The sequence below is a fragment of the Sander lucioperca genome, chromosome 9 (assembly GCF_008315115.2).
Source record: "Sander lucioperca isolate FBNREF2018 chromosome 9, SLUC_FBN_1.2, whole genome shotgun sequence".
Lineage (NCBI taxonomy): Eukaryota > Metazoa > Chordata > Actinopteri > Perciformes > Percidae > Sander > Sander lucioperca.
Window position 1 is genome coordinate 6,398,272 of NC_050181.1, and position 70,430 is coordinate 6,468,701.

The window sequence follows — 70,430 nt, forward strand, 5'->3', positions numbered from 1 at the left end:
ATCCCCGAATGCTGTGTGGACTAACCAGACCCTCCTCCGCAGCACCTTGGAGGATGGTCTGGCAAAGCGATACTAAGCTAACTTAACTAAAGCAGAAAAGACCTACTTGTTTCTCTCCTCAATCCAGATTTAACTGTCTAACCTTGAAAAACTGAATTAATGTCATGTGTGTTGTAAGCCCACTTTTGAAAGTGTACCTGCAATAATGTCGTCATAAGTACTATAGGACAGTATTCATATTGATACTTTTAAACCGTGTCTATATTTAAGGGTGGTCTGCTCAAGCCCTGACCCTCTTTTAATAAGATTAGCTTCAAGAGCTGCAGCTTGGCACAGACCCATGGTTACTTGATGTCTTGGCCAGGGCTGCACTCCTTCACCTCATTCCCTTACGCTGCCGCTTTGTCTATACACGAAGATGATCTTCAGATTTACTGAAACTGTGACTCAACCACAGACCTAGATACTGTCTCTTACGTAGATAAAACACAATCAGGATTTGTAGCTTATCCTTAATAGCTTAATCAAGTAATTTGTTGTTTTAACAGCCAACTCCTAGTTCTGACATGTCTATTTAATTTAGTTCTAGAAAAAATCCAAAAAGGGATGTAAAACTTTTAAAATATTAAAGAAGCAGACTCATTTTTTTTTTTACTTTACACTCTAGCTAGATGTAGAAAATAGCTTGAATAATCTTCAAATCATTTTTGAGTGTTTTCTGAAATGTTGTTTTGTTTTCTGAAATGTTGTTTTGTTTTCTGAAATGTTGAAGTGTTTTCTGAAATGCTTTTGTGTGTTGACCTTCAGGGAAACCGAGCCCTGATGATTTATTAAACATAGAGCCTAATCTGCTTTTCTGGCTAATTTGAGTCCCAAGGAAATAAACCCCTACCCAAAGCTACCTTGTAAGCCTTGCTCACATCCGTTGATGTCACACATGCATCACACATAGCTACACAGACAAGCAACTTTAAACTGCCTAAGTCACACCCACACACAATAAACTAAAATCCACTTAATCTTTTTTGTGTTTGTTCCAAATGGTGTTGGTATCTGATTAGCCATTGTATCATTATCACACAATGTATTCTAATTGATTGTATGTGACCTGTGTTTAATAGAATTCACAAGTATTTGTGCATAAGGAAAATTCATATATTATTTCATCAATCACAGTGCTGTTCTGTCCACTAAATTGACTAATAAACACTGAGAATACTTAATTTATGATAATTTGTGGCAAACATATCCCTTCAGGGGTGTTTGTAATATGTAAGATTGCAAAATATATGACTGGTACTCAATCTAAACCTCCATCCATTCACTGTAACAAATACGGTGTACATTGGGAAAAACTCTTTAGTCATAGTAATGGCCTAAGCTGAGTCCAAAATAAGTCAAAGACTGTGCACAGTCAAGTCAAACTCAAGATCAAGTTCATATCAGCTTGAGACCAAAACCAAGACCAAACCAAATCTTTGTCATTTGAGAGTTAACTATAAACTTGAGTATCACTCAGGACTGTTTATTGGATTTGAATATGCAGAGTCAGGAAACCACCAGTCATGTAGTCTACACTGTTGTTTATTAGGTTCACCTGTATAGTCTAATACAATCCCATACACCAGCCTTGTAATTGAACCTACCTTTATGAGACTTATTATGTTCAGCTTTTGTTGACATTGTGCCAGAGATGTGTTGATTCAACTCTGTGGGATTTTTAAGGCTGCAGTTAGTGGCTGATGCATTATATTGAAAGGTGTGTCTAACGTACCCTATCTAAACTAATCTTTCATCTATTTCAGTAAGCTACACCTTCTGCAGGTGGCAATTTAAAAGACCAATTTTGTTCCCTCCTATTTGGTACATATATCATATTAGCAATTTTGGGTCTATGCCGAAAGCAGTATGTTACTGTCCAGATATCAAATGTGATGAGAAATTAGAAATCTCTATTAATATGGTGATATAAATGGACATGAATTGTTTTCTCTATTTTTTTTGTTAATATGACTGTAAACTCAACATCAATGGCAGCTTCTGTCTAAATTGCAAACCCACCTGTTTTTTTTTTTGTGCTACCAACATGTTCCACATTGCAATAGCACTCTGTGTCATTGGGTTTACTTGATCCACATTCAAATGCAAATATTTAGAGTAAAAATGCTGTATACCAATATTGTTTTATTCCCTTTTTATCTGAAGGGAGGCTTTTTGTTTTGTCTGTTTTGGTGTCTGTGTCTCTGAGACAAACATGAAGTGGGAGCCTACTTTAAGTACTACTAATCACACCTGCTAATCCCCGCTTAATGGATATGTAGGTCATACCGTATTTTCTCTTTACAGCGCTTTCCACTCTATTCAACAATTCAGTATGAAACAATCTTACGATAATTATGCTTACTTTTGTCATAAATAATACAGCTGTGTTATCTATTGTGCAAAGTGCTGCCAGTGACACACACTAAAGCATTTAGGCATTTTAATATGGTATTTAAGATCCTTGGTATGCACAATATACTCCACAAAAAGCACAGTTTACCTGTTGTGCTACACTAGTCATCAATGTTCTTTAGCACTGTAGTCAGTCTTGCTATGAATAAATAATATAAACATCTATGCTTACACATTTTTCTTCCAACCAGCTGTTTCTGGTAATGCTCAAACTCCTCCCTGGAAATGCGTTTGCACTTGTTTCCTTTTCTTCTGCTCCTGCTTTACTGTCTTATTTACTGTATCACCTCCTCCAGTGAAACTATTCAACTTTTCACCCAATATTTGATTTATGAGGAACACTATTGCTCAGTTTAAATAGACGTTATTCAGTCCTACAAAGAAAGGGGAAAGAGAAGCCGAGGGCTAGTGAAAGGAGAAGTGTAACACTAAAATCCAATCTTATTAACAACAAATTATCAACAAGAGCTGCTTGCTGTTCAAACTTGCCAAAATGAAACCTTGCCTATTGTGTGTCAAGATGATTAGACTGTATCAATAACTTTTGGCTGGAGTAAAACCTCTACAGAGCCTAGCTCATATTTGGAAGACTGCAGACATTTGAGAGTCTTTACCTTCTCAACAAGAAACATTAGGATAAACCCTCAGGATGTAGGCCACTGCTGTCCACCACACTAGCCAGTACTAATTACTTAAGTAGAATGGGGTTAGTCGTAATAAACACAGATTAAAGCAAGTACAGATTTATCAATGCAATAATATCACACAGTTTTACATTGTGTAGAAACAATAGTAACTACAGATTTATTACAAGTTACTAAAACAGATTTTACAGTTCACGTTGCTGCCAGGAAAAACAAATATTCTGTAATTAGTAATTATAAAATACTGTTACGTGGACACAAGATCTGTTTTGATTTCCACTGATTGCTAAGAAAGATATTTAGAACTTTAGATTCCTGATTATATGGTCACCAGCTAGTTTCTAACTTTATGTATCATCTGAAAAATTGGAAGAATAGAAGAGCAGTAAGAACATAAGAAGGGGTATTAAACTGCAAATATGATAATTAGTCCAGGATGTGCATGCTATTCATTGAGCAAATAAATCAATTTTTAATCTTATGTCTTCATTTGTTAATATTAAAAGTTGAAATTTCAGCAGAAGGACCATAAAAAAACTAAATTTTAAAATCTGAAATTACTAGTTGGCCAAGGAAGCATCACAAGAACTAAATACTGAAAATAAATTCTTATTATTGAACATTTTAATATTGAAAGCACCCCAGACTACCTCCATTATTTTACCAAACACTGATATGTTACAGTATATGTTAGTGTTATGTTCAAAAACTATATAGTTTACTAGATATGACCGAACTTTTGGGAATTCATTAACATTTGATAATATCCATTTCAGTATAATAATTAACAGTCACACATGAAGCACAGTTCACACTAGTTAAAGGATATTTTGTGGATTATTGGCATGTCCTAACAGAGCCTCTGTTGCTAGTGGATTCAAGAAGCTGTAAGATTAATATCTCGGCTGTACTGTCCACTACTGCTGCCATATATTGTCCTCCTAAGACTTAGTATTTTAGGGGCGCTTTGGACTTTGGACCTAAAACTTCTGTACCTAACAAAGAACTAATAAAGCTCTGGATGTCCGGCTCATAGGACTTAAGATCACCTAATTACAGAAGATCTGTTTAAAATATTCTCCTGTCGTTCGGCTTGAGGCTAAATTGTCCAACTTTGGGAGGTTGTTATAAAACAGTAATTCCAGATCTGATATCTGGCTGGTTGAGTGACTTCAGTTTCATACACGTACACACCTGAGACTTAATAACAGTTACGCTTACCACAAAAGTACAAAAAACCTTTTTGCCAAATTGTGCCTAAATAAATCTGTGTCATGTTGTCCCCCCTCCTCAAAGATCTGGAGATCCATCCGATGTAGCATATAATACAGACTTTTGACAACCACCATTCAAGTCCACATGTGATTAAAAATCAAATAAAAAATATTTTTGTCTATGTGGATGTGGAGAGAGAGACTACTGTATTCACATGGAGTGGCATTGTGGTCCTGTATAGAGCCAGTTGTGTTCTATTTTGCAGGCCCATGAAAGGTAGATGATTGCTGGCTGGTTCAGGAGGTGTAGCTATTGGTTTCTTTTTAACAGAGTAGATTTGCATAAAAATAAAACTTCTGCAGTGGCTGCATTTTCACCTTTTTGAATCTCTTTGTGCCTCTCACTTCATATTTGTCTCACTTGTAAAAAAGTAATTTTCAGTTTGCAGTGTTTCCTACAAGCAAGTGGTGATTAGTGCCTGTGAAGAATTACTTTAGAAGATGTATTTGTACAGTAAACTAGTTCTCCTCTTAACCTTAAGTGGTTTCAAAGCAGTGGAATGGTACTTTATGATTGGTGCGCTTTAGCCAATCAAAAGTTATATCCTGTCCACTGGTTTTGATTGCTGACTGACAATTTTATTAAAACAAGCTCAGGAGAATGCAGCTGTTGTTTAAATGAATGTGCAATCTAATTTATTTTGTATGTGCTAAAATCATGACATTATTCAAATGCATGGATTTCACAGAAACTACACTACATATATGACTATTTCACGAACGTATTACGATCCGATTACATCACCCCTTGATATCAATGAATACACATTCCCCGTAGTAAAACCTGCCTCAGTCAGTTTTCGGTAAAATATAATAGGACCCATAATGTGGAACAAAGTTTATTAGCTCCCAGACAGTCCCTGTCAGTGTTTAAAAAATACTTTTATTCTATTATGATTATTCAGTTTCAGACTACTTTTGTTATCTGTATGATACCTTTGTTACAGGATAATGAATTTATGTTTTGAAACTACAGTAATTATTTGTATTTAAATATTTTATTTGAATGTCTTAATCAAAACTGGTAGAGACCTGTTGGCCTACCTTGCATATTCTGTTTTATTTATATTTTTTTGTTAGTGTTACTGTTTTTTTTAATGTGCTATTAAAGGAGAATTCCGGTCAATTTCAACACGTAGCTCTGGTGTTTGTAAATTTGGAGTGTTGTCAGTAGCGAGAAAAACGAAAACAGTCGGTGTTGCCTACACCATGTTATCCTCCTGCTACAGTTTGCACCCAGGAGACTGAAACAGGGCAAGTGTTAAAAGTGCTTTTAGCCTCTTAACATGTTCAAAATGTCATTACATGTGCCCACCCATGTGAAATGATTCCTTCCGAGTGAACACAGTGAATCTGACTGCAGTAGATGTGATGTGAAGAAATGCATAAAATTTGTGCTAATTCAGCTCTGTTTAGTTCTGGTGTTGAGACGCAAGATGAGTGCTTAGGGACCGTCTACAAACTACAACACAGAAAAGAGATGGCAAATAGGCATATGCTTATTTTTTAAAGTAAGTGCTGTAGTACAACTAACAGGAGACAAATTATAATTGAGGTAAGTTTGGAGACACTACCTTATTTAGTCATTAAATTAATCAATATTTTTGTTGTATCTCTTTTCAGTGTTGTAGTTTGTAGACGGTCCCTAAGTCTTGCCATCTCAACACCAGAACTAAACAGAGCTTAATTAGCACAACCTTTATGTTATTTCTTTCACATCTACTGCAGTCAGATTCACTGTCTTCACTCGGAAGGAATCACTTCACATTGGTACTTTTAATGACATTTCAAACATGTTAAAGAGGCTAAATGCACGTTTGACACTTGCCCTGTTTCAGCCTCCTGGGTGCAAACTGTAGCAGGAGGATAACACCGATTGTTTTCGTTTTTCTCGCTACTGACAGCACTCCAAATTTACAAACAACAGAGCTACGTGTTGAAATCGACCGGAATTCTCCTTTAACTAAATCAAATCATAGCCCATTAAACTGCTATACTTGCAGGTATTATACATTTTTTAGTTGCTGTCTATTCTAAATTGAACATTAACCATTGGCATATGACCTGAGGGAAAGGCACAGACACAAAGCTGATGATTGATGTAGTAGAGTCATTCTGTGAATTTGTTAATCCACTACTACTGTGGTGACTGGGCTTCATGCGTTAAGACTGTTCACGGAATAGCATTTTAAAGGTGATCTTTTTTTCCATCAGTACCACGACACTGAGAAGAATGTGAGGATTTTTGAATTTACTTGTGATAATACTTGCTTGTTACTTCCATAGACAGATTGTTATGTAATGTTATTGATGTTCACAATATTACTCTGCTTTCATGTTGTATATTCTAGTTGTTATGTCTATTGCCAAACTTAATTAGGATTAATGTCTAAATGGTCCTTGTTCTTTTAATGCTAGTAAGAGATCTGCCCTTTTCTGCAGTCTATACTGGTTGTAGGGACTAATCAGGAAAGAGATGCTGCCAAGCCCTGATGACCTGTCTGAGTTGGACTCTGTAGAGGTTACAGAACCCCAGGAAACCCAAGCGTACCGCAAATGTAAGAAGCCCTCAGGTCATGTATCGTCATCCCAGAAGGGCTCTATTATTATGGCTTTTCTCAAGAGAAATGCTTTTGTTGTTCTTACAATGGCTGCTGTTGCATTAGGTAAGTGGTTTTCAAACACTGTAATTTATTCTCCCACAAAACCTGAAAATGGTCTTTTAATCTACCATTGTGAAGACAAATTGCAACCTGATGCTTACTTGCTTTGTAATATTACATTCAATACAATTATACTTTTTTGTCCCCTTGGGGAAATCTTTCTTGGAGTATGTTACCTATCCAGCACTGCTCTGTGTATTGGCTCTTCTGCATTTGGTATTTTGAATTCACCCTTTGACAGCTTGCTGACTTGTGTTTATGTTTCTTCAAGGGATTGGCTTGGGCTTTGCTCTACGACTCGTTAATATGTCAGCCAGGGATGTAAAATATTTAATCTTTCCTGGAGAGCTGTTGATGAGAATGCTGCAGATGTTGGTGCTTCCTCTCTTTGTTTCCAGTGTGATTACAGGTTAGATCAAACTGGATATTCAGGCACAATTTTTTAATCGATCAGTAAAGAATTGGTTTGACCGACATTACTCATGGTAATAGCTTCCTGGTAATAATCGCCACAGTAGATAAACACCGCCAATAGCCACACTAGTGGCTGGTGCAAGTGTAACTTAGACTTAAGACAAATGAAAGTGGAGCACAGCCTGTGTGTTGACCTGGGGCTCACAAACTGAGTCTGAGATGTTCTAAAATTATATTTAGTTCCCCCAGAAAGGATATCTAGTGTATAAAATGCTTTCAACACCTGACCTGATTCTCTACTGTAGCTGATTTATTTTTGCATAGTAGAGTTTGCATAGTAGTTTATATTAACATTTTCAGTGTTTTTTTTGTTTTTTTTTTAACATTTAGCTTTTTACCTTAGTTTTAGTTTGATATTGTGGCCTTCCCTGTTCAAGTTGAGTATAATTCAAGATGTTTTAATGTTTTCTTAAATACTGTATGTGGGGCCTTAATGATTTCTTAACTGTACATACGTGCATGTCAAAAATATTTGTATTTAAATTGTCCCATTAATATATGTAATGTTATTTTACATGTTATATATTATATATTACAGCCACATATTTTTATTTCAGGAATGTCATCTGTGGACAGGAAGGCTTATGGGAAAATTGGGCTAAGGGCCTTCAGCTATTACATGGTCACCACGCTTATTGCTGCATTTACTGGCATTGCCTTAGCTGTTCTGATCCAACCAGGGAAATCATCCAGGGCTGCCTCAGTGTCCTCTAGTGGTAATGCAGACACTGCACAGCCTGTGGATTCCTTTCTAGATCTAATCAGGTGTGTATCTTCCTAGGAAACTCAACAACATTTTTAATGTAAATTACAGACAACAATGTAATGCGTCGCAATTAAACAATTGGCAGTTAAAACACCTAATTAATGTTTTTGGTTTATAGAAACATGATTCCCTCAAATTTGGTGGAAGCTTGTTTCAGAAAGGTAAGATCTGCAATTGCTATTATTTGTTCTATATCATACTGTCACGGTTTCATACTTACCAAAACATTTTCTTATACTTTTTATCTAGTATAAAACAGTTTATTCCAGGAGTGTTTCTACAGGAAAGAGTCTTGGTGTCATCAATATGACAGAGACCAGTAAAAAAAGTAGGATTCATTTTTGTTCTAATTCTGTGATTGGAACTAAATGTTTTTCTAACCCAGTTAACCTTATGCTGCTTTCATACATCATCTGCCTGCCTGCCTTATTATTGTTACATTGTCACTACACCACCTAGTCTTAAAGCTATTTCCTGGGATCCCTATAGATGACACAGTACCAGTGCCAGGCACCTTAGACGGATTCAATATTTTGGGTCTACTGGGCTTTTCTGTTGCCTTTGGCCTCATCCTGGGCAGTATGGACACTGAGGGAAAACCTCTGAGGGATTTCTTTGACTGCCTGAATAAAGCCATTATGCATCTGGTCAACATAGTCATCTGGTAAGCACAGGAGCATATCATGAAGATGACTTGGCCGTGTGTTTACTTGTTATTAATTATTAATGCAATGAATTGATCTGTATGAGCTATCAATTGTATGCTGATACCTCTCCAAAGACTAGGGCTTAGCAGCGGTCATCTCTAGTGCTTACTCTTAATTATAGTGCTGATTAAATGCTGTGTTTTTTTTGTTTTTGTGATAAGGTTTTGGCACGGGATAAACAATTAATTGTCCGTGTGTTTGTTACATGCCTGAGGTTGATTGCTTGTGATTTACTGCCTAGGTGATCATCTGTGTGCACTTGTGTGCTCTATCACGCTAGCTATGAAATCTTGTGAAAACATCATTCAAATGACTCCAACATTGAACCTCTCTTATTGCCTCTCCTCTGCTGTGTCTCACCTCTATATCACAGGTATTCCCCAGTAGGAATCCTCTTCCTGCTGGCAGGACAGATTGTGAAGATGACAGACACTGGAGAGATAGGTCATGAAGTAGCCATGTATACTCTCACTGTGATTACTGGCCTCCTAATCCACAGCCTCCTCACCCTTCCCCTCATCTATTTCATGGTCACACGTAAGAATCCCTTTATGTTTATGGTTGGTCTACTCCAGGCTCTCACCACTGCCTTTGGTACTTCATCCAGGTGAGCAGAGTCTTGATATTAAACATAACACATGACAGATGCATGAACAACAGTGGAATGGCATCTTCATTTATATACTATATGGGTTTGTACACAGTTCTGCAACCTTACCTGTGACATTTTACTGTATGGAGGAAAATCACAACATGGACAAACGAGTGACACGCTTCATGCTCCCTATTGGGGCCACAATGAACATGGATGGTGCAGCACTCTATGAAGCTGTAGCTGCGTTATTCATTGCCCAGGTTAATAATATGGATTTTAACCTGGGTCAAATCATTGTCCTCAGGTAAGCTCAACACACATTGAGCTCAGACTGGTCACATACTTGTTTCAATTAATCCATGAACTAATTTTCATTAGTTACTGAAGACTTAGTAGTTACATCGGACTAAATCCTATTTAGTTTTTACATCAGACTATTTCCCATAGAGTTGAGAGGGTTTCTTCTCAGTGCTTAAAGCTTTAGTGCGTAACTTTTTGATATTTGTGAACGTCCGTTACATTCAAGCCATTGCCAAATGAGTTGCTACAAAGCTAATTAAGAGTATCAGCTCCACACAACTCTCTCTGTATTTCTCAGTATGTCTATGTTTAGAAGATTGTGTCGTCCGGTGACTTTCGTGCGCAGAAACTCAAGTGAAGATAATTATCTCTTCTGAAGAGTCCATGTTTTTTTAATCCTCCGTGTCCTCCTTGGCTACTAGTGTGTGTACTAGTGTGGAGATGGGGTGGGGTGGGGTGGGGTGGGGGGGGGGGGGGTGCGCGATCATGGAAGGCTTGTATCATGTGGATGTGCTGACAGTTTTGTTGTCATTACTTAGAATTCCTCATGGGGGCGACAGAAACTACTCACTATAGCTTTAAACAAAAATGCAAACTTTCGGTGTGTGGATCCACAAAAATGAGTGTCAAACCTAAGAGCACTGTTAATGGGTTGTGCCTGTTTTCTTATACACTAACAAGGATTACATTACATAACCATTCCTGTTTCTGCTGTTCAGTTTGATTGTCACAGCTGCAAGCACTGGTGCAGCAGGCATCCCACAGGCCGGCATGGTATCCATGGTGATTGTATTGGAATCAGTTGGTCTGCCCACTGAAGACATATCACTGCTCATGATAGTTGATTGGATACTGTAAGTGCACGTGCAACCAACATCAGTTTCAGATCTTGAGAGTGGGAACATTTTTAGAACTTTTGATCATTTGATCTATTTCTTCAAAGGTCTGTTTGAGGTTTTTGAGTTTAAGGTTAGGGTAAAGGTTGGGGATAGGTATGTGGTGAACGGTTAGAATTAGCGGTTAGTGATTGTGATTACATTATATCAATGAGGGTCTTTACAAGTAGAAAAATACAAAGTTCCCAGAGTTTAGAAACTGCATTTTTTGTTCCTTTCTGTTTTAAAAGTCTATTGTGTAGGATTTGAGTGATCTATTAGCAGAAATGAAAAAAAAATTATGTTTTCATTAGTATTTAATCACCTGAAAATAAGAAATGTTGTGTTTTCGTTACCTTAGAATGAGCTGTTTATATCAACATATGGAGTGGGTCCTCTTCCACCGATTCTGCCATATTGCACCGCTATGTTTCTACAGTAGCCCAGAACTGACAGTTCAAACAATGGCTCTAGAGAAGGTCATTCGTGTTTTCGCGCTGACCACCATAGTTCTCCTACATGCTTGGCACCATACAGTCCATGCTTGGCACACATGAGAAGTTTCAGTTGGTTGCAATCTGCAACCTCACAGCAAGATGCCACTAAATCCTACACACTGAACCATTAAAGCAACACTAGAGAACTTTTCCCGCCTCGGCCCCCCTACAGGTTGGAAGCGGAATTGTCCATTACATTACATTATACAAGTTTGCCAGATCGGGTAGCGGATCTGTAGTTCGAATGAACTGGACAATGTAATGTAATAGACAATTCTGCTTCAAACCTGTAGGGGGACCGAAGTGGGAAAAGTTCTCTGGTGTTGCTTTAACTGAAAAAACTATGAGAACATTTTCGACGATTAATCCAGGTTATAATGTTATTGATTTTGCCTGTAACATTGTTAACTTTTACCCTAAAAGTATCCTGTAACTTTACATTTTGTAACCACCCTAAACTTATGTGTGTATAGTTGTGTAAGTAGTAAGTGTTGTAACACTGACAAGTTCCTAGTATAACCTCAGATCTTCTTGTTTGTTGATAGGGATCGGCTAAGGACTACCACCAATGTGCTGGGTGACTGTATCGGTGTGAGTGTAGTGCAGCATCTCTCCAGACATGAGCTGCAGAGCTTCAGCCCTGCAGAAGAAAGCTTGTTGGAAGAATGCTCCCAGCTCTGAGCACCATGAGGCTTTGCACCATCTTCTATGTTATTGTAGAATGATAACAAAATACTTTTTTGTCTTGGTTAAATTGACAAGGTGCATTTTACTACCCAGTATACAGTAGTAGTTGATAATCATTTAGCTTGCAATATGGACAGTTATCCCCAGGAACACATTTTAGCTCTTCAAAAAGAAAGAGTCAAAGAAACCCTGTGACTTGCAGATGTTAGTGGAATAGACATTAGAAATGGGCAGGTCTTCTCCTCTGTGAATTAGTTGCCCCTGCTTCTGCTCGTATTAGGAAGAGTGATACATTTTGGAGACATAACCCTCAGCACTTGAGGAACAGGAGGAATTAACATCACACTCCCTGCAGCTTTGCAGTTTCAGCTTGATGCATAAAATAGTGGTGTTCTATGTACAGTATGTTTGATATAAAATGTTAAACTTTAGAATTTGATAAAACTAGTATAGGCTGACAGTATTTGCACAGAGAGTATACATGTTATAATAAATTAGTCAGTTTGTGCCTGTATACTGTAACTGGTGTTGTTTTGGGTTTGTTTTTAGTCTGATTTTGGCTCCATAATGCTTATATTTTGTGATAAAACCTTTGGCTGCCATTATTTCACACTGATAGAATTCCTTTCTTGAAGAACAGCAGAGTGTACTTTGTGGATTGTGGAAAATTATATTGATGTTGAATAGTATACAGGACTTTATAGAAACAGACCATAAGTTATGGTGCTAAGGGTGTTATATTTTACAAAATATAACACAGGCTTTACTGTACATGTACATGTTATCAAGAAGTCAGTCCAACCCATGTATCATAAATGTGATTAGACCAGCACACTATTTCCTTCCTTGTTGCATTGTAGATATGTCTTTCATAGGGAACACTCTACCACCATCTGGTGGCAGGACAGTCAACACTCAAGACAAAAAAAAATATCTGTGACCCAGTTACACATGGGTGATGAATATAAATACATATAGAACTGTTTAGCACTCTGTGAAAGTAAACACAATACAATGTGAGCCTGGAACTGAACCAATTATTTTTCTCTGCAAAAAGCTACAGGAGTGTGCAGTTTATTAAGGAAAATACAACAGAACATTGTCATTTAATCTTGTTGACTATAAAAAAGCACTCAAAGATCTTTAGATAGTTCTCAAAACAAGATAGAGTAAGCCACAATTAAAGCTAGGCAAGAAGGTATGTTCTTAAAGACCTGAAACTACCTTAACTATTTTCAGCATCTCTCAACAGTACCTGATTTGTGGAAAAACAAATGCTTTAGTCACAAGTCTGGGCATGTTGCAGTGTTTCAGTGCTGTGCAAAGTAGCGTTATTAATAGAATACTGTAAGCACACCCAAAATGCATTTTTCTGCCAAGCAGCCAATGGCAGGAGAAGAATAGGAAACTGTGGCTGCCCCCACTGGGCGATGAGTACAATGCCAGAGAGAAGCCGCTCTGTGTCACTGACATCGCCCAGAGCTCAGTGCAGCTGTGAGGACAGAAAGGGAGGGAGGGAGGGGGTGGGAGCATCACAGCTAGGGAGCAAGAGAAAAGGAAGGGAATTCATTTGGAGGAGGGGTTTTAATCAAGAGTGAGAGAGGTTAAAAGAGATGGTGAGAAAAGGCAAGAAAGTGAGAGACTGTATGTACTGTATATGTGTGTGTGAGGGAGGAAGATGCTGTTGCCAGGGAACAGTGGTGAAGTAGAAACGTCCATTTCTTCCAGCTTGCAGTAGGATCAAAACACATTAAATTATGGATGCAAAATGGACTGAACGCAAGGAGAAGGAAAACAGTGGATCCTGACTCCCAGCAGCCTAAGATAATCAAAGAGAAGGTACAGTAGGCAGGTGTGATTACATAACCACAATAACACATACTGGTGACATCATCACATCAGGATTAGAGCCTGGGGTGGGGGCATTAGTGTTGGTAGAGGGAGGAGGAGGGTAGAGGGGGATTCAGCAGAGATGAGCAGAAGTAAATGGGAGGAAGAGAGATAGAGCGTGATCATCATGAGACAAGCTAAAAGCGCAGGGCGAGGATTATCTTTTTACCAAAAAGCAGCACAGGATCTGGCAAGCAGAAGAGACTGAAAAGATGAGAGTAGGATGGTGTTTGTTGTGTGATCACCCTGATTCTCCTAACCGTTCTCTCTACAGGATGACACATTTTCTCTCTCAGCCTCCATTAGAAGCATCAGTAAACAGCAAGAATCATCCAGCAGCCCAGATCCTGAGCACTCAAGTGTCCCACTTGCAGATGTAAACAATGAGGACCCACACTGTGCTCCGGCAGATTTAAGGAGGAGGAAGAAATTTAAGAGGAGAAACTGAAAGCAAAACCGGGAAGCTTTCAAAACGGCGAAGAGGAAGTCATCCTAATCACAGTATGTGAGTACCCTTCCTTTACATGAGCCATTATTTTTCTGGTTTTGGCTAGATAAAGAGCTTTTCTTTAGTGGGGCAGATTCTCAATCAATTACATAGTATTTAATGTTTTTAATTCTGCTACTGTTTGTGATTCAAATTACTGAGACAGTGTCTGATTTCATTTATCAGATAGGAAAAGGATGGCAGTCGTGACAGGATAGCTTTTCTCCTCACACATTTTCAGGCCTTACAAATGTCAATTCTCAATCAGCGTCTTTATGTAACCTAAATGAACATGTATTTTCTGCTAAATTTAGAATTTTTTTTGTTATTTCACATTAGATATTTGTGTTTGTCCATGCTCTTCTCACTGGCTTGAAGTGGACAGGGCTCATTTGGAAAAGGTGGTCACTTACTTTTGCGTACCGATCAGGATTTAATCAAACCACAGCCTTTCAGTTCTGATAAAGAGGATTAGGTGAGTTTTCAAGTGTTAAACTCTGTTTAAATGATACCTAAATATGTTGTAACTTTGATTGCTACTTATTTAGTTATACATATTTAATATTATGAAGAAATACTTAGGATTTGAATTCAAATATCCAGGGCTTTTCCTGTAAATTGCAATTAAACAAGTTGAGGAAAGCTGTACTCGATCATGATGTATTGCCTTACCTTTTATCATCAGTGGCTCTGTTGATGTGATATTTAGTTAAAGTATAGCTTCTGTATCTTGAGCATTTGTATCTATTTGCTTTCCACCTCTGAGATAGATTATTAGGTGTTTGGTTTGATAGACACAATGCGGTGAATAGCTTACGAGATATTATCCATCTGGACTCAAATCCAGGCCAAACACATGCTACTGCAACATTACTTTGTGTGCATCAATCAGCAGTTGACTGTATGAGCAGCTGAGCCTTGGCAAGAGACATCTGCACAGACAACAAACCACACCACACGCACTGATCTGCGGTTTCTGTGTGAATTTTCCACTTTATTATCAGCTAGTCACACTCCTCTTTTATTCTTAATTGAACAGGGAAATGATCAATCTGTTTCACAAAGCTTTTTTCAAAATATTAGAGTGTTAGAACAGAGGAAAGGGAATCAAAGTGTGATTTGGCCACAAGGATCTTTATTAAAATGATGTTTAAGGAGTTCCCTAACAAGCTCATATCAAACACTTCAATTTTCTTACGGGATAATACAGTGTAAACACTTAACCATTCTCCTCGAACGTTTAGAGTCCAATCACAACACAGCAGCTCCATCAGCATGTAGCCTGAGGGCCTGTATCTTTTAGACCACATTTATAGTTTTTTTTTTTTTTTTCAGTATAGGCTCTGACATGTCTCACTACAGCACATCAGTGCCATCCCAGTGGACAAATGGACTGTGGTAATGTCTGCTGCAGCATGAACTCTGGCTGGGACAGAGATGTAGGAAGGACACTCCTCCCCCATATGCACATTTCTGACACGATACTCACACATGATGTTCACTCTGTGCATTACTGATCCTTGAATGACAACCACACAACAACCAACACAAACATGAGACACAGTAAAGCTTTACATCGCATAGTAAGAAAAGGACATGCAGCGTTGGATGGAGACTTCAGTCATTTGTGATTTGGTTATGTAAAATATGGAAGTTCAGATCACTATCTGCTTTTTGGCGGCACGCGTGATTTGCTTGTATTGCCCTGAGGGGCTGTATGAGCCATTTAATCTGTATTTTTGTCTCCTTCCCTAGGGATGTAGGGAAACTGTTACTTAGTTTTGCCAACTTTGTATTAATTTATATATTTAAGATTGTTCGTTGGATTCTTCATTACACCCATGTTTTGTTTTCTAGCTGCTCTCCAGACCACTTAATTACAGCTCCTTAAAGCTATATACTGTGGTTAAGTCGTCTTTTCCTTGACCTATTTAAGGGGTACTCCAGCAATTAAGAACATCGCTTCCATAAGGTTGTTTAAATTGAGAGACAAATTTAAAAAGCAATGGTCAAAATTGAAGCAAAAGAGGCTGAGATATCCTAATGTTTCGTTCCTAGTATGGTTTAAGCTCCAAAACAGTGTACCTACATTTCCCATAATGCAACAGGATAGTGTCTTTCATTATATCTTCCTTGCCTGGTAAACACCCACTTTTTTAAAACTCCACACCTTCAGTTTGTAACGCTGGCTGTCGTAAGCTGTTGTAAGTTTGGCTCAATTATAATTCTCAAACCAAAATAAGATAATCCTAATGAAATCATGAAGCGCCCCTTTAAGACAGCTACAAGTACTCTATGTCATAACAATGCTTTAAAACAATTCATTGTTGAATTTGTCAACCACAGAGAGCTGAAGCCCGTCCTCCCTGGCAGAGGATGGGTACAGCAGAGGCTACTTTACGCATGGACAGCATGGAGGTTAAGGACGAGTGGCAGGATGAAGACTTCCCCAGGTATTCCTATGTGTGTGTGTGTGTGTGTGTGTGTGTGTGTGTGTGTGTGTGTGTGTGTGTGTGTGTGTGAGTGAGAGTGTGTGTGTGTCGGTGTGTGTGTGTGTGTGTGTGTGTGTGTGTGTGTGTGTGAGTGAGAGTGTGTGTGTGTGTCGGTGTGTGTGTGTGTGTGTGTGTGTGTGTGTGTGTGTGTGTGTGTGTGTGTGTGTGTGTGTGAGCTGTTTAAATGCTGAAAGGCAGCAGGTGTGTTCTTTCCTTGATGTAGTCGTTATGTGTTACGTGATCATGTTGTATCATGTCAGTGAACAAAATCGCAGCTAGCAATGAGAAAAAAAGAGGACAAGTCAAACACATCATGGTGTCCAGCAATGGAAAAATAGTCGGCCAACTACTGGCAAGAAACATTTCTACAGCAGAGGAAACTTTATTATTCAAGGACATCCACTGTATTCACAACATATTTATACACAGTTTTTTACATTGTATCGTCCATGTTTGATATCTATCTGCTGCAGGTATTTGTAATATATAATAATTTAACAATGGTATCCTTGTAGCTCAGTTGGCTAAGGCAATGTCGACAGTTTAAACATGAGTCCTATAAAGGAACGTTTTAGAATGATTTTACAATGTTGATTTTTTTTTTTTCTTCTCCATTGTTCTATATCTGTTGGTGCTGTCTTTAACTTACCTTGACAAAGCTACATAATAACAGCAATTATCCCAACAGCTGCATCAGTACTTGTGGTTGTAGGGCGTGTTTGTCTATTCATGCATGTGTGTGTGTGTGTGTGTGTGTGTGTGTGTGTGTGTGTGTGTGTGTGTGTGTGTGTGTGTGTGTGTGTGTTTGTGTGCGTGCCCCAGCGCTGAGGGTTTAGCTGTCTTATTATAATGTCAGAGAGGAGTTGGTGATTATTACTGGTGTTGCTTTCTCAAACAACACATATTGTTTCCAAGGACACAATGTGGTTAAATAACAATAGTGCCACTCCAAAAACAAAAGACTAAGAGTGAAAAAAGCGGAGAGGTTTTCTGTCGACGAGCTGCTGCACGTCATCCACAAGCGAACGTCATCCACAAGCGACAGCAGTCGGCGGGGACGAGGCAGCCGGCAGCTGCCTTCAACCTCCTACCTAACAGTCGGCTCTATCGCCTAGTTTTTATTATACTAATAAAGTGTTTTTAAAACCAAAGACACATTTTTACGTGTAAGTAAGTATTAGCCTCACGCTAATTTATCAAGACTAGGCCTACCGGCTAAACTAACGCTAGCTTCATGGCTACCTCTACACCTGGCGAGTCCCCACTCCCCCTCAGGATTTCCTCGTTGTTCAATAATACAAACAAAGAAATTGCTGACCTCAGGGAAGATGTTCGTCGGCTTTCCGAGGACTTAAAAACCAAAGATGCTTTGTTAACCGCCTGCTTGGACGTGGCTCATAATCAGTCGCTCCGGATCTCATCTCTCTCGGCGGCCTTCCAGGATACCGCGCCATGGGACCCAGCTGCCTGCCCACGCCCATCGTCCTGCTCGACACCGGTTATCAAGCCACCCTGGACTGAGGTGGTTTGCGGCCGAAAGAGAGCCTCGGGTAGGGCTCCATCGCCTCCTGCCCTCAGCCTCTCCAACCGCTTCAATGCTTTGTCGGAGTCGGAGCCGGTGGTGGCCAGTGCGGCTCACCGGGCTCGCCCCGCTTCAAAGCAGACTGACCAGCCGTCGTCACGGAAGACGATTGCTACCGCGCGGCGAAAGCTTCTGAGGGATGCGGTAGTCAGACGGTCCGGTGGCCTACACTGCCTGGATCAGCCAAATGACAACGTTCCTCAAAAACAATCTCCACAACCGAACGGTAAGCATTCTTCCTCTTCTTTTCCCTGCCCATCTGAAACCGACACTGACTGTTTTGCTCCCGTCACCGGCTACCCACACCCCCCCACTCCTCGTCCGCTCTTCCCCCTAACCACAGTAATTATTGGGGACTCCATCACTAGAGACCTACGGTTTCATAATGCTGTCACACACTGTTTTCCCGGGGCCAAAGTTGCAGACATCCTGGCTAAAGTTATGGACCTGATACCCTCATTTCCGACCTCTATCAAACGCATCGTGGTCCATTGTGGACATAACGACATGTCCACTCGGATTCAGGAGTGTGAGCGCACAAGGCGAGACTTTACCACTCTCATTGAGGCTTTAAAAAGCACTGGGAAGTCGGTTTTTATTTCGGGCCCACTTCCATCTCTAGGTCGCGGATCAGGCCTCTTTAGCAGACTACTCTCCCTTAACACCTGGCTCCAGCTCACATGCAGTATTCACAGGATAGGTTTTATTGACAACTTCAATCTGTTTTGGGAACGTGGCTCCCTGTTCAGCAGGGATGGGATTCATCCCAATACACGCGGAAGCCAGATGCTACGTGGAAATTTGCACCACGCCCTGCATACCCAGACCTCTGATTGACTGTTTACATCCCGTAAACACTCCCACAAGCACACTGACCAGACACACTCTCCCAAAGTCAATAATCAGAGATACAGCGCTATACGCCCCTCTGTGCTCCCTTCAGAGCAATCACCCATTCATAATCCCATAACCACCGTGTCTGTCCCCCGACTGAGACCGTTTAAACCAAACACTAATAAAAGAGGTGCTATACTAAACAACCTAATTGGAATTAAAACAACCACTGCAACGACAGAACAGAATAGGAAAATCAAATGTGGGCTATTAAATATTAGATCTCTGTCATCGAAAGCATTATTGGTAAACGAATTGATATCAGATAACCACATTGATTTATTCTGCCTCACCGAAACCTGGCTGGGCCATGACGAATATGTTAGTTTAAACGAAGCCACTCCTCCCAGTCATAATAATACCCAAATTCCACGAGGCTCAGGCCGAGGAGGGGGAGTTGCAGCCATATTTGACTCGAGCCTGTTAATTAATCCTAAACCTAAACTAAATTATAACTCGTTTGAAAGCCTTGTTCTTAATCTTCAACACCCAACATGGAAAACAGTACAGCCAATTATATTCGTTGTTGTTTACCGAGCACCAGGTCCATATTCTGAGTTCTTATCTGAATTCTCAGAGTTTTTATCATGCGTAGTCCTTCAATCAGACAAAGTACTTATTGTAGGTGATTTTAATATCCATGTGGACATTGAGAGCAATAGCCTTAGTACTGCTTTCAATTCACTGCTAGATTCTATTGGTTTCAGTCAGAGGGTGCATAAGGCCACGCACTGTTTTAACCACACCCTCGACCTTGTGCTAGAATATGGCATCAAAATTGACGATTTAATAGTATTTCCGCAGAATCCTTTATTATCAGACCATTTTTTAATAACTTTCGAATTCCTACTACCAGACTATACGAAATTAAATAAAAGTTTCTACACTAGATGCTTATCTGACAGTGCTATAGCTAAATTTAAGGAAGCTATTCCAACAGCACTTAACTCAATGTCATGCCTTAATATAACAGAGGACTGTTACGTTAACTCTAGTCCCTCCCAACTTGATAACTTTGTAGACGCTGCTACGGCCTGCCTACGGACTACTTTAGACTCGGTTGCTCCTCTCAAAAAGAAGATGATGAAGGAAAGGAAACTAGCACCTTGGTATAACTCCCAAACTCGCAAATTAAAACAAATCTCACGAAAACTTGAAAGTAAATGGCGTTCCACCAAACTGGAAGAATCTCGTGTGGATTGGCAAGATAGTCTAAAAAATTATAGGAGGGCCCTCAGAAATGCCAGATCAGACTATTACTCAACACTAATAGAAGAAAATAAGAACAACCCAAGGTTTCTTTTCAGCACTGTAGCCAGGCTGACAGATAGTCACAGCTCTATTGAGCCATCTATTCCTATAGCTCTGAGCAGTGATGACTTCATGACCTTTTTTAATGATAAAATTATAACAATTAGAGAAAAAATTCATCACCTTCTGCCCACAGCTTCCAACGACTCACCATTGGGCGCAGGAGGGCTAGAGAGAACGATAAGACCTGATACTTATTTAGACGGCTTTTATCCTTTAGACCTCCAACAATTAATGTTAAGGGTCTCTTCAGCTAAGCCAACTACCTGTCTCTTAGACCCCATTCCAACGAAGCTACTTAAAGAAGCACTACCTGTGGTCAACACCACATTACTAGATACGATCAATATGTCCTTATTAACGGGTCACGTACCGCAGTCTTTTAAAGTAGCTGTGATAAAACCTATTCTGAAAAAACCCACCCTCGACCCTGAGGTCTTAGCCAACTATAGACCTATATCTAACCTCCCGTTTCTCTCCAAAATCCTTGAGAAGGTAGTCGCTAATCAATTGTGTGACTTTCTGCATAGAAATAGTCTATTTGAAGACTTTCAGTCAGGATTTAGAATGCATCATAGCACAGAGACGGCACTGGTGAAAATCACTAACGACCTTCTAACTGCTGCTGACAAAGGACTTGTCTCCGTACTTGTCTTATTAGATCTTAGTGCTGCATTCGACACTATTGACCATACCATCCTCTTACAGAGACTGGAACATTTAGTTGGCATTAAAGGAATCGCACTAAGCTGGTTTAAGTCCTATTTTTCTGAGCGATCCCAATTTGTTAATATTAACGATAAACCATCCAAATACGCTAAAGTTAGCCATGGCGTTCCTCAAGGCTCAGTGCTTGGACCAATTCTATTCTCTTTATATATGCTTCCTCTAGGCAATATTATTAGGAAACACTCAATTAACTTTCACTGTTACGCAGACGACACCCAATTATATCTGTCAATCAAGCCAGACGAAAGCGGTCAGTTAGCTAAACTTCAAGCGTGCATTAAAGATATAAAATCCTGGATGACCCACAATTTTCTGATGTTGAACTCAAACAAAACGGAAGTTATTGTGCTGGGACCCAAGCACCACCGAACTTCATTATCTAAATATATAGCTACCCTAGATGGTATTGCCCTGGCCTCCAGCACTACTGTCAGAAATCTAGGAGTCATTTTTGACCAGGATCTATCCTTTAACGCCCACTTAAAACAAACCTCAAGAACAGCCTTTTTCCATCTTCGTAACATTGCCAAAATCAGGAACATCCTGTCTCAAAACGATGCTGAAAAACTAGTCCATGCATTCGTAACTTCCCGGCTGGACTACTGTAATTCTTTACTATCAGGCTGCTCAAATAAGTCCCTCAAGACCCTCCAGCTGATCCAGAATGCTGCAGCACGTGTTCTGACAAGAACTAACAAAAGAGATCACATTTCTCCTGTATTAGCTTCTCTGCATTGGCTTCCTGTAAAATCCAGGATTGAATTTAAAATCCTTCTCCTGACCTACAAAGCACTAAATGGTCAAGCACCATCATACATAGAAGAGCTTTTAGTACCTTATTGTCCCACTAGAGCACTACGCTCCCAGAACTCAGAGCTACTTGTGGTTCCTAGAGTCTCTAAAAGTAGAATGGGAGCCAGAGCCTTCAGCTACCAGGCTCCTCTCCTGTGGAACCAGCTCCCAACTTGGGTTCGGGGGGCTGACACCGTCGCCACATTTAAGAATAAACTGAAAACCATCATCTTTGATAAAGCTTATAGTTAGGGAGTGAGGAGTTGCAGCATAGTAGAGTAGAGTAGAGGGAGGCAGGAAGTACAAGCCCGTTCCGGCAGAGGAGAGTACGAGCCCGGTCCAGGGCCCCTCTCTTTAGCCTGCCTCTCTTAGTTATACTATTATAACTCTAGACTGCTGTGGGAAGCTCCTTCCAAGGACACAATGAGCCGCTCCCTCTTCTCTCTTTTCACTTGTCTCCTTTTGTGTGCATCTTAGTCCCAGAAATGCCTGTTACTAACCTATCTCTGGGGAGTTTTCTCCCCGGAGTCCCTTTGCTTCTTCTTCACCCAGAACATCGCCTTGGAATTGGGTGGCACCTACACCGGGGTCCTGGGTGCAGCTGACGCTATGGACTTACTACACCCTGCTACGCTCTGCGTTTCCCCGCAGTGTCCGACTGCGTCCTGCCGCGTCCAACCGCGTCCACCCAGGCTGCTGTGCCACACTACACCCCGTAACGCCCTGCTGTGCCCTACTATGACATGAACTACTATGACTACCATTGTGATCACTGCTTCACTATCTTTATTATGACTATTATTGCCACCATTCACCACTCCCCCAACTGGTGCCGTCAGACACCGCCTACCAAGAGTCTGGGTCTGTCCGAGGTTTCTTCCTAACAAAAAAAAAGGGAGTTTTTCCTTGCCACTGTCGCAATAGCTACTGCTAATGCTTGCTCTTGAGGCAACCACTGTAATAGTTGGGGCTTCGTAAAGTACAGAGTTTGGTCTAGACCTACTCTATCTGTAAAGTGTCTCGAGATAACTCTTGTTATGATTTGATACTATAAATAAAATTGAATTGAATTGAATTGAATTGAAAATGCTACGAACGACTGCTCATAGTTTATTTCATCATTTCATTTAGGTTTTTTTTTTTTTTTTTTTTTATCATTGCAGTGTATTGTTAAATGTTAATGCTTAATCATCACAATCATTAACTTGGTACCAGGAAAATAATAGGCCAACTACAATTTCTATATATGTAATTTTATGTTTTATTTATGCTGTTTCCATGTCATTGTATTTATTTCTGTATTTTTATGTTTTTCTCTGCAGGCCACTGCCAGAGGATGGAGATGTTGATTCTTCATGTGGTCTCACTGACCACAGAACCAGTAAGTGGATTAAATACACATCATTAACTATATTCTTTTATGATATTCTGTATCTGAACTTTGCTGGCCTGCTTGTCCAGATCCTCCCACCACTCTGAATGTGGGCGTGTCCATGGCCCACCTTAAGCGACGCACTCTGGTCGCCCCCGACATGAACCTCTCCCTGGATCAGAGCGAGGGATCGGTGCTCTCTGATGAGTTTCTGGAAACGCCCGACGACCTGGACATCAACGTAGATGACATCGAGACTCCTGATGAGACAGACTCGCTGGAGTTCATCAACAATGGCAACGAGCTGGAGTGGGAGGGTCAGAGTTTTAGATGATCCATATTAAAGATGGCACCATTTATTAAGGTCAAGGGATGCATGTTGGAATTCATTTGAGAAGCAAATCATACTACCTGCAGTGTCCTCGGTCTGAGTCCTGCCTCAGGCGCTGTCTCCTTTTGGCAGGCCAGTCACAAATATGCAGCCAACTGTTAAATACAGCAAAAATGAAAACAAACACTTAATGCAGTTATCATTGCATGGCTAGAGAGTAAATGCTGACTTTCTTAACTCTTAAATTCTGTCTATAGCAACTGAATGTTTTTCATTCTTAAGGAAATATTTCCATCACTGATACAGTACAACAATACCACCAAGATTAAACAATCTGACCATCTTTGTGTTACCTTGTGTCTAGATGACACTCCTGTGGCCACTGCCAAGCGTCTTCCAGGTGAAAGGGAAGAGGAGAGAGACTCATCCGGTCGTCTATGGCGAACAGTGATCATCGGAGACCAGGAGCAGCGGATTGACATGCAGGTCATCAGACCATACCTGAGGGTGGTCACACATGGAGGTTAGGTTGAAAGAGTGTTTACTTTGTGTCTGTGTGTGTGTGTGTGTGTGTGTGTGTGTGTGTGTGTGTGTGTGTGTGTGTGTGTGTGTGTGTGTGTGTGTGTGTGTGTTAGGATTCATCCAACATTGGGTTTGAAAGACCAGTTCTACCAGGACAGTTTAAGATCAAAGTTGATGATAGTTTTTGATGCAAATATTATGAACCTAGTTGAAAGAAAGAAACATTGCACTCAACCAAAGACCGACCAAATAGAACTGCTGTGCATGTAACTATAGTCAAAGTCCAACAAAAAGAGTTGTATAGAGACATACACTTGGTTGGTAGTTTATTAGGTACACTAGGCCTAAACTAAGACAGTCTAATACAACAGTGCTGCAATAAATCTTACCTTCATGAAGGATATACTTTAGGATCATTTTAAAGGATGTAGTTTATGGTGCTGTTGAACTGAATTGAATTACACTAACAGGGGTTTCTATTATTTTGTCTACCCTCATTGATGTTAATGGATTGGTCGAAATAATAATAAACAACCTTTGTGCATTTAATGTCCCTGGGCTAAACATGACAAGAAACAACAAACAAGAAAAAAAAGACTAACTAAAAGATCATTCGGATAGCTTTTTTCTCGGTTTTCATATTTCTTCAGACCGTGATAATGCAGCCAGTGTCACAACACTGCCAATGCAGCTGCCGTCATACTGAATCTGTCTCTCTCCTCTTTCAGGTTATTATGGAGAGGGTCTGAATGCCATTATTGTGTTTGCAGCCTGCTACCTTCCTGACAGCGGCTGTGAGGACTACACATACATCATGGAGAATCTCTTTCTGTAAGATCCATTCTGGCCCTTAATGGACTCTTTTACAGTAGCATGCTGTATTATGACCCTTTTATAACATTCTTCTACCTTTATTATTTTTCACTGTATAATTGATCAAAGGACATGACTGGAGAAAATGTTTTTATTAAATATATGCATGACAAATCATATCTGAAATGATTATTTACATTAAATGCTAGAAACGAAGGTTGAATAACTTTACCAACACTCATTGGCATTAAGAATTTTACTTTGTGAAGTACATATCTAGGAATTCTTTCAAGTAAAGTGTTTTCATCTTCTATGTTACTGTACCTATGCTCCGAGTCAGATCTGAGCTTGTTTGCTCTGTCCTCAGGTATGTTGTGAGCAGCCTGGAGCTGCTGGTGGCAGAAGATTACATGATTGTTTACATGAATGGAGCAACTCCTCGTAGGAAGATGCCCGGCATCAGCTGGCTGAAGAGATGCTACCAGATGATTGACAGGAAGTAAGACAGAATATCACAACAGTTTATGGAAAATGTGATGGAAATGAGAATATAGTCAAGAATGTATAACTAATGTTGTTGATGCTAAAGATAAATGATGATGCAATTTGAATTTATTATGAATTAAATTATTATTAGAAGGAGGAAAGCATCACGAGCAATTGAATGTCTCCTGTAGACTGAGGAAGAATCTAAAATGTCTCATCATCGCTCACCCAACGTGGTTCATCCGGACCGTCCTGGCCATCTCAAGACCTTTCATCAGGTGAGGATACATTTAGTGTGGTTTGTAGTCCATCAGTCTATCCTTTGAGTTAAATGTTGACTCTTATCTAAACAAATCCAAGAATCAGAAAGAAGATAAATTACAAAGTTGTGACATAATAATCCAGTTGCATCACAAAACATAAAGAGCTGTGCTACAAGGACTGGCCTTGATGACACCGATACAGATATAGGTGTTCAGACTGGATCATTTGTGATAATTGCATGGTGTTGATGCTTTCTGCAGTGTGAAGTTCATGGACAAGATTCGTTACGTTCACACCCTGAAGGAGCTCAGCCAGATCATCCCCATGGAGCATGTGCAGATCCCTGAGTGTGTGTTGCAGTAAGTACTCTGAGCCACCAGGGGTCAGTGTTGAGACACTAAACATGTCTATAGCATGCTTACAGTAATAACATTTTGAGGTGAATGCTCACAGTTCGGTGATCCAACTAAACCTGGGTCAAGCTGTGTTTATTCATTAATATTTAGTTTGTATAATTTATTGAAATATATAGTTGTCACTTTTTATTTTACTACACTTCAACATCTGAAATAGTAGACAACCAAGATAGGATATAATATACTAGCAGTCACAAAAAAGAGACCTACTCTAAATCAGCATTCACTCTATAGACATTCTGTCTTTTGTGGCAAATACCATATATCTGAAACCTTATACTAGAAGAAACCATGACAGCCACGTTCTATACAGCATACAATTGGGAATAGACCGGGATTTTTGAAAAGTAAAAACTCATATTGGTATTCATATTGTTTTTTTCATCAAACTGTAGGTGGCTGTACCTTGGAATTCAAAAGTTTTAGTCCAACATTTCTTTTCTCATTTGTTAAAGGTATGATGACGAGAAGATACAGGTACAAAGGGAAAGGTGAGCAATAGATATGCATGTGATTTTATGTTAAAAAGAGTTTTAATGCCTGCTCTTTTTTCTGCATCTAGGTTGCATTCTTAATATGTGCCTGTCTTACTTACAGACTTGAGCAAGAGCAGCCTAACTCAACACTGCCTAAAGAAAGGTGACCTCCTTTTGCAATGCATGCAGTCCAGTGCCATTTTTTTATTATTTTTTTTATCTACTTCAGCACTACAACATGAAAAATATTCAGACATTTTATTATTTTATTCAAAACTGGTGGCTTCTAGGAGTCTGAAACAATTTCACTCTCACTTACACACACTTCATTTCATTTAGTCAGATAAGAAACTGAAATAAGAAAGCTTCCTCCATTATCATAAAAAAGTGATGTAAAAGGCTAAATAGAAAACCAATCGTGTGCGTTTCTTCTCTTTAAATTAAGTGTGAGCAATTTGTGCAGCCACATGGATAGGTTTTGGCAACATAAAGCACAGCCTAATATGGGCTAGATGACCAAGCTAAATATTTATATTTACTTATGGCTTAACTTTAATCTGTCATTTCCAGGCCAAAGTCGATGATAGCAGAGGTTGGCCGTGACATCTGACATTAATGTAAGGGCTGTCATTGACATAACTGCCTTTCCAGCCAACTTACCCCAGGCTGGTTTGTAATGTCAGACCACTGTAACTAATCTCTGACATACATGGAAATGTTCATGTCTCCCCACACACACACATACATGCTTATGTGCGCAGGAGAGACACGATACAGTAAATCACCTAAATGCTGGACGATGGCCTGTCTGGAGTGTTGACTCTCTGACCAAAGGTCTAAAGGGTCAGCTCTCAGTTCAAGATCCAGTTTACAGAACCATATGGAGTCAAGTGAGACCACAAGCAGACAGAAAAAGATTACTCAGATCTCAGTTACTCAAATCTTGTCTTAAAAAGATATACATCTCCTTTACCTTTTCCGTCACTAACAGACCCTGCAACGATTAAAAGTACATTCATTGACAACTTTTTAGATAATTGATTAATTGTGTTAGTCCTTCTCTGTGAGCACTGAACTAAAGGCTGAAGCACAAAATATAGTGCTGTATGATTACTGTCGATCGTCAATCCAGCTCATTCCACACAACTTTCTCTTTTGCCAAGTCATGTTTCAGTTCCTTAAATTCAGACTCTCTGATCCTCAAACCTCATATTTCTTCCAGACCCTGTGTTACATAAAGCACAGCTGCTAATATCTTTAAGCCTGCCTGCATACAACCGATCAATTCTATTTTTAATGGGTTGTACGACCGAGGTCTGACAAAATTATCCGCATCACACAGCCTCTCCTGAAATTGGGGGAAATACCCGCCACAGTAGCTTAGGGTGGGTGGCAGGGTTATTTGAGAAACTGCTGTCCTGCTGACCGTTCCTATCATACTCAATATATCAAAAGAGCTATCAGCCTTAGGACTGGCTGGTATCCCAGGAATGGACACAGGCACCATCCCCTAACCAAATGCCAAGGGATAACGCAGGGGAAAATACATAGGCAATGTTTCCAGTTAGATTTAGTTTAGATGTAGTGCATGCTTACTGACACTGACAAATGTAAGGATTATATGAAATGTATTTGTGGAGATAAAATAAAGTCAGTTGATATATTTCAGACTGTCAGGATAAAGGTGATGGAGAAAGAAAGATAATGAAACTATCTGTATTTGCATTACAGATGTTAAAATGGAAGAACCAATGGGGGACATTCATTCATTAAAAAGAGAGCCAGCTGAGACCACCATCACACGCTTGTTGCACAGGTTTGTGCGTGTTGACTGGATCCATTATCTGCAAGACAATCATTTCTCTAAAACATTATTTTCAGTGACAGGCTTGCTTCTAACTAAAAGTTAATTTAAGCCAAAGAATTACAAGATATAGCTAAATCAAAACGCATTTGCTCCCTGCATGTCAAGTTGAGCCTTATCTACAGCATGACTTCAGCTTCATAAATTAAAAATGAAGGACTTGAATGAACACGCAAGCATCTTCCAACAAGTCGGAATATTGTCCATTTCAATGTGTACATATTTGTATATATATTTTTGAGAGAGGTGTTTGCACAGATATTTGGTTTTTGATATGAGTGGCATGGGTATTGTTTGGTTTAATGGTTGTTTACTGAAAAACAATGTGCAATTGTTCTGTTTAGACCTACAGTATGATGCAAACGTGTGTTACAGTCTTTAAGTTTTCCAGAGTTGATATGCAGGTGGCATGCTTGTTTATATCCTTCTGTCTCATTTGTTTTTGTCATTTGCCATCATGTTTTAAAAGGTACTTTACAAGATGGAAAACATATATTGTTACAAATTAAATTAAATAAAATATATTTAAAGAGAAAGACAAATTAATTGCTAAAAGTGTTATTTATGAAATTGTGCCATTTATTGTTTGTAAAGAAATAAATGAATGAACTAAAACAAGCCTTTGTCACTTTGTATCCAACCTTGACTTCTGATACAGAACAGATGAACATTACAGCTCATAGTTTCATCTTTTTTATTGCCACTAAATATATTCCAGTTTGGTCCAGAATGTTTTTACAGGCAGTTACTGATGAGTTATTAAGGGGCATAATTATGATTTACGAGTGTGTCAATGCTCTTTGTGTCACCTGACTGTTGTTCTTTATAGGGGTCATTTGGACATAATTCTCCTGAGGTGACCCTTCTTCATTTTTACATGTTAGGATACTGTGATCACAAGGTAGCACATTACATAACCCATAATGAACTGTAATTTCTCCTGCATGTTCCTTTACTTTTTTACCATTGACTTTTATAGTCTATTATGCAAATTCAGTCATTTAAACAATTAACAATTCTTTGTTTCAGATGTGAAAAAGAGACATTAGTCCAGTGAAATGACATTGCTTCTTCTCTGTCTTTTGGCCTATAGTAATATAACATAAATATTTCAGCAAGAAATTTAAAATGGAAAAGGGGTCTGTTTGCTAAATATGAGGTTATAACGGATTAAATCAAGAAAGTATTAGGCATATTTGCTTAGTTGTTGAGAGTTACATGAGAAGCTCCATATCACTTTCATGTCTGAGGGTGGTACGGATCTTTTAATCTAAGTATCTGCAAGTGTATTTCCCAAAATGTCAAACTATTCCTTTAAGCCTGGAACTGTCAGCAATTTGACATAATCCTAAAAAGATGTTATAAATTGAATAGGGAATATCAGGTTTGTCTGTCTTCTGAGTCTAAGAAGGAAAAAGTATGTACACCACATGTTCCACATGGTTTTGGCCATGTCGTGGCTTAGTGCCCAACGGAATGTATGAGCCTATATGGGACAATTTTGTAAACCCTAAATTCTTACCCAGAATGCAGCAATATCTGTTAACTAACAGACTGCAACAACATGTCAAAGCTGCCAATAACTTTGATATAAGAGGTAAAAGAAATATCACAAGGTGTCAACAGGCATCTTTTCTGCATTGGGATTGTCATGGCAGTGAAACATGAAGCCTTTCAACATGACCATGTGCTCTGATATAGCTGGGACTCCACCTCTTCCCCACTTAAAATTACAGAGATAGATTCAAAAGATTTGTTCAAAATACTGCACAAACATAAAAAACACAAGGTTAGACTGCACACATCTGGTGTGTGTGTGTGTGTGTGTGTGTGTGTGTGTGTGTGTGTGTGTGTGTGTGTGTGTGTGACAAACAGGACTGATAAGCTTAAGTTCAAAGGCATACAGTAGATCCGTTATCAGACCTATAGCCATGACTCGAGACCCTGTGTGCATATGGCTGCCAGCCATGTAGTTTAGTTGGTTGCATCACAAATATGCGTGACGCAGCAGGCAGACACACAGCCGACTAAATATAGGGCTTCTGGTTTTCACCCTCCCTGATCTGTCTAAGAATGGAAAACTTTTCCTCTAAAAACCCCAAATAATGAGGTTTCTCTCTTAATTGTGATAGACATGTTTCAGTAAGAGGTTGCAACTTTCATACTTTGTCATGTATTACAGTAAATGTCAATGAGTGTGCAATTTGCAGCCCTTGCCTCCTCTCCACGCATTGCCTTTTCTAAGGCACAAACTCTTATGATAAATCACATCTGCACACGTCTTACTAACAATTTAAGATTTGTACAATTTCTAAAAGTTCTTCAAATCTAATTAATCTCAAATTAAGAATAAAGATTTTATAAGCTCTAAAATATCAGCATCACCAGTCTACAGTAGCTTTCTGTCTGAGACTCCACATGTGACTGTGACTCTTTACAAAGAGAGATTTCATTTTGTGTTTCACAGCTTTTCCCCCATCACCATTTCTTTATTATGTTGTATCTGTTGGGTGTGGGGATTTGTCCTGAATTTGGTTGACCAGTGTTCACTGACCCCTGACAGCAGGTTTAACATTTGGCATCTACTTTCATGCAACTGTGAGGCTCTGAAGTCCTCCTCCCATTGGTGCTGTGCGGTGCGATTGTAAAGTGACAGCCTATTGGCTAAAGGAAAAGGAGGCCGATTGGTTTGAGAGGCTGTGACGCTGCAGCTTAATCCTTTATATGTCTGGCAAGGAGATTGTCTATCAATGAAGTAGTAAAAGGAGGGAACGTCTGTGGTAGAAGAGAAGGAAAAGCTTTTTTCAAGAAGCCTTTTATAGACTGTTTGCTTTGGGTGGGTTCCCTTCTTTTACTTACTGAATTCCACAGGTGACCGATACACAAATCATAGAAAATGAAGTTCATCATTGGCATTGGAGGGTAAGTGTCATTTAATTTATTTACTTACTTTTGCTTGTCTTTTGATCAAACTTAAAATGTAACTCACATCTGTGAAATTAATCTTAATTTCAGAGTGACCAACGGTGGGAAGACCACTTTGACAAATAGACTGCTAAAGACATTACCCAACTGTTGTGTGGTGCATCAGGATGACTTTTTTAGGGTAAGCTGAATTAAAGTCACAATTATTTTCAACTTTAAGTCACTATATGTTCAGTTTAAAGCTACGGTAACTATTTTATTGTATTATTGTTGAGTTATTGTAACTGTTGTTTTTATATATTTCATTTGCTACGTTAAGTTTACCCTTGAGGACATTTTGTGCTCAGAATTAAACCACCAGTCTGACCTGCAGATATGCTGTCATCACAGTAGCCTAGTAATTCATCTGGCTGATTGTCTCCTGGACAGCCAATCAAAGGGCTGAGCGTCCCCACTTAAAGTCAGACTTTGTCCAATCACGTTGCACATTCTGCAACCAACATTTTGCTTAATTATTAACCTCATTTGGCCCAAAAGAAGCCAGAAGATTGTATCTCTCCCACCACCATCATTTTGTACTGCATTCTGGGCCCGTAAAAGTTGATTGACAACCAATCACAAATTGTTTTTAAAATCAAAGTGACTAGATGTCATTTTGTCCACTTATATCTCATGTTATAATGCTATAGCAATACACTGAGGATGTCTTCGAGGGCCGCACAACTGCAAAAAATCGAAAACGCAATTTCCGAAATCGCAAGAGCCCGCAGATAGTCTGAGACAGTTTGCTAAACAAGCTAGCTTCCATCTTTGAAAACACTTTCATCAACGTGATATAACAGCAGGCATTACGACCTTCCTGCATTTAAAACATTTTAAAAGAAGTTATTTGGAGAAAGCTGTGTCCTAAGGTATTGAAACTGATATTTCGCAAACGCAACATTAAAAACCCCACCAAAAAATGTCACGTGCGCTACTTTTGGTGGAGACGAGTCCTTGGCCTGTCCTGTCCAGGTGTGATCAGCTCCAACTGGTTACTAGGTTGCAGCAATGTTTTATTGGTGACTGTTATTTCAGAAAACCGATCAAATAGAAGTCGGGAAGGACGGCTTTAGACAGTGGGATGGTAAGAATGGATTTTGCGTAGGAAAACCATGCAGTAACGTACTTTTTCTTTCCTGCACATTTCCGTAGTTTGGTAACCAATCAAACCTAAACTTTGTCATATTCTGTCATCTATTTTGTAAATGCTACAAACATTCATTAACTTTGACTAATGGTAAGGACTGTTGGTTGAATGTGTGATGAAGCCTGCTCCTCTCTCTCCTCTCCTTGTTCTGTATCAGTGATCAGCGCCCTGGACATGGAGGCTATGGTCAACACTGTGAAAGGCTGGCAGGAGAACCCTGTCAAGTTTGCCCGCTCACACGGAGTGAGCCTGTCACCTGAAGCTGAGGAATGCGACTCGGAGGAGGGGATTCATATTCTCGTTGTGGAGGGGTTCCTCATCTACAATTACAAGTCAGTCACTGGCCATGTTACACATTTTTCCTCCACAAGCTCTCAAATATAACCTATAGGCCTCTTGACCTCTAAAGCTTTTCACTAATCTGAGCCTTGATCCCCCTCTGCAGGCCTCTAATTGACGTCTATGACAAATGTTTCTACATTTCCATTCCTTATGAGGAGTGCAAAAGGAGGAGAAGGTAACAAGCTCTCACAGTGATTCCACTGAAGTGTTGGACAAATTACAGGCTATAAAATGACTCAATTGGTTATGTTTCTACAGTACAAGGACATACACACTCCCTGACCCCCCTGGCCTGTTCGATGGCCACGTCTGGCCCATGTACTTGAAACACAGGAAAGAGATGGAGAACAACTGTGACAAAATAGGTATGTTGAGCTAATTATTCCCATCTGAAATAAATATAAATGACCCTTAATGTGCCCACATTGCTCTGTCTCCCTTTCCACATCGCTAACAACAAAATAAAAGCAAAATATTTCAATATTTCAATCTCTCCTTTGAAAATAAAGCTTTAACTGCTAACTGTTGGCATCACTTCTGATTTGTGTTTTTCTGTACAGAGTACCTTGATGGGATGACATCAAAGGAAAATATCTACAACAAAGTGTATGAAAGTGTTCAGAACTCCCTGCTGAACAACTTATAGGTACATACATTTTTTTTAATATATATCATCCTGTAGATTTTCACTGACAGTGAGAGTCTGACAGTGGCAGTGTGAGTAACTTCTCTCTTTTCTCTCTCTACAGCAGGACGGGGATAACAGTGGATTTGTGTATAGACTTGTAAATATTATTTTGAGTAAATGTGTAACACCAGTTCTGTACTTCTAGCCTGATTTGTAAATAGTCAATCCTTATTAGGAACTAATGGCAGAAGTGTTGTGTTTTGTATAGTCCTGTGTAACTTTTTTTTAAAGATAAGACACCGCTGGATTGCCCAGTGTTTTACATCAGGGACAGATCTCAACTCTGATCTTGTATAAAATCCCCACTGGGAGGAAGGATCTGTGTCTCGCAACTAAATGAAATGACTGAATCCAATTTGTGTTTCCTGTTTTTCATTTAACACACACACACACACACACACACACACACACACACACACACATACACACCCATGTAACTCCCATTAAGGTCCTGTTCAGAATCACAAACCTCACGTTTCTCAGCACAAACGTTTAAGTACGTTTGAGGATAACTGATAACATCCTTAAATGAGACTCCTTATTACCTAGATTAGATTTACAGACTCAATAAAAGTGGCCTGCAAACTGAATCCTAGACAATGTTGTCCACTAAAAGACAATAGATAAACTATTGCAGTTTACAGGAAGGAAAAAGAAAGAAGAATAAACATTACATCTATAACTTTGAACGTAAATACTATACAAATTTTTGTTTTACCTTTATATATATATATATATATGAAATGGACACATAATTACCTTGACCTAAAATTAACACAGAGATTAATTCTCTCCAGAGTGCCCAGGGCACCTGCCATATAACCCCAACATCCCTGATTCGATTCCAGCTGTGGGACCATGTTGCATGTCATACCCCTCTCTCCCCCCATTTCCAGTCTGCCTCCACACTGTCATCTGTCCAATAAAGCATTGAGTGTAATAATGAATAAGCTAAGCTGAAAAGGTCATTGTCAACTGATGGGGAACACTTACCAGGACACAACGTCCACCTCCAAAGCACTAAATAGAAATATCTGCGTTCTATTTCTGTAAACTTTGTTGGGGAAATTCTCTTTTCACTTGTATCCATTAAGATTCAGCCACATAGTGGTTGAAAGCCTATTATGCTCCACTGCTGTGCTGAAAACACATCCAGTAACATTAAAACATACTTTACATATTCTAACCTATGGCTTTGCAGAATAAAGGAGCAATATCTCTGTCTTGACGACCACTTAGTAAACAATATTTTGTTCAATTACTGGCATCGACATTATAGACATGGATTGAAAGTGCTTTACCACTTCTCCAAAATACCTTTCAAAGGTCACCCACATGGCTTTACCCTCAGCCAACACTGTCTGCACAGAAATGAGGGGGAGCAGTACATTTTCACTTTCATTGATATTTCAATATCAAAATCCAGTGAATTATACGGTCACCTTGAGGGTTGTCTGTCCTATCTGCAGCTGACTACACAGCATGAACCATAAAAGAAATTACTTGTGTCTGACCGGCAGTGATGACTAACAAGTCAAAGGATTTATAGTCCGAGCATTTATTAAATCCTTAGTGTGATATAGGCTTTTCAGAATCTTTCCTTCTGATCATGTACACTGTACATTTCTCTGACAGAGCCACAGAGGGTATGTTGGGGGGGGGTAGGGTCTTGTGATACGCTTCTGAGGGTCTTTACATGCCAACAGTTGGTCTGGAGCAGAGTGTAGCTGGTCTGTCAGTTTATATTTAGGAGTCTGGGCTGTCAGGGGAAATATATTTACCAAGTGCTCAGCCAATTGCTGATTGCCACACATCCACTCGACGCTCCACCGCCTGATCTGACTCAGGGGCCAGGCCCTACGCGCCACCACCGGGTGGGTAAGGTGAGAATCTTGTGCTCCCACGTCACCCACCGCCATGGCAACCCTGAAAGAACAGCCAGGGCGTCCATATTTAGGTGGAGAGGCAGAGACACGAGATGAACGGCTGTCACATGCTGTGCAGACCCACTGTGTGAATAAGTGAGGACCCCTGATGCATGTGAACAGTTGTGGTTATGCCAGTGAAAAAATGACCTCGCCATGACTAAACATATGTGAACAACTGAAGTCCCCCTATTTAGCATTTATAAGCTTTATATTAACATTTAAAATTTGTTTTATAAACACTATTGTGTAATTATAAGCAGGTAAGTGCATTTTAACTGCTTATTTATTTACTTATTTATTAGTTAGTTTGTTTGTTTATTTGTTTGCTTTTGTCTATAATGCAATACAATATCAATGTGAAGACATATATGACACAGTACAGACATTTTAACTGCTTATTAATGTACAGTATTTGTCAACAATCGTAATAATTTCTCCAATTAAGATATATTTTGTATTTTACGTCAGTGTTTAACTATTTTGTCATTCTGTTTATACTATTATAGCAGCCTCCATCTAAGTGCCACTTATATGTGCTTACAACCACATTATAATGTGTTATAAACCTTTTATTAAATATGAGTACACTGTTTATGAACGCTAAATAGAGATACAGGAACAGGTTGGGTCTGTGCTTATCATTGATTCAGGTCACAAAGTGGGTGATTAGATACCTGATACTTGATCCTGTTTGGATGCAGTGACATAAAACCCATTACAGAGAAATAAATGAAGTGATGCTAGTTCATCCTGCCAGTAGAGGAGCAAATACACAACAGCTTCTCTGCTGTCCTCTCTTACGGCCTAATTACAGCCAGAAAACATATTCTTATTCTTATATATATATACATATATAAGAATAAGAATATAACAAGAATATAACAACAAAAGAATATAATAACTTACTTATAAGAAGAAGAAGAAGGTCCCAACACCCTGCATCTTGAGAGGGATTTTTTTGCTAAGAGATAGATGTTTACTTTTATCTGGAGTCTCAACATTAAACATCAATAGAACTTATATTGTTCTTGCTCTTTTTCCACCATTTGTATTCGCTTGTTTATTTGTTACCAGAAGTGGCTTTGTTAATGTTGCAACGGTTCCTAAAGGTGTTCTTTTTTTCCTGTGTTGTATATCCTCTTTAATTGAAATATTTGTAAAACATATGTGAAGAGAGAAGCAGGTTCCCCATGTAACCATTCACCAACATAAAACAAAACTAAATATCACATATAATATGCATTAAGAACTACCACTAGTTTTTAAACTCTATGTTGTTATTAGGTTTCAGTAAATAAAAAGCAGCCTTTTGGATAAATGTGACTAATTTACATCACTAATCTAATCACATTGGTTTTAATAATGTGTGCTGTCTCTGATAAATAACGTAAATGAATAAAGTAAAATTAAGTTTAGTCAAAAAATCCATACAAAAAAAATAAATACACAAATTACTTCTGATTTAGATTGGGTCAGGAAATATATGCAACCAATGCCTACATGTAAGTTGATCTTGTTCCAGCTATATTTGACTGCTCAATCCTAAAATAAGATTCTTATCCAGTTCCAAGAAAGAAAAAAAAAATTAAATTACTCTTGTTGCCCTGATCCTTTATATTTGTCTTCCTTTCTGTAACTTTGGAGCTCTTTGGTCAAAGAAACATATATTCAAAAAGTGTTCAAACAGAAATAGCCAGCAATCACACCCAGTAAAGCTTAAAGGCCAAGATAACCCCTTAACATCAGAAGGTATTAACATTTAAGTTTGGGTTAAGGGTCAAATGGTTAGACAGTTTTTAATAGCTCACATAAGTGTTCTCAGTGTAGATCAACCAAAACGTCAAGATAGATACAGCAGCACGATGCTCAAAGCTGAAACGTGAGGAGAGCTGACCACGCTGGTTTTGGCAAAGGTTAATCAACGATAAGCAACACGTGTTACAAGAAACCTGATGATCTGCACTCCTACAGTCGTCAAATAACATATGATTCATCATTTATTAGACACTTCTATTTTAACTCAGGTTACACTGTAAAATCTATTCAGTTTTATAGGAATCGCTCCATAGAATCATTGTTTTCAGGAGGAACTAAATGTCCACATAATAATTTTCAATTTGTTTCTCACACATTTGTTCAGCATCTCACCTGCATTGTCTCCCCATGATCTGTGGTAAACCCTCTGGATATATCATTTAGTTGTAAACTCCTCAGACTGGCAGTGTGAGGCCTCAGGGGAAGACAACAGGTGTATTCCTTGTGGGGAAGTTTTCTTGTGGTAAAACCATTTTAAGACCATCATCTTCGTTAAATCTCACAAGAAGCAAAGCTGTGAGCAGCCCTGGATACCTAGATTCATGGGATAAGATATATTCAAAGCGTAAAAGAATTAGTCTTTCACTCGGGGAAAGAGCTGCTGCTGCTGCTGTAGGTGTACCATGAAAACAACCAGAAACTTTATTTTATTTACAAGCACTCCTAGTTTACAGTAAATATTAGTTTTTGTGGCAACATTTGTTGTGATTTGTTTACTTTCAGGTCAGACATACAAGAAAGACTAAATTCAACGTTTATACTTACTGGCTAAATATTGTGGCTTACATGTCCTGCTCGGGAAGTCTTGTGCCAAACCAGTGCTGAGGATCTGTGGCTCTTATAAATCTGGACAGCAGCAGAGAGCGGGGCGGAGCTGCACTTTGGACTAGGGGGAAGGTTTCTTTGACTAAGAATATCTTTTGACTAGAATAGGCTCACCATCCTGATGCCCTATTTGGCTGAGGAAATGCACACCACGGCACTTCATGTGAGAGGTGAAACATAGGCCTACTGAGCTCTACCTGACTCATAGTGTGTATACCCATATCAAACAACCTAAGTCCCCAACCTGAACAGAATACACAGTGATGTTAATATTAATCTTTAGTTATATGTCAATGCCACATTGGGCAACAAAGTAACATAGGCAACGGCATTCATTTTAGTACTCAATGGCCCCATACATATGCAGCCTCAGTGGGCCCCTTCCCTTTTTAACACATGAGGTACTTGTACTTTACTTGGGTATTTCCATTTCATGCCACTCTATCCTTCTACTCCACTTTGTGTATTTGATAAAATTAGTTACTAGTTACTTATGTAATTTTGTCAGTGCTTATGTGTTTACAACAATTTTTTTGTGTATGTTAAGTATATTTTAAATCTAATGCACTTTTACTTAAGTAAGATTTTAAATGCATGACTGTTACTTGTAACACATGTGGCATTAAGTAAAGGATCTGAGTACTACTTGCTCAAATTTTTAAAAATATAATAATAATAATAATAATAATAATAATAATAATAATAATAATAATACATTTCAATAAAGAAATAATTGTTTGCATATTTGGTTGAATTTATATATATATATATATATATATATATATATATAAATATATATTACAATATGGCTTAACCATGGTAGATTTGCTAATATGAAATTTAGCCAAAATATAGTATTGTTTGAACTCTTTCGAAACAAAACAGCACATGCTGAAATGCCAAAAGAAATTCAGGAACGTTATGATCAACAATTTGTTTTATGGACCTGCTGCAGATTGTCTCGGGCAGATCAGGTTTCTCAGAGCATCAGTGTGTGCAGGATGGTCCCCTGGTGACACATGTAGATGCATCCTGCCGCCGTGTGGTGGAGGTTTAGTTCTGCATGAGGCCATAAAGCCATGTCGTGCAGCTTCTCCAAAGTTGTTGCACAATGTTTGAAGATTTGGTTAAAAACACATTTGTTTATTAGGCTATTACTGATAAACTGGTCGTGAGTGGCACTTGACATGGAACTAAATATATAGATTATTTTTGTTTTCTAAAGACATTTTAATACAACAATTCTCTATTTCTTCATATTTTCTGAGGAGGAACTGATGTGTAAGGGAAATCAAAAACAGATAACTTGTGTTTTTTCCCTACTGGGCGGACTGGTTCTTGATAACCAGGCTGAACGGCAACATTTAGATGACTTCAGTTAACACCTGTGCGTAAAGTTTACTAAGCAAACGTCCTTGTGTAAGTCTTGTGTAACAGCCACGGCGATGCATGGGTTAAATCTTCTTGCTAGAAAGTCTGACTTTGCATAAGAAACTGGGCTGAATTCGATAAATGAGCAGAAAAAAGGCTCCAGCCCTCCTCTCCTCACCAATTGTCAGTCCCCCTGAGAACTGATATGTTGTTCTGTGTAGGAGCTGGAACTGAGAGCGCACTCCTGCTTTCCATCCACTTTCCACAAAGCAACATCTGTGAGCGCAATTCATGTCTCTGATTTATCATTGACTTACAGAAGGGATTTTTTTGTCTAGTTTTATTGCCATGGCAAAATGGTCACTGTTCTTTTTATACCTTTTCCATGGACAACTTCCCCTCATCTTTGGGCAGCAGCAGCGCACAGCTGGGCCCTGGCGGCACCGGATTCAGTGGGAGAACAACGGGCAGGTTTATAGTTTAATGAGCACTGGGTCAGAGTACCATGCTCCGGTTCGGTCCAGAAGTCAGTCGAGGGTTTATGTTAGCGGCAGGAGGGATGGCACCAGGAGCCAAATGCCGGGAGCGCACAGAGGAGCGACGCTTGTAAGACCCGGACAGGCTGAGTCCAGACAGTTCAGGACTGATCACCGTGTAGAGCCAGGATCTACTGCGTTAGGACGTGATATTAGACAGTATGCGTCTTTTAACGGTCGTGCGTCAGGGGCCAGACAGCAGCCTGAGCGCCCACACGGAGCAGAAGCTGCAGGTTATCTAGGAGCACAACACTTTAACCCTGAACACATCAACACCATCAACGCCTCTGCACCGGGGAGGTTTGCCGATTTTCCAGGCAGTATAGAACGTGTCAGTATGGATGCCACTGCACTGTACAACAGAGGAGGAGAACCAGGGCCCGGTTCGCAATACCAACAGTTACGCGCGGTGCCAGAGGCGATGACTGTCTCCAGGCAACACGCGCAGACAGATCAATCCGTCTCAGCGCATCCCAGAGCTCTGGAAAGGGAATCTGAGGTCCGTGCTCCATCCTCTGCACTTAGTGAGGATGGTTCAAACGAGGCAAACGGTAATGGAGAAGACATGATTAACGACGACCCTCGAAACCCGTTAAAAAACCACAGGAATTCTGTTTTTTACAACTCGTATCCCACAAGAGGGAGGTCAGTGGCCCGCACACGCCGTCCGCCTGGCACAGGATATGGAACAAGATATTTCCAAAATGGTAAGTTTATGCCCTAATCACATGGAGTGAATATGGCCTTCTTAATTTGCATGGATTTAAATGTATGACGTTTTAAATCAGCTTGTTTTATGAATATTTTAAAGGCAGTTTGCACAGTGTCATGTCTCACTCACTGAGCGGAAAAAAACTGAATGATGGGAAGGGAAAACATCTCATTTGGGCTTTGGATCTCAGACTGACTGCTCAGGAATGTAAAACAATTTGAATTTTGCCAAAAAAACAGCTGCTCTCATTTTCAGTCTGGACACAGCCTATTTCAGTGAATTATTCTGAGAACACATAAACTGGCAACATTAAGATCTCAGAATATCAAAACAAATTGGATTGTTCCTTTAATCTCCTCTCCCAGGACTGCCAGACCTCGTGCCAGACCCATATGCCATCCAAGCAGGTGCATATGTCCAGCGCATGCAGATGTTTGCGCTCCGCTGTGCAGCTGAGGAGAACTGTCTAGCCAGGTAATCTGTGGTGCCAAAAGTGATTCACTTCCTCAGCACATAGACACTGAAGCAGACACGCAGACACACACACACACACACACACACACACACACACACGCGCACACACACACACACACACACACACACACACACACACACACACACGCACACACACACACACACACACACACACACACACACACACACTCAACACAGGTATTTCCTTTGTTTTGACTGCTCATTGAAAGTTAATTTGACTTCATTTAGCACAACTTTTGGTTCTTTCAGAATAACTGTCAGTAATGTGTGTATACATTTTCAATGTGCAGGAAAACTGTTCTGTTAATAGAGTTACAAAAACTGTGTGATCTTATTATGGATTTTTGGATTATTATGATTCTCCAACATGATGTCCTGCCAAGACATAAATGTTCTGGATTGGTTTTCCCTAAAGCATTGAGCACAATGGAACAAACCCTTTGCTCTCTGCAAACTAGCCCCCGGGATATCCACCAGTAACACTTTGCAACACAGCTTATGCCCGTTTCCTCTGTGATCCATCCAAGGTCAGCTTATGGACCTGCCGTGAGAGACATCGACTTCAGAGTCCTCCTACGATTCCCCCAAAAAGTGAAGAACCAAGGCACCACTGACTTCCTTCCTGTCAAGCCGAGATACCAGTGGGACTGGCACAGCTGTCACCAGTAAGTTTATTCAGCCTAAAAGTGAAATGACCTTACTCTGGTAAAGCTCAGATAAAAACATTAAACCCTCAAAATTCACAAAACACACATTCATTTTGGGTTTAAAGGCATCCCTGAACCATGTTTGGGCCATGGCACAAGTAAGAAGCTCTTATTATTTGTCCAATCTATTCTGTTCTACCCCCTCAGACACTACCACAGCATGGATGCGTTCAGTAACTACGACCTGCTGGATGTCGTCAGTGGACGTAAAGTGGCCGAGGGACACAAGGCCAGTTTTTGCCTGGAGGACACGGGCTGTGAACCTGGATTCCGGCGGCGCTACGCCTGTACATCTCATACACAGGTAATATAAACTTATACAGTATTTAAGTAAATGCTGTTTAACCTTTAATTAATTAGGTAGTCTCACTGAGATCAAGACCTGAGGAAACTAGGAGAGAGGAATCAGAAACAATCACTGATACATCTAAATGTACAAAGTTAAAAATTACATGGTTACATGGTACAATGTCTTGGAAGTCAGTCCTCCCCAGTTTAGTATTTACCTGTGGGGTATCTAGCCTGATCCTGGATCAGTCCTGAATAGAGACATTTCAAGCACTCAGCAGCTCATAAAATACATTACAGGAAGAATATTCAAAATACGAATATACCAGATAGTAGGAAACCTATGAGGTGAGAAAAAGAATTAATCACTCTGAGTGACTAAAAATAAAGTCAACTTTGATTTTGTTTTGAATTTATTGGAAGACTTATGTCTTGGTCAAAATAAATCGTTGTTGTTACTGTGTTTTACTGTTTTGTACACCTTATAAGTCACCTTAAACAGACATATCCAGGTCCCAGGAGATGGCCATCTAGAACTGTGATACGACATAAGACGGCCCCGGATCAGGGCAGAAGTCATTAAGTCTTAAGATCTGGTCTGGTGAACAGTAGCTTTACATTTGAGAAGAGATGTAATATACTGTAGACCTTTATAATGTAGTGTGGGGTAAGGTTAGGTAGTCAACAAATTGTCAATAAAGATTGGGGACTTATGAGGGACTAATTTTTTCTAAAAAGGTCAAAATCAATACTGCATCTTGGCAGCAGAGGCCTGAAACATCCTGATTTTTGGTCTCACTTTGCATGCCATTCAGTAGATCAGCATCTCCCCTATTTGGTGGGTAGTTCAAAGATGTACAGTCTTTATTTCTCATTATTTAGTCAAACAAAACATAGTGTATGTAGCAAGGCTCTGAGTTGCACAGTGACTTTTATTTTGGAGTTTTTTGCAAATCCTCCAAATCCACTTCTGAGAAATGTTTTTCTAACTAAAATTCCAGTGTACGCCAGTAAAATAAAAAAAACATCCTGAAGACATGGGAATATTTATTATATCTGTTGTCTGGGTTCTGTGATTGTGGCTTTGCACTGCTTAGTGCTGGTTTCCTGTAACAGTTTTGCTTCCAAAGAACTGTTTGTATAACTAAAACTCAAATCTGCTTCATTTGCAGCACTTGTAGGAAAAAAGTAGTCAAAGTCGTATGAAGGGCCGGAGCAAAAGCTTTAAACCACACTGAGGAGGGTGTTTGGGTTGTGTTTTCAGGGACTGAGTCCAGGATGCCATGACCTGTACGCTGCCAACATCGACTGTCAGTGGATTGACATCACTGACGTACCTCCTGGAAATTATATCTTGAAGGTAACATGTCACGTCAACTATATATTTTTTTGCAATACTTATTTAACTAACCTGCCTGCAGAGCTGGCCAAACAGTTTTTATTTCTGATGATTTTCAGGTTACTGTCAATCCCAATTTCCACGTCCTGGAGTCAGACTTCACCAACAACATAGTGAGATGTGATATCACATACACAGGAATTTATGTTCAGACACGCAACTGTCGAGTATCAAGGTACTGTTTGAGTGTTTCTGTTGAACATGAGCGCTGCATGTAGCATATTATTTATCTAGTTAAACTCAGAATGTCTACACAATAGAAAATATATGAGAAAAAGGGCAAAACAGTCAGATTACATTTGAGAGATGCTGTATCAAGTCTTGTGTGTTTACAATTTGGATCCTTGTATTTTAATGCCTCTTTTTCTTCCCTTTTTCAGAGTTTGAAATCTTCCTTTTCAAGTATTCTGTAGAAGTTTTGCAGCAAACATCTCTCCCTGTACTGTGCAACAACAAAAATGACTCAATGACTAACAAAAAGTGCAATTGGTGCCAGTTTTTAGCTGTAACTGCTATAGACTTGTGTTGCATTAACTGTAAATAAATGCAGAGGTTTACACATTTTGTACATCAACCTAGTGAGATCCTCAGATTTTCTTTCTTCTTTTGTTATGCCTTAATTCATAATATATCTTTCATTTTTTTGCCTTAACAAATACAAGTGCCGTGTTCATACATTTATTTTTGGAATGCTGGTTTATTGCTTGGAATGTGTTTTATTGCCACGTGTTGTCTCTGTCATGTTTTTCTGCTTTGTGTTATGTGCAGATGATTTGTTTTTACAGTTTTATTTAAAGGATAAGATATTCTATATTTTTGTTATTGTCAACAAATCTCGTTAATTGTTTTTAAAGACAATTATTTCCTAAACCAGCTGGGCACTGTAGTTTTTAGCAAAACTCACTCAAATTGGAGCAAATAGTGCATTTGTTCTGGACTATTTCCAGCTGTGAAAATGAGTATTTATGGTAGCAGGACGGTGCAGAATTTGTTCATACTATTTGGTCTTTTCATGGGATGTGTTGAGTAATAAGAAAAATACAAATTATCACTTATTCTTAAACCACTTGGTGGTCCCATTAGAAAACTTCAAATATCTCATTTTATGTTAAATAGTAAGGGTAGTATGTCAAATGATGTCGTTATGAATGCGTGCTTGTGTATGAGTGAATGAAAAAGTGGGAAACTGTAATGTAAAATTGTTAATATTGCTGAAACATTGTTGAAAACCTTATTATATTCTGTTGCATGTTGGATTTAATGCAATAAAGATGGTGAGGAGTGAGGACTTTATTACTATAACAATTCTTTCTTTTTCTAAAATGCCAGAACAAAATTGTTCCAGTTTATCTATTAATCTCTAAATATTCTTTTCTGGATTGTAGCTGTGTGTCCATGTTTTATTATAAAATGCCAAGAACCAGTTAAGATCAGATTCTTCAGTTTTAAATCCAGAATCCAAAGTGGATAAAAGCAGCAATTGTTCATGTTCAAATATCTCAGAGCTGTGTAGGACTGAATCTTTCCTCCTCCTGTTGAATGGAGGAGCTTTACTTTGAGTGATGCGTGCAGATCGTGGCCTCAGAGACAAACAGGCCTGCAGCCAGACGCTGGCGGCATGTTTGCTCACAGGCCTCTGTGAAGACACAAGCCGCAGGATCTTATACAGCCATGCCATATCTACTACAACACAGCCAGAGCACCATGAATGGAGGCCTTTTCTCAATCTCTCCTCCTCTGTGCATGTAAAAAAGAAGTGTCTCTCCCAGCTGCTGCTAGTGTAAAACACGTCTTCTTGGCCCAGAATTCATCGCATCATGATTCACGTCCATTGGGGATTGTCTAAGACGGCAGACGTTTTAATAGCACTGGGATATTTTGTCTGAGTGGGAGGATTGACACAACCCACCAGAGAATATCTCCAGCAAGTCATTCAAATTATGTTTTTACCAAGGACAAATGTGTTTTTGCAGCAATCACTACACTGTTTCAAACAGCAAAAGAATGACAAGAGAAACACCAAACCTCCATAGATTATATTCACGCTGGAGTGGGCAGTGCTTCACCTGATTCAAAGATGTTTTTACCTCCAACAAATCACTCTCTTTATATATCATGAAGCAGTTTTGAGTGATGGACTGGAAAACATGCAGGCTCCAGACAATGTTTGCACTGTTAAATGCACAGATGTTGGGTATTTACAACGAAACAGAGCTCAGTCTCAGCTTAGAAAGCAGTGAACCGGGACGATCAAGCGCAATTGAAATGGTTTACGTTGGAAGTCACCAAGGTGCTTCCCTGCCAGAGTAGATTGTCTGTGTTATTGAAAGTGTCTGGAAAATACCCCTGTCTCCCATTGAGTGTACTCCATTCTTGTCTGTCTGGGAATTTTCAGGACAATATTTACAGACAGTGTCTACTTCTAAGGATCGCTGTAGCGGAGGGTTAAATCTGAATGTCTGATCTGAACAAAGGTAACAAGAGTCTACAGCCATGCAAGCAGCTCTGTGAAGACAATGTTAATGCTGATGTTAAGCATGTATACTTTTTACCATGTTCACATTTTAGTTTAGCATGTTAGCATGCTAACATTCGCTAATTAGCACTAAACACAAAGTATAGCTGAGACTGATGGGAATGTTATTTATTTTGCAGGTATTTGGTCATCAACCAAAATATTGCACAAATTAAAACTTTGACCTGATGATAGCTCTAGATGAAAAGTATATAATCATCATTAATATTTGTACCACATTTCTTGGCCATCCATCCAATACTTGTCAAGACATTTTACTAAAAACCACAAAATGTCAACCTCATGGTGACCCTAGAAGAAAAATCAGTGGGTCACCAAAGTGATACGTTATCCTCTGGGGACCATAAATGTCTGTACAAAATTTAATGGCAATCCATCAAACACTTGTTGGGATATTTCCGTCTGGACCAAAGTGGTGGACCGAATGACTGACAGACAGACAGACAGACAGACAGACAGATAGACAGTGCCATCCCTGGTCTCCCACTTAATTTACACTGACCAAGATCTCTTCCATTAAACTCAATAAAAACAGTATAACATCACAGATTCTGGAGGATTTCTTTGTTTGTTTCGCCATTTGCCGTTAATCTTATGATTTCTACTTACTTTTCAGTCTCTTAAAATTGGTTTTTCTTACTCACTTATAAGTCAGATCAACATTGCCAGCCCCAGAGCCAATACAAATTCAAGGGATGTTGAACTTTAAGCTGTTCTAACAAGCCGATCAGGTGATGAGAGATTGGCTGACTGTGTTCCTTTAGAACTCAGCTGGTCTCCTCCTTTTTGGACCAGCATGTCATTTTAAACATGTCATGCTGTAGAGAAGACAGTGCCTGTTTGCTCAGCTGTGGAGCTTCACACCAACATCTGGACAGAGTGTCTTGTTAGCCTTACACAAGCACAGAACAGCATTGGCAAAGGCCAAAAAAAGGCAGGCTGGCACTCTCTCATTTGGCCCGACAAACACATCTGCCTGCAGCCTACACTGAACATACTGTGGAAAGGAGAGACATTTTCCGGATGCATCTGCACGTAGGTGGGCAGTGTTGGGAGAAGTTACTAAGGCCAGGTTAGGTATTTGCAGGTCATATTGCAACAAAGCAGGGCCACGTGACAGCTGGCAGGGATGTAACCGAGGAACATGCTCAGCCTAAAAAGAACGTCTTGACAGGTTGGTTTAGGCACAGAGCAGAGAAATTCCTCAGCAGTTCTGTCATCCCATTAAGATTAAAAACAGTGCTGAGGTCAGCCGTAGACCAGCGAGGGCGTGCAGGGCATATATACTGGGCTACTTCCTCACTCGGGGGTCACTTACACAACCAGTAGACATAGTGTCGTAAATTAAGAGAGTGAAAACTACATTGTGCGCTGAAACAAAACACAGAGGACTCAGCTAAGTGGGACTGATGATGAATTATGTTTCTCTTTCAAGCTGGGTGGTATTATGGCTTGGGTGGTATTGGAGGGATGACTCAGAGGATTTGTTATTCTTTTTTGATTGTTGATCCACTGTACTGTCTGTCTGGTGTCATCTCTCATTTCAAACACTAATGAAGTGTTTCATTTTTCTTTGAACAAAATTGTTTTGCTTTAAATGCCTGAAGGAAGCCTTCAGACATGATTGGAAATATTTCTTATTTTCTGGCATCAAACACTGTGAAGCAAAGATTTTTATCGAATCGAATTGTTTGATTGACTTTTGAAAATGTAATGTTATGTTGACTACAGAAATAAAACCCCAGCCACCTGCTAGTATTTATCCTGTTGTCTGCTCTGTTGTCCCTGCACCTGCTTTCCGTTTCCCTAATCAGCCTTGTAGTATACCGGCCCATCTCCACTCATTCCCTGCCAGATTGTCAGTGTTGCTTATGCCTTTGCTTCCAGTCATCTGAACCTGAACCCTAGCCTATACCTGGGGCCTTTCCCATTTCCTAAATGTGTACCTCCTCGACTCCTCGATACTCCAGGCTTGATTATTTTACCTCTTCCTGGATTTTCACCTGTTTCCTGTTCCTGAACTGCTCACCAGCCATGCCTATTCTGGATTTGTTTGACTGTTCGGACTACCTTCCTGTTGCCAACCTGTAAGCCTGTTCCTGACCTTCGCTTAGGTAAATTTCCCTTCACCCTGTCCATGACACATGTTATACAGCAAAACTAAAAATAATAGAAAAAGTACCAATACACAGGAACGTCATTAGGCCTATTTTAGGGGAGCTGAAGCTACCCCAAAATGTTCCTAAGTCCCCCCAAATAATAATAATAAGAAAAATAATATTTTTGTTTTTATTTTTTTTACAGTGTACTCTGTATCACTCACTACTTTGAATCAATCTTCCTTCACCATTCATCTGTTTGTGTCGTCGTGCACTGCAGTCTGTCTGTTTTATTTATATTTCATGAACTATCAGCTGGTGTAAAAGGCAGAGTCGGAGGCTCAACAAGTGCCAGGGTGCACGTAACGGTATGTGGACAAGCGGCGTTATTATGGAACCCACGCAACTTCTAGGCAAGACCCGCCCTTCAATAGCATTCACACACTACTATTGGCCAGGCGTCCATGCTAAGTAGGTAATGTAACATGCTTTGTTCAGGTCCATTCCCCTGACCAATCGGCTATCCTAACCTTAACCACTCAAGGTCAATGCCTAACCCCAACCAATCGGCCTGCCTCGTAGGGCGGGACTTGCCTAGAAGTTACCTGGGATCCATAATAAAGTGGTCGAGCGAGTTAGAGAGTAACTGAAAAGAGAAGAGCGCCTGGCGGAATTAAAACAAAGCCATAAATCAGAGAAATAAAACGTTGTTTTCGCCCATTTCTGATTTGAAATGCAACTGCAGCAAGCATCTCACTATCGCCAACATTATCCAAATTCATACTTAAAAACAACAAATAATATATGCAGCCATAGGCGAACTGGCAAGTTTGGCAGTTCTGGCTAATGCCAGACGGACCGATGCACTCTTGTGACGATTTGGGCAGCTGGAACAAAGAAAAAAATGTGGCAACACTGGCCTATCACACTAGTTTGACAAAATTTTGCAAGACTGTACGGTTGCAGCCTGGAGCCTCCTGTCTGGTGCCGCCAGGCTTCTACTTTTCAAAATAAAAGCTCACGTCTGGTCCGCTATGTCTTCGTACTTTGGTGTTTTGTGTGTTTGAGTATATACTAAATATGCAAGCATTTCCATTCTATTTTAAGATGGTGCCATGGTAGTTTATTTGAAGGTTTTATGAATTGCTCCAGTGTGTGTATGAATTTCATTATGAAAGCCTGTAAGTGCACCTCATGCTGCTGGTGCCATAATCTCACTTGAGCCTGTTTTTTGCAGTTATAGAGCAAATAATGTCCCTTCAGACAGGACGAAATTGGAATTGCCAGGGCCGAATTTTTGTCCCAGTCTGCTCCTGTACCCAGCTACAATAAAGCCGTAAAGTCACAAGTTAGACAGAAGTACAAAGAGTCGATGGCTATGAAGATGATACACCGTCCTGTCTTGTCTTTTTGGTTTAAACTGGCAGCTTTCATATTTAGGCTGTGAAACAGGTTGTTGTAAAAAATGTAATCATTGTTTGGCTTGATTTGCTAAACTCTATGATGGCTGAAGAACTTTTTGTAGGACTTTATGTCAACTGAAGTTCAACAGAAGTCAAAACGTTGCAAAAACTGACAAACGTTTAAAAAAAAAAGTGACATAAAACGTCTGAGAAAGCCAGCAAAAAGTGAAATAACTTATTTCACTATAATTCCATCCATAATTAATACAATGTTTCATAGATTTATTCATTCATTGACTCATCCACAGACTTACTGTAATAAAACATCTAAAAGCAAAAATCCTATCAGATGGGGACACTTGGACAAAATATAACCAAATGGGGGTCCATGGTCTAGTTTCTGTCAGTTTAAATGTCCTTGATAAAAGTTTGAGAACCACTGGTCTACAGGGCTAAAAAAAAGTGTGGGGTGTTTTGTTTTCTTCTAACAGGCATTTGTTGGCAATTCTAGGCATTAAGGCATAGCCTAAACTAAATTGTTTCATGATATTTATTATATATGCTATATTCTGACCAACTTTAACTTCATTCATTTGTTGTAATAAATTAAACAAGTATGTAGATGTGTTTTATTCCTCCGCCATCAGGTTATTAAATTCAGAAAGTAGCTACTTTAAATAGGATCCTTATCAACAGCTTACATGATAAAGTATGCAACAATGGCTATTTATTATTTTATTCTTTCCATAGTACTGTTATTTGTCATGGTACACTGACCTCTGTTTGTCTGTTTTACTGATTTGTGCTGGACATGACATTTTGGATGTTGACATGACACTGATTCAACCACTCTACCGTGCAGTAACAGTGATTAGTGTAATTAAACAGTCTTATTTTGACCTGGAACTTATCTAATAGAGAGAGGAATTAGGTATGGTGTTACTTTATCACACATTTACATGAGCAGATGGATAGAATTTAAGTCATAGCCTACAGAATAACTCAGCAGGAGCACAGTCTGGTCTAAGTAAGTTCCCCCCATGCAGCTTTGATGCATTTAAAAGCTAACAATAGAGTAATATTTGCAAGTAAGATTTAGCAAAGGGAAAGTTTTGCATAGCCTGGGGGCTAAACCCCCCCTGTCTTTCAGTCCTAGTGACGTCCCTACCAATACAGGATTTTTGAGGCCAATGTTATTAAATTGTATTTATATACATATATATATATATATATATATATATATATCTACTTTAACATAAACACATAATGTAAAGGCCCAATTTTGATAAGTATCCCTTTTTTTTAATGATTGTTACCAACATATGCACTGAGCTGAACATTTCACAATTAAAGAGTAATTTAACATCCCCTGAAAATCTTCTTTTTGCTGATCTCTAGTAGTTTAACTTCTCATCTTGCTGCAGTGATGATCACTGTTGGGTGGGCCGCAACAGATCGCACTTCTGACTGAAACATGAGTGAAACTTTAAGCCAAAGAGGGAAGCGAACATTCCTTTTCAGTCTGGTGTTAAGTTGCTCTTTATTACATTTGTTAATGCTTTCTGGTCGACAAACGTAATTTAGACACTATTTCTAAACTATCTCAAACATATTAAAACAGGCATGTTTTAATTATTTGGCCATGAAGATATTAAAGGCTTTATAAACTTTGCCCTCTTGAGTGCCTCAGTTTCCTTCAACCTTTTTACACTAGGATCCCCAAACTGAAGAGCACCGGAGGGACTCTCTACACACCCGAGCAGCCCTCCATGCAGACTGCATTGTACCTCAAACATATCATTGGCATTTTAATTTTTTCTTGTTACTTCAGTCGACATGTACACATACATCAACATCTACGCCGACATTTACGCCGATACTGATATATCTACTGTACAATAAGCTAATATCAACCGATATACTGCCATGGCCATTTTATTAGTATGTACCTATTTATGTAATCTAAATATGATTTCTGTGTTTTTCCAGTCACTAAAATACACTGCAATTAATGTTCATGTAATTGATCAGAACTTAATGAAATTAACTTAAAGGTGTTTCTGTCTCTTCCTGCCTGGCTCAGTGGTTCAAGGCTGGTTGGATCTAGTAGCTGTTCAGGATCCGCTGTAGCCTCTAAGGCGGCAGTTGTTCAGCCTGCTGTTGTTTTCCATCCATAATCTAAACCGACCAGGAATCAATACTCCACTGGGCAGACATCGAACACTTGTGGTATTAAGAGCATCCTTCTCATGTATTGTTTTTGGGTGGATGAGACAAACGGAAGGTGGCAGTACCAAGAGTTGGTGTTGCTCTTGGTCTGAATCTCTGTCTGAAATTCCAGAGTCACTCCAGTATTTACAAAGCTGGCACGGCCAACAGCTCAGCCGGTGTGCCTTCTGTCTGACAAGATTCATAGACGGGGTATGCAGAAAGGCTCAGACTTGGACAGCAGGCCAAGACATGGCCTTTCTCAAAGTCTATTAGGCTTGAAGTGCAGCAGACATTATCTGAGATCCAGGCCTGCAGACCTTAAAGTAATCACTCTGAGGATTGATGGTTCTTTTGCGATTTCAACTTGGTATTTATACAGCGTTCTGAACAAGATATTTATTTTAAAAGTAAGTTAAATAGAAGAGTTGAAATGAAAGGTCTTTTAAAGACCATACTTTTATCCCACTGCTAAAACAAACTTTTTCTGGAATATGGAAATTATAGTTCATGACTCTTTGCTTCTTGCAAGAAAAAACAGAATTCATTAGTCCAGTATGTCACTTGGCATTTATTAAGCTTAAATGACACCCATCTGGTTCCAGCTTCTCAAATGTGAGAATGTAGGCTTCCTGCTTTTCTGTGTTTAGTAACATGTTAAAGTGAATAGTTTTGGGCAGGTCTGTGACCATATATTAGAAATACTGAGGTCAAAGAGTCAAAATTGTCCCACAGTGCATTAACCTCTCAAACTTTTGACCAGCTACCAAAAGTCTGTAAAATGATCTTCCCACATTTTCTACATTAATTTAACTGTTAATACATTGATATATGCAGATGGGGAGACATTAGGTAGCATGGAGATCATTGCACATTGGTAACATCTCTTTTATATAGGCTACTTTTATTAAAATTCTGGTTATGTCTTTTTCCTGACCACTCTCAATTAACGTGGGAGCACAATCATCTATGAGTCCATAAGGGGCCGTTCGGAATGGACCACCGGAGGAAAATAGGGGAGGGTCATGTCTTTTTATTCTTTGTTGAGGGGAGGGTCATCCCATTTTTTTTAGTCTACAGGGAAGGGTCACCCATCTTTTGTATTCATGACTAGAGCAAAATTTCAAAGTGGCTTGTTTGGTGCATATTTATCCATGTAGCTCCATGTAGCTCTCTCAGTCTCGGCCCCTATCGCTAGCAGATGGATCCCTCCCTGTTTAGTCAGCCAGACCTGTAGCTTTAGAGACCATGGGATTACCCAAACTGAATAAATCCCGTTCGCACATACAAACACAAAACTGCTTTGCTAGCTCAATCGTGTTGTAACCATAGACACTATATAAGAATGGACCAACAGATCCCGTTGCTCTGGACGGAGACCAGTGAAGGCCTTTAGAAGCACTTTTCCGGTGATGGCTGAGCGTTACTGCGCAGCCTCCAATTGAGAGAGACGACGTAAATGTGCCGTGAGCAACGTGTCTGGAAGTTGTAAGTCTTCTGGTAGCTGTGCCAAGAGAAATCTCAATCATTCCGAATATTGCAGAGACGGAGAGCGTAGGTATATGTAATAACATAGGCACAGGCTAATTATTGCTAACTAAAATGCTAGTTAACATTAGTAATTACACTTAAACAGCTAATGTGAGACGAAACTGCCTGCGCACTTCTCCTGTACTATACGGTAATTCCTCTACTATGCGACAGTAAGTCGCGTGGTTATGACACAATCATTAGCCTATTTTTACAAAAACGTCTGCTATGGAGCCATAACGTGAGGTACAAGGTAATGGAGCCTTTTATACATTGTCGTGTTTCTTTAGAAATAAACAATGGACAAATAGAGTCTTTAAACGCTTCAGATGTAAAGTTATTCGCTGTCAAAGTGGCGCCAAAATTAAGGGCAGTCAATGGAATGCTAACGGGCTTATTAAATGGCTTATTAGCATCAAAATGGCACCAGAGGAGGTTCGCGGTCCGAGGAGAAGCTTACTCCCTTGGTTGTAACTAAGACATCTGGTGAAAAAATAATTTTATTCATTAGCATGATTGCCGTACTGCTTAGTTCAAAAACATCCAAAACACCGTACGAAAACATAGCTGACCAGACGCAAGCTTTTATTTTGAAAAGCCGAAACTCGGTTCCGCAGACAGCACCAGCCGGCAGCCGGGAAGGCATGAGACGGGAGGTATATCCTTTTGGTCCCGGTGATTATTTGTGATTATTTGTGAAAATGTGCAAACGACAGCCTTTTCAAGGCATTTGAGAAGGAAGGCGTGGTAGCATGCAAGCTCCCAAATTGACGCTCATCTCAGAAATGGAGTTTTGGATAATGTTCAGCTTCGGCAAGCTTACCTATGCTAAAATATACAATGACTGAGGAAGCCTAGTGACGAGTCCATAGCAACCAGTGTTGAATTTCGTATTACCCAGTGTGCTTTGCTGAATGGTCTCAATGTTTTATTGTTTTATTTCATGTTAATACTAGTTTACTAGATGAGTAACTTAGTATTTGAAGTAATGCAGTACTGCATGAAGTGTGCATTTAGTTTCCATGCTTATTGTGTCACAACAATGTTAGTGAGTAAATCTAAATGGCCACCACACCATAACAGAGGAGTAGGTTGCGTCAGATGAGAATGCAGAGGTTTAGTCACATACTTTGTGGCTGTAGAAAAACAATGGGAATTTGTATATCTTTGCCAAGCACAAACCAGTACAATAAATTGTTGCGGAGGGTCATCCCTTTTGTTCTAATCATTTTGGAGGTTCATCCAAAATATAATGCTGGTGAAGGGAGGGTCAGGTCTATTTTGACTAAAGGTCTCAGAACTCCTCCGGTGCCCCCTTAATTAAATAACAAACGGTCCTTTAATGTTTTCTGTCTCTTTCTCCTTAATGCTACAGTAGAGCTGACTCATTACCGATACATGAACCTTACACTGTAACGGTCACGCCGCCATACAACAGTCAACAGTCTTCTCCGTACTCTGTCCAGCATCCTGGAATGTTATGTGACTAGTACATACATTCTTCTACGTATGTACTTCTGTAATGCCGATGAAGCTCCGACGTTTGGTGCTGTCTGGCTGGGCACGGCAGGTAGTAGGCTATGTTAAAATTTTGTTTTCTCCACCTGTTGCAGAGGTGTGCATGGGGCTATAGAGCCACTGCTTTTGTAGACCATATAGCCAACCTCATTACTGTCTCAGTCATCTTTGTGTGAGTGGGTTTATTATAGTAAACACAACAATAAATCAATGATTACGTGATGGTGCAAAACTTTACTTTTCGGTGGAATGCACAGAACGTGAATATTTGTGTCTGATTTGGTGTGAAAGGTTTAAACGCGTGAAAACCGTCTGTATTTTCTTTTTCCCGTTTCGTCCTTGGTGTGAAAAGGCCTTTTGTATTACCTTTCGCAGACACATTGGTAAGTCCAATATTCACTTTCTTTTAGCTCCAGTTTTTGGTCTCCACCAACTCCTAAAATATCTGTCTCTTTAGGTGCTAAACGCTCCACTTTGTTCACCAGCTAGTCACTGAGAGCGGTGTGAGTGAACCCCCATAGTAAATTTACAGCTTTAATTGTTTAGCTAACTAATTGCTGAACTCACTATAAAGCTCCGTAAAGCCAAAGGGAGCTCCAGATTCAGGTGATAATTGTCACTGGGTTCGTCATTATGAGCGTCCCCCTTTTTATAAAAATATTGATTATAGCTACTTTAAGATTTGTTTACATGGTTCATGTTTTATAACGAATTAGTTGAAAACGTTTAAAAGCTGGAGACAGCATTTTCATTCAACTCATGGGGCATAAAAGAACATTAGCTTAATTGGAATATTATTGCTTATTTAGCAATCTTGAAACATTTTGCCTGTAACAGTAGTCATTCGTCAGACGTAAATTTTTACGGTTGCTGGTTAGTAATGACTTGACTGCTTATGTCTACCTCTGTCTGAAATAAATGTCTAAATAAACGACCAGTTGTATCAAAGATTAGCCTACTATGAATTCCAAGAGGAAAATCTGTCACTGTTATCAAACTGCATACTTACAGTTACCAGTTTGCATGTGTAATCCTCCATCTGTCACCATAGCTCTCCATCAGTGATACACACCGAAAAAGAGACAAAGTGAGGGATGTTTTGTATTAGGATGGGGAAGCTGTGTGCTCTGATAGCAGCAGAAGCTTGTAAGAGCAGAGTGGTGAAAATCTCAGACAAGATTTAAACAAACAGAGACACAGACCCTGGCCTGGCTGGCCTGGCTGGCATGAGACACCCTGACAGAATAAGGCCATGAGAGATTACACTGCCATCTCCAGATCATCCCCAGAAGTATTTCCACAACATCCACCATTTGGGATACTTCTAACAGACTCAGTGAATGCATACAGTAAATACCAAATTCCCAGATTCAGGGGCAATGACATGCTGGCATCAATTCATTTATTTAATATTTAAATGTGGGACATTCAGCGGTCAATGTAACACCTCTTAGGCTGTGTTCACACACCAAGCGAACTTTCATCGTGGGATCATATTGGGATCATTTGTTTATTTGCCAAAATAACTACATCATGATGCGGATTTGTAAAAGTCTGAAATCATGCTTTGTCAGGTTAGGTAGTATGCAGACTGGTGTAAGCTGCCTGAAAATTGATTTATTTGCAATATAAAATAGTATAAAATAAATTAACACTGTCATTAAAAGATACCTTTCTATTGATGGTTGTTGAGCAGCAGTTCACAGTTTATCCTTATCTTTATTTGCCACTACCTCACCAGAAACAGTAAAAGAATAAATTCTCAGAGAGGTTTGACTGCCACTCCGCCATGCTTCTGTGCTCGTGTGACATACAGTTGCAGGTCGACTCTTGGGGGGGAGTTTTCCCTTTGGAAATATCCCCACCTTCAGGCCGTACTCTGTTTCCACCGGTTGACAGCTTGTCTCTGTGGCATCAGCTCCTGCTGGAAACATAACAAAAAAGAGGGGAAAAAATGTAATTCTGAACTCAGTGAGCTCAGACTCTGTATATACAAACTCTGCTTCTTAAGGCTTTTCTTGTAGCGTCACTCATTGTCAGAGAGCCACAAAAAGAGTGTTCATCTGTAATGAAAGTGAAGCACTGTGTGTGTCCTTGTCAGGTGGAGGAGCACTGTAAAACAGATTGTATCAAAGTCTTACTGCCAGTTCTCGTCCATGCAAGTGAAATACTTGTGATACTTCTAATCACCAGTTAATCCAAAAGACTGCCCTGGGGCAAAATGAGCTGTCCTTCGGGGTAGTCAATAGGGGGGCCCCCTATTGACTACCCCATTCTGCAATCAAAAGGCAATAGATTGACAGAAACACAAAGCATATTAACACATAATGTAAATACAAAGTACAAATTAGTAATAAAAAAAAGACTAGACAACGGTTAAAAAATGGCTAGAATGAAAGTATAAAATCATGTTAAGACTCTCCGTGCATTGTGTATTACACGTTGCCTTTAGGTATTCATCAAGTACAGACCTGACAACTAACTACACATGCCAGTTACATTTAGTACTCCTACACAGGAATACTACCTGGCCTCAACATTGCTATGTACCAATTAGTATGTGGTAATTTGATCAAACACACATTTATTTGGAAATGTGCACCATGAAAGCACAATATAGACTGACATTTTTGACACAAGACCCATTATCATTTCAGTTGACCACACAAACCTGGGGCTTTTGGGCCCCTGCATGGGGATCTTGGGAGGGCAAACAGGGCAGTTGCCCAGTTTGTAATGCCTTGGTTCTAATAGAAATATCCAAATTTGCAATCATCTTTTTTTAGCCCTGTCTTTAGTTTTACAATGTGTTTGTGTGTGTGTGTGTGTGTGTGTGTGTGTGTGTGTGTGTGTGTGTGTGTGTGTGTGTGTGTGTGTGTGTGTGTGTGTGTGTGTGTGTGTGTGTGTGTGCGTGTGTGCGTGCTAGCCATTTTAACATCAAACCTGCTCTGGGTGACTAATTCAGATGATTCAAGCCTTTTATAATGTCAACTGCATCAGTGCTTTGAAAGACTTTGAAAGTGAAAAGAAAGGGCAGTGTTGAACAGAAAAGCTACATTACACTTACAACTAATTAAACTCTTGTCTCACTATATAAATAAAAGCTCAAGCACATGCACTTTTTTGACCTGTTTCTCTGGCTGCCAGCCTCATCCTGAAGCTTGAAGCGCGTCTCTCCCTGCAGAATAATGTGAGGAGCTGCTTTACTGTGCAGCGGTGCCTATGTTTATAAGGACGTCACAAATATACCAAGAGTTTGCCTTACTCCGTTCTGGCATGTGGCCAGGGGGTTTATGATTAAAACCAGATTGTGCTTGCCCAATTCAGAGGCCAGAAAAATAGATTGCAGTTACACATACTCTGCACAAGAGGGAAGTACAGAAACATCAGTCTCTGCAGCATCTGTAAAGGTGGACTTTTTGAAGGAACTGTATGCATCTGCTGTTTAACTTTCCCCATCTGCTGGAGGGACTTTTTCACAAATGTCATCTTGTTGTTAAGTCTGCTCCTAGTTCACAGTCAGTAATAATACATCTGACTGTGGCACAAGAAGAAAGCTTTAGTTCCTCCTCATCAACCCCTAACAGTAAATCAAGCCAATTCTGAGTCAGAGCTATGATCATCATATGACGCCTCTTTTGTGTCAAATGATTGGAGTCAAGCGGCTGTGGGGTCGCCTGCCAACTCTGTTCCCTCGAAGTGATGACTAAGATACACTGCAAAAAAGTCTTCTTCTTCTCTTCTCTCTCTTCTTTTTGCTTTCAGATTTTAGTGATTGAAGTGAGAAAAATTGTAATCCAAAGAACTTTAAAGCTGCTTAAATAAAGCTCACCTTATTTTGAGTTATTTTAAAATATGTAAAAACCAGTGGTTTATCTTGTTTTACAAGATCAGATATTTCTCACATCTACTCAAAGAAGTTTCATTTTACTTCAGCAAGGGACATTTTTATCCTGATGGCTGATTTGGACCACACAAGCGTCACACAAATACTAATTTCTCATTTCACTTGCCAAGACAGACACATTTTGCAGTGTAGTGAAGGCTGGGAAATCATGTGACATCAACAAAAGCAGACACATTACGCTCCCTCCACCGCCGCCCACACACAGACATCAGACACACACATAAACCCTTTTTTGTAACAGGGAGGAACACTGCAATTCATTTACTGACTTTGAAAACTACGCTGCCAGTAAACACGGCAAACGTCATCAGCTGAGAGTGCTGATGGAAACATCAATGCTGTAAAATAAGAGGGAAAAAAGTCCTCTTGTATCTGAACTTACCATGAGTTGTTCCCCTGCCTGGTCCCACTCTGACCTCCACTCACTGCAGCAGGGTCTCATGTTTCAGGCCCCCATGGAACTGGGGCATACCACCCCCCTCTTTCACACCATACTGGTGCTCTGGCAGCCTCTTCCCAGGTAGGCAGGGGTCCTCACAGGCTTGGGAGGCGGGTATGGGCCCTTCCCACAGCGTCCGTTTTGAGGGTACAGCGGAGGCTTCTGAGTCTTTGAATTGGAGGTGCTGTTACCAATAATGACCTTAGGGTCTAGGCTCTGTGGGTGGGGCTCAGGATGAGTTTGGCCAACATGGTTGGTGTCTCTGGGGGGATAGAGGTGAGGCGGGTGGCCATTTACACCTGGCCTTTCGTGGTTCATGTCCTTACTGTGGCTGGGTGGGGTGAAGCGGCTGGTTTTGACGACCGATGCCATGTGAACAGGGGAGGGAGAGTTAGTTCTTAAGATGATGCGTTCTTTGTCGATGTGTTGCAATGCCTGGACTGGAGCAGGCTTGTGATTGGGCAGCGGTGTCAGCCTGAGGTCACCTGGATGAGTTGAACCATGAAAGTTACTGGACGACCCCTGAGTGATGCAGGGCACCTCCTCGCTGAGGTCGATTCTGGCTGTGAGACGATCAATCTGCTGGACCACCTAAATGACAATGAAGAGAGTCCGTATTTGTCCAAAATGCAGTGGTTGAAAGAAACCAAGTTAATTTATTCTTACAGTACTTGTACTTTACTTGCGTATTTCCATTTAATTCCACTTAATACTACTCCACTGCACTTCAGAGGGAACTATTGTACTTTTTATTCCACTACTACTACTATGTTTTTAACCACAAGTTTGTCTCTAACTGTGCTGAAACTGAAGCAATAATCAACAACTCAGGAAAGTCACTCAAATCAAATCTATTATTTTGATGTCCTTTTTGTTGCCAACTGTCTTAATTCACAATCATGGAGGTTTTTTTATTTGTAATGTTGCTTGAGGACAATGTCAGGCCTTGCACAGATGCATTCAGCTGTGAATCAATGCTATTTTACAGCTGCATGCAAAATGGATACTGTAAGAGCAAGGTATAATTTAGTAACGGTCTCAAGCCAGGCTTTTTAATGTGCTGGCCGGAACGCTGCCAATTTCTGCAGCATTCTGCAAAAGGTCAGTGCAAATCATTCTCAATCACCACTTCGGTAAGAGATGATAGGTGAGTCACAAACAATGCAGTTAGCATGCACACGCACACATACTGATATGCTCTAAAGAACATGGTCATACAGATACACGTGTGTCAAACTGATCGCAAAAACTCAGAAAAACTCATTTAGAAAAAACTGACTAACTTGCAAGACACTACAGGTGAATATGGTAAAACATTTTAACTAATAGGTATTACCATGAAACATCCCCAGTTGATTACTTACATTAAGTCAATTATTTTTTTGTATTAAGTTTTCTGACATTTTTGTTTAAATATGCAAATGAGGCATTATCTAATGCTAACTTTTGATGAATTTAGGAGAAATCTACCAATACAAAAAGACAAAATGAAGTAAAACACCTAAATGTGTATTTTGGATACTAGTCTGGTGAGTAACTAGAAAGAAGACATGTTATGGAAGCAAAATAGCCCAAAACCTCATAATTAAAAAAGTATGTTTTTGCCTATAGTGTCTCCCCTTAATCGTTTTAAATGTCACAATATCCAGGGGAGCATCGATAAAAGGCTGCGACTTCTGCACCTGACGCAGACCTTCATCTGTAAGACACCTGATGTAAAGAATAAACATCTATAATAATAGACCCTCCTACCTCTTTCATCTCCACGTGAACTTGCTTCAAACCCCCCAACACATCCTCCAGATCTGTCACCACTTGTCTGATTTGATCCCTCACCGAATCCTGCCTCCTCTTCTGCTTCACCACCTCTGAACCCTGGTGCTGGTGGTCGGTGTTGTTTGTCGATTTTGAGGGCTCCGGACTGGTGATGCCAGAGGGTGGGACACAGAGACCCTTCTGTCGGCTTTGGTCTAAGTGTTTTTGTGGGACTTCAGTGGAGAAGAAACCTTTGTGAGAGCCACTGCGTCCATTACAGCCCTCCTCTGATCCAGCCTTCAGTCTTCCCCGGTCCTGATGGTTATCTCTTTCCTCCCCTCCCTGAAAGAACACAGGTCTCGGTCCACAGTGGCCATTTGGCATGTGTAAATGACCCAGATGGGGATTGTGTGGCTCCGCACGATAGTTCTCAGAGGTGCATCCACAACTTTCCTCCTCCTCATCCACAGAGACATACCTGACAGTCCTCCTGTGCCTGTACCCTTGACCTTTGACCTGAAGATGGGGGAGAGGATGTGGTATCCCAGCGCTAAAGGGGTGTGCCCTGGTGTCACTGCGCACCACACAGCCACACTGTTCTCTGACAGATGGGTAGTGTCTCACCCCAGGCTCCAGCGGGTAGCTCCACTGGGCAGGGTTCAACTCCCAGGGGTAAACTTGGCTCAAGTCATCTGACTGGCTGTAAAGGCCCGGCCCTGCGAACACAGGCCTCCTCTGTGGGCTGCGATGACCGCTTCTCTCAGCTCTGTCCACTACGAAAGCTCTCCCTCCTACGTCTTTAACCCGAGGAGCCTGGGTGTCTCTCCTGCAGTCTAGAGATGGGTGGTCTGTCTGTTTGGCTGATGCTGGTAGGTGTCCCGGCCCACCGTGATGTCCATATGTTGGCTGCTCATAGTGGACACAGTGCTGGCAGGAGCAGGGGTTGGTGTTGTTGATGTGCTGAATAAATCGGTGGTGTCCCGTTGTTTGTGCGCCTTCTGTGTACATGTCCAAAGAAGTCAAGAGGCTTGTGTGGAAAACGCCTTAGAAAACAATTGGTTTCCTTCCCTCTCTGCTCCCTCTAGCCCAGTCATTCACTCGCTCTGTTTTCCTCATCTGCGTCTTCCCACAAGAAAACTTTTCTTCAGCTCTTTTTTTCCCTCTCTACCCAGGACTTCTCCCTCCCCTTCCTTCCTGTCTGTTGTTTCCCTTCTTCTCTCCTGTAGTTGTTAATCTCTGCACTCGTTCTTTTCTCTCCCTGGACCTTTTTTCTCCTACTTCTCCTAACTTTTTCTCTACTCCTTCTTCCTCACCCTGTAGCCCTCTCTCCTACACAGGGCCCCTCTCCACCTCCCTCCCTCTCTGTCTCTCTTTCTACCTCTCCCGCCTCGTTGTTCTGTCTCATTTGCTGCTGCAGGCTTCCAGTCTCTCTCTCTCTCTCTCTCTCTCTCTCTGTGACTGTGTATTTCCCGTTTCCTCCCCTCCCCTCTCCCGCTCTCCTCTCTTTCTGCACCTCTTACTCCGTCTCCTGCCTCTAGTATATTCTCTCACATAGTCGGCTGTACCTGAATTTATGAATTCCTTCTTTCCCCTCCACCTAAAATCCAGCCGCCTGGTGGGGCTCCTACGTTAAAGGACACCGTATGGGTTTCTGTCTCTCAAAGAGTGCGTGAAAGAGTCCCAGCTCCGGTGCTGAGCTCATTAGCCCAACTAAAGCCTTTGCACTCTGCAATTAAACGCTGCCTGGGATTCCTCGGTCGGAGACTGAAGGAGGAGGTAAGGGGAGGGGAGGAGAGAAGCACTTGGGAGGTGGGGTTTCTAACATACACAGACGAGGGAGTAGACAGCACTCTGAGTCAAGGAGACAGAGCCATGGCCACTGTACAATGAACATTTTTTCACTAATCTGTATCTCCTTTTTTCTACCTCTCTCCCCACCAATTCCTTCTCCTCTTTGTCCTTTGCCACTCCTGTCATTCCCACTCTATCATTGTCTCGGTTTCAATGGTTTCACCTTAACAGTTGAGCAAAACTTCCCTCTGCTGAGCACAGACTTTATGGTTGGACTGTATAGAAAAACATGCACCCTTCTTCCTCTCAAGTCCATACAATAGTGTTTACATACCACTTAAACAGCACACTGTCAGAAAAGTCAAACCATGTGTTCATGCATTGAATGCATCATCCTTTTTATTATAAATCAATCTCTGCTCACTATAGATAACCATAATCTCAGATAAATGGATCAAAAATCTCCTTCATACAAAATTAGAAAACCAGGATGAGCAATCAAGATCTCTCTCTCTCTCTCTCTCTCTCTCTCTCTCTCTCTCTCTCTCTCTCTCTCTCTCTCTCTCTCTTTCTCCAAAATAGCATAACGGGCCTGTGTTGTGGCTCTTAATCCACAGCGACTGAAGACAGCTAGGCGTTTATTTTCAAAGAAAATAACTGGAGCTTTGAAAACAATGGGTTGTAAAAAGAAAAGAAAAAAACTACTGAGAATATCAACCGAGGAGGATGAGCAGTCCGGTTGCAGCTGCTGGGAAAGATTGCTGTTGTAGATGAAGATGAAACACGGCTGGAGTGACTTTACCTTAACATATCTACTGTATTAGTATGACTAGCGACCCCTTTACGCCATCACATTGATGAAAACTACACACTAAGAGAAATTAAGGGACAAATGCACGGTACAGGTATAACCCTTACCCTAACAAAATTGACGTTGGTTGACAAAATTATATCAGTATTGTCATATCAGCAACCTCTAATGCACGATGATATAAGCACAGTGTCAATACAGTTTGTAGTCTCAATAAGCACAGAATCTGAAAGTTGAGCCGCCTGTCAGTCAGCCGAGAAAGAAGAGCAATCTGGCTCTACTTTTATTTTTAGTCAACTGTGTCCTTTTAACCTTTTTGGAGTTGCATCATCGTTCACTTTTGAAAACTAATTCTTTTCTGCTTTTTTATTTGACTTTCCTTGACTTAAGCAAAGTATTAGCATATCACAATATTTTCACCTGAGCAGGACAGTTTGGTATATTTTCCACCCCCAAATTTAAGCACTTCACTCCGACTCTGTCTCATACATATGCATACAGTATATACAATTCAGACAGAAAGACAAGAAAGTCGATAAGAGGAGACAGAGCAAAACCTCAACCTGTCATCTTAATCTCAGTATTTTTCAGTAGGGGTTCCTCAGGCAGATCCTTGTCTACAAGCTGCGTACAAAAGGAATATCAAAAGTTGTATATACTATCTGCACCCTTACCTATAGGTGTGTGTAGTGTTTGTGTGCGTGTGTGTCGCCTCAGAAAGTTCCCAGCTTGTGCAGCTCTTACATCACACTCTTTTGTGTTGGCCTACCCACCTCCCGCTTGGCTGCACGACTGGAGGGCAACCATGAAGTAGAGAATGGGAGCCACCCTTCACCACTCTGCCACTCTGTACCCTCCTGTCCTCACCAGGGTCAAGATGACCTAATTAGCACATATGCATACAAGTCTATAACAAGAGCTCAATATGGTGTTGGCGATGTGTCAGATGGCGTGTGGCCTATTTACCCTCCTTCAGATGCATGCAGCCCAGATATTTACTGATGCAGACCCAAGTGTCCCACATTGTGCAAATTGTTTGTAATGCATTAGTTAGCAAGATATTCTGTATGTGATATGATTAATGTTTTGTCTGTGATATCACCATACTGCATTGGCTTGGGCTCATTAAACTGGCTCCCAGTGTGTTATATTGATTTAGTATTCATTTTAATTACCTAAAATACTACATGATAAACACCCCAGAGTACACTGCTGAACATTTAAAACCATATTCCATCGTTCCTCAGTCGGTGAACAATCATCAGACTATCATCAACAAAGGAAACCACCAACTGAACCCTAAAGAAAAGAAAATGTAGCCACTAATTGAGCCTGTGTTATATTGTGCTTCTGCCTTAATAAAATGGTATACAACTGGCAAATTCGTGATTAAAATGTGGAACTATGTGATCAAAAGAAAAGTAAACAAGGCTATGTAGCTGACTTGACATTTGATGGTTGTTTTCAGTACTTTTAATAAAGATACAGTTTTAAATACTCTGTGCTAAGGACACATTTAGTTTTGATACCAAATTGTATATATTCAGTGAAATCCTAGTACAGTACCTCCAAAATATTAAATATTAAAATGTTTTTTTTAATTTAACACTGGCAGCTTTGAGTCACAAACTGGATTGTGAGGTTTGAGGTCAGACTGTTCCTCTTACACCAGCACACAGATACAGTGTGTTTAATGAGTTCTCTGATTTAAATCTTGGGGTGTGCTACTGTGAACATTGTGTTCGCTAACGTTAGAGCCAACAGAAGTATTATACCAATGCACTGATCACATGTTCTTGCAACATTATGTTCATCCCATGAGTATTTTAAACTCCCCATCACATACATTATAATCATAACACTGCATAATGGAGCTAAAAAAGAGCAGCAGACAACAGTGACTCCCTCCCCCACAAAAAATACAGCAGTGAGTCCTATGGAGACACTTCTTTCATGCAGCTGCTCAGATCAATGCTTTATTGTACAATGCAGGCTATTAAATATGAGGGGCATCAACATGACTCTGCAGTACTCGTTTGCTTCTCTTTATCTCCTTAAAATCTCCTTAAAATCATCTTCTATGCCTTTTGTTAAAGAAAATCAATTACAGAAAATAGCTTTTACATGCTTACTGTACTTGTCAAGTATAAAATTAGACATATGTGTTTTTAATGAGGATGAACAGTTTCTGCATCTGTAGATCAGGTCAGTTTAACTTCTCACCAAAATGATCTCCTATTGTAAGAAAATTATAGCAACTCCTGAAGAGCCACCATCTCTGTGAAATGGCAAGTAAATCTTCCATCTAGCCTTGACATGAGGTTATATTTTTTACGGCAAGAAAAGACAAATGGTGTGTCAAAAACAGGATAAAATCAAATAAATTAAGCCAATTTGCCTTTGAGGGGAAGATTGGACTCACTAAGACAAAAATGGCCAGAAAAAAACAGCAGTCAGAAGGGATTTCTCCATCGTGGGATAGTGACTAGTGACAGTGCCGAGCCTATTTTACAGAAGACCACATTAGATCTAACACCCAGTGAGGTCATATCTTATATCAGTGCTTGGTGTGTGTCGGTACATGTCCTGCTTTTAGGGAACACAATGGTTACATTATTCCAAAGAGGATTATAAAACAATTCCTATTTCTGAGCCAGGAAACCCAATTGCATCATGGTGCCACAAAAACACTGTGTCATGCCATTCATAAAATAAGTTACTCTTTTTCAGTTTTTGTGGGAGAACAAATTGGTTTTAGTGTGACGTTGGAAGCTGAGAGATGTGATGTGATCTTGCTTTAAAGGACAGTTAAGTAGACTATCAAGCACATCACTGCTTTCATTCCTTCATTCTTTGTGCAAGGATGGGAAGTTACTGTCAAGTGTAAACTTACGTTTTCCTTTTCCTCATTAGAATTAAAATGAAAGCTTGAGACTATTTCACAAGGTCAGTCAAAATCTGCACTCAAAGTGTTAAAGACCTCAGGGTTCTGTAGCTTACTTGTCTTTATATGGGGAGCATCAGGAACACTACACTAAATGATTAAGTTTTGATTAGTCTTGCATTGCTAGACCTATCTCCACAGCGCTGCGGATAGGAGAAAAACGTGCTCTGGTTTATTGGCATTTCTTTAAACCAATCACAATCATCTTGCGCGGCGTTAAGCGCCGGCCGCAGGTACGAGAAAAAGACAGCTTTGAACAGGACTAAAAGGCTACAGCCACATTGCAGCTCTGCAAAGGCTTTCTTTAAATGCTAACGTCAGCATGCTAACATGCTTACAATGCTAACATGTTTATGATTAGGTATAACATTTACTATGTTCACCATCTTAGTTTAGTTTGTTAGCATGCTAACAGGAGTTAATTAGCACCGAACAAAGTACAGCAGATGATGAGAACGTCATTAGTTTTGCAGGTATTTGGACATAAACCAAAGTATTGGACACTTTATAATTTTGACCTGAAGATGGTACTAGTTGGTAAAAAAAACAGACACCACAGGCTACAAAATATACATACATAAAAAAGCATCCTTTTAAAATGCTTGGCTTACGTTTTGTTTTATCTGGGAATTAAACAGTGTGGCACCATGAACACATCACTGTGGGACATAAAAAATCCCAGCCTGGCCAACCTCATCTCACAGCCCAGGATACTGATTCTAAAACAGGAACAGACAGTCAGACTTCTTTTCACTCAGATCTAACCTGCAGCAGTAACATGCACTGACCCAAATAAGCCCAATCACGTTGTTCATTAAACAGCTCGATGCCAAGGCCTTGGTCATTAGTCCAGGGCACAAGATTTTAAATGACCATTGCCAAAGTCCATTGACTGTATAAGATCCTTTACTTAAAACAGTTACACTTTACTTGAAGGTATCCACATAAGAGTGACATGACACTGTCATGAACGTGTCATAAACATTTATAAACAAGTCATAAACGTTTATGACATAACGCTTCTTTTAGTAAGTGTCATTCGGTTTTTGTCAAGACAAGTTATGGTTAGGGTTAGGGTTAAGGCCTCTTTACGGTTGCCGCACCCGACCTGGCGCGCGCCAATGTGACGTCAAAATGACATAGATCTCGCTGGCGTGCAAGGATTTTAAGTGCGCACCACTCTATTTTTTTCAGCTGCGCACGACCAAGTGGAAACAGGAAGCATGGACGAGTTTGAGGGCAACCGGATGCCAGGACTCTCAGAGTGACTGCAAGTCTCTCTTGTAAACTTACTGGGAATGAACCTAGTGGCTAATAACAGATGTGTACCCACTCGATCGCTCTCTGGGACATGTTTTCATGCTAATCTAATGTGTTTGTAGCTTGAAACAAGCTAGCGCGGACTGCTGATTAGCTTACAACGCTAGTATTCAGGGCACAGGGAAAGTAAAAACAAATCGCTTATTATACCACTAAAAAGGCTCAAAATATCACCACACTTCAACGGTAGCATAATGAGGGTCCCTAAATGTTAACCGAAGCATTGAGAATATTGTAAGTGTACAGACAGTTTATTAAAAAGATAGTTTAGAAAGACAGTAGCTCCCAAGACGGCGGCCGTCTGTATACGATAACGCGACTGTTTTTATAATCTAGGGACCCTTATTATGCTACTGTTGAAGTGTGGTGATATTTTGAGCCTTTGAGGTGGTATAATAAGCGATTTGTTTTTACTTTCCCTGTGCCCTGAATACTAGCGTTGTAAGCTAATCAGCGGTCCGCGCTAGCTTGTTTCAAGCTACATACACTTTCTATTAGCATGACAACATGTCCCAGAGAGCGATCGAGTGGGTACACATCTGTTATTAACCCCTAGGTTCGTTTTGCGCCGGAATTGTCTTTTAAGATGAGTTATTTTATGGTGAATAAAAGGCTTGATCCGATGAAGTAGGTCATCAAATGAAATTGAAACATTGATGTCAATGCTGCCATTGTTTATCTTTTTCTTCTTCTTCTAGTCCTTAGAAATAGCAAAGTCGATAGCCTTTCCTCATTAGCGACACCATTGTTCAGGCAACCCGGTCTCACGCCAGTTCGTAAATAGTCACGTTATTTTTATTTATTGATAAGTGTACAGGTCACGATTTTCGATCGTTACCATTTCACGAACTGCCACGGGGAAATTAAATGCCACACGCCGGCGACAACAACAGGACGGACCGCCACACCCGCCACAACGGGGAAATTAAACGCCACACGCCCGCGACAACAACAGGACGGACCGCCACGCGGGGATGCGGTCCCCGGGCGCAGGGACACAATCCGCGGTCTCTGTGGCATGCAACAACGGGGACATGAAACGCCACAACAAGGGGACAGTTGAGGTTAGGAAAAAAAAGAACTGGGAAAGGAACTGTAAAAAAGAACTGGGAAAGGAACCGTCACACACGACACACCGACAACAACGGGACGGTTGTGGTTAGGAAGAGAATAACGCGGAAAGGAACTGCAACACGCAGAACGCGAACCCGGTCTCTGGGGTGAAAGTCCTGTGTTGTTTGACCCACCCACCACCCTGACCAACCTCCCTATGCGGATTTTCTGCTTTTGACACTACTCCCTACCGTTGTCGTGCTGTGATCACGAAATATGCTTCCCAATTAAATACATTAAATTAAAATTTGTAATCACTACACAAAAAAAACGACATATTCGTGTCCTGTTCACGAATCAATAGATTCAATAATGTGACCATTTCACGAACTGCCATGAGACTGGGCTGGTTCAGGAGAAGACTGCAACTAGTGTTGCGACCACCACGCGCAAGTATAAATAGTTACGGCGCTCCCATGACGTCACATTGGAGCACGACAGGTCGGGTACGGCGAGTATACCGGATACCTTAGGGTTCATGTGTCACGACAGTGTCATGTGTTCATGACAGTGTCATGTCACTCTTATGTAGATGCCTTCAAGTAAAATGTTACCCTTAAAACAATGTAAAGAAAATGGTCCCTGTGAGTCTCATATCATATATAATTTTTATGATTTATTATTATTGTTGCATTGATGTATAAGTTTCATTTTACTGTTATAGATTGTAGTTTACTGTTGGTTTTGGTATTTGTGTTAGGCCTACTGCTGCTAGGTAGCTCTCTCTCTGCTCCTCCCCTCCCCTCTGTCTGTTCTTTATTGCAGGAGTGAAGTCTGGTGTGCGGGAGTCAGGGTTCCAGCTGCAGCTCATTCACCATAATCACCTCAGCCTTAAATACCCGGTCAACCTTGCCACTCATCGTCAGATCATAGCCAAGATTTCCACGTTAGTCTCGCTGCTGACGCAAACCTGCTTGTTTGCCTTTCGTGTTTTTGGCCTGTTCAATTTATATCTTCTCCTGTGCTACAGCTATTCGGAACCCGACTCCTGCCTCCGCTTCACTCCTGCCACCATCATCCTGCTTTCCACTACTGGACGTCATTTGGATTCACCACGGACACTCGGACAGTACGGTACCACTCCTGCTCAGAACTCTGGAACTGTTTCCCACTCTGTAGACCTGGACCTGCTCTTCCCCTATTGTTGGAGACCTGAACAATTTAACTTTATAATAAACC

At 40.2% G+C, this 70,430-nt stretch overlaps 5 protein-coding genes and 3 long non-coding RNA genes across 14 annotated transcripts; 5 read left to right on the forward strand and 3 right to left on the reverse strand.

Moving 5' to 3' along the window:
• Positions 1-6,340: 6,340 nt before the first annotated feature.
• LOC116045901 (excitatory amino acid transporter 1-like) lies at positions 6,341-13,065 on the forward strand. Its single transcript, XM_031293893.2, has 11 exons — positions 6,341-6,607; positions 6,815-7,038; positions 7,307-7,444; positions 8,067-8,274; positions 8,394-8,436; positions 8,525-8,603; positions 8,735-8,939; positions 9,356-9,589; positions 9,687-9,881; positions 10,597-10,731; positions 11,795-13,065. The coding sequence occupies exons 2-11, from the start codon at positions 6,849-6,851 to the stop codon at positions 11,928-11,930; spliced, it is 1,563 nt and encodes a 520-aa protein (XP_031149753.1). The 5' UTR covers positions 6,341-6,607; positions 6,815-6,848; the 3' UTR covers positions 11,931-13,065.
• An 809-nt stretch (positions 13,066-13,874) lies between these two features.
• atcayb (ATCAY kinesin light chain interacting caytaxin b) lies at positions 13,875-29,254 on the forward strand. Of its 4 annotated transcripts, none has more exons than XM_036005633.1 (13): positions 13,875-14,327; positions 16,660-16,766; positions 23,436-23,494; positions 23,575-23,802; positions 24,181-24,339; positions 25,067-25,169; positions 25,519-25,650; positions 25,829-25,915; positions 26,162-26,260; positions 26,773-26,808; positions 26,915-26,956; positions 27,364-27,385; positions 28,525-29,254. In XM_036005633.1, the coding sequence occupies exons 2-13, from the start codon at positions 16,690-16,692 to the stop codon at positions 28,564-28,566; spliced, it is 1,086 nt and encodes a 361-aa protein (XP_035861526.1). In that variant the 5' UTR covers positions 13,875-14,327; positions 16,660-16,689; the 3' UTR covers positions 28,567-29,254. The 4 variants fall into 4 exon arrangements, with proteins under 4 accessions (XP_035861526.1, XP_035861528.1, XP_035861525.1 ...); XM_036005635.1 differs by having other exon boundaries at positions 13,876-14,331; positions 27,364-27,410; positions 28,525-29,250; XM_036005632.1 differs by having other exon boundaries at positions 13,876-14,331; positions 28,525-29,250.
• Positions 23,652-24,298, reverse strand: LOC116045908. Its single transcript, XR_004898404.1, has 3 exons — positions 24,170-24,298; positions 23,897-23,971; positions 23,652-23,789 (listed from the first exon to the last, which is right to left on the reverse strand). It is a non-coding gene; the product is annotated as an uncharacterized LOC116045908 (long non-coding RNA).
• On the reverse strand, positions 25,848-38,423 carry LOC116045907. Its single transcript, XR_004104027.2, has 3 exons — positions 38,310-38,423; positions 37,878-38,078; positions 25,848-25,982 (listed from the first exon to the last, which is right to left on the reverse strand). It is a non-coding gene; the product is annotated as an uncharacterized LOC116045907 (long non-coding RNA).
• On the forward strand, positions 31,390-34,156 carry LOC116045904 (nicotinamide riboside kinase 2-like). 3 transcript variants are annotated; one of them, XM_031293899.2, is made up of 8 exons: positions 31,390-31,579; positions 31,673-31,763; positions 32,660-32,708; positions 32,929-33,103; positions 33,217-33,288; positions 33,372-33,478; positions 33,674-33,759; positions 33,863-34,156. In XM_031293899.2, exons 1-7 carry the CDS (start codon positions 31,554-31,556, stop codon positions 33,757-33,759), a joined length of 606 nt encoding a protein of 201 aa, XP_031149759.1. In that variant the 5' UTR covers positions 31,390-31,553; the 3' UTR covers positions 33,863-34,156. The 3 variants fall into 3 exon arrangements, with proteins under 3 accessions (XP_031149759.1, XP_031149760.1, XP_035861529.1); XM_031293900.2 differs by having other exon boundaries at positions 33,866-34,156; XM_036005636.1 differs by lacking the exon at positions 32,660-32,708 and having other exon boundaries at positions 31,400-31,579.
• A 1,486-nt stretch (positions 38,424-39,909) lies between the features above and the next one.
• On the forward strand, positions 39,910-44,451 carry loxl5b (lysyl oxidase-like 5b). The gene is made up of 8 exons (XM_031293895.2): positions 39,910-40,466; positions 40,521-40,983; positions 41,354-41,462; positions 42,011-42,148; positions 42,338-42,494; positions 43,743-43,838; positions 43,937-44,052; positions 44,258-44,451. Exons 1-8 carry the CDS (start codon positions 40,089-40,091, stop codon positions 44,262-44,264), a joined length of 1,464 nt encoding a protein of 487 aa, XP_031149755.1. The 5' UTR covers positions 39,910-40,088; the 3' UTR covers positions 44,265-44,451.
• A 3,818-nt stretch (positions 44,452-48,269) lies between these two features.
• Positions 48,270-51,587, forward strand: LOC116045267. The gene is made up of 2 exons (XR_004103890.2): positions 48,270-48,527; positions 51,317-51,587. It is a non-coding gene; the product is annotated as an uncharacterized LOC116045267 (long non-coding RNA).
• A 5,075-nt stretch (positions 51,588-56,662) lies between these two features.
• Positions 56,663-63,042, reverse strand: LOC116045909. 2 transcript variants are annotated; one of them, XM_031293903.2, is made up of 3 exons: positions 61,270-63,042; positions 59,461-60,108; positions 56,663-57,092 (listed from the first exon to the last, which is right to left on the reverse strand). In XM_031293903.2, exons 1-2 carry the CDS (start codon positions 62,278-62,280, stop codon positions 59,563-59,565), a joined length of 1,557 nt encoding a protein of 518 aa, XP_031149763.1. In that variant the 5' UTR covers positions 62,281-63,042; the 3' UTR covers positions 56,663-57,092; positions 59,461-59,562. The 2 variants fall into 2 exon arrangements, with proteins under 2 accessions (XP_031149763.1, XP_031149762.1); XM_031293902.2 differs by having other exon boundaries at positions 56,663-57,095.
• Between the last annotated feature and the right edge of the window lie 7,388 nt (positions 63,043-70,430).

Coding starts and splice junctions, on each gene's coding strand:
- LOC116045901 (XM_031293893.2), top strand. CDS start 6,849: ATGCTGCCAAGCCCTGATGACCTGTCTGAGTTGGACTCTGTAGAGGTT. Junction 7,445..8,066: donor TGTTTCCAGTGTGATTACAG/GTTAGATCAAAC, acceptor TTTTTATTTCAG/GAATGTCATCTGTGGACAGG. Junction 8,437..8,524: donor TGGAAGCTTGTTTCAGAAAG/GTAAGATCTGCA, acceptor CTTTTTATCTAG/TATAAAACAGTTTATTCCAG.
- atcayb (XM_036005633.1), top strand. CDS start 16,690: ATGGGTACAGCAGAGGCTACTTTACGCATGGACAGCATGGAGGTTAAG. Junction 23,495..23,574: donor TCTCACTGACCACAGAACCA/GTAAGTGGATTA, acceptor CTGCTTGTCCAG/ATCCTCCCACCACTCTGAAT. Junction 23,803..24,180: donor CAACGAGCTGGAGTGGGAGG/GTCAGAGTTTTA, acceptor CCTTGTGTCTAG/ATGACACTCCTGTGGCCACT.
- LOC116045904 (XM_031293899.2), top strand. CDS start 31,554: ATGAAGTTCATCATTGGCATTGGAGG. Junction 33,289..33,371: donor GAGTGCAAAAGGAGGAGAAG/GTAACAAGCTCT, acceptor ATGTTTCTACAG/TACAAGGACATACACACTCC. Junction 33,479..33,673: donor GAACAACTGTGACAAAATAG/GTATGTTGAGCT, acceptor TTTTCTGTACAG/AGTACCTTGATGGGATGACA.
- loxl5b (XM_031293895.2), top strand. CDS start 40,089: ATGGCAAAATGGTCACTGTTCTTTTTATACCTTTTCCATGGACAACTT. Junction 41,463..42,010: donor GAGGAGAACTGTCTAGCCAG/GTAATCTGTGGT, acceptor GATCCATCCAAG/GTCAGCTTATGGACCTGCCG. Junction 42,149..42,337: donor GACTGGCACAGCTGTCACCA/GTAAGTTTATTC, acceptor CTACCCCCTCAG/ACACTACCACAGCATGGATG.
- LOC116045909 (XM_031293903.2), bottom strand. CDS start 62,280: ATGTACACAGAAGGCGCACAAACAACGGGACACCACCGATTTATTCAG. Junction 60,109..61,269: donor TTCACGTGGAGATGAAAGAG/GTAGGAGGGTCT, acceptor ATTGTCATTTAG/GTGGTCCAGCAGATTGATCG.